Source organism: Sceloporus occidentalis, unplaced genomic scaffold (assembly GCF_023333645.1).
Source record: "Sceloporus occidentalis isolate IW3139 unplaced genomic scaffold, rSceOcc1.0.p SCAF_175, whole genome shotgun sequence".
In the NCBI taxonomy this organism is placed as follows: domain Eukaryota; kingdom Metazoa; phylum Chordata; class Lepidosauria; order Squamata; family Phrynosomatidae; genus Sceloporus; species Sceloporus occidentalis.
Genome location: NW_028317155.1, coordinates 426,310 through 487,257, shown reverse-complemented (window position 1 = coordinate 487,257; position 60,948 = coordinate 426,310). Strand labels below are relative to the sequence as shown.

Here is a 60,948-nt window from a genome sequence, read left to right as displayed (position 1 = left end):
GTCACTCTTCAGTAAGAGCAGTCCACCAAGATGTCACTACTTTCTGGGTTTTTAACCAAACTCTTGTGCACATTACATAGAAACATAGAATTTGTCTGCACGAAACATTCAGCCCATCTAGCCAGTTTTTTTTTCCTGATGTAAAGACCGAGACTCCAATCAGTCGTTGGTCATGTCATTTAGCCAAATAGTTGCAGGTTCCCACCTAGTTTTAAGTAGATGGGTATAACAGCTAATTGGGGGAAAAACATATCTGGTATCTGTATATCACCAGTAAAGGGTGCTATAAGGCACTCTAGTCTCACATGAAAGCATTTTACTCTGGATCCTAGCCTTGCCCAAGAGGGCGCATCCTTTTAGTCTACAGAGTTTGTGGTCATGCCATGCGACTGACGTGCCTGCCTAGGCTGAAAGATAGCCTACATCTGGGCAAGTGTAGCATCCGAAATAAGGAGGATTGTCTCTCCTTCCATCTGTTAAAGGGGAACTCCCAACAGTTGGTAGGTTTTTGTTACTTGAAGTAGAAGAGCAGGAAAACATACATTGCATGGGTGATCCTGACTTCATGTTTCTCCCAATGTGACTTTCATGAAGTGCACCCAGTGTCTGTAACAGTTGAGTGCAGTAGGTGAAGCCAGAGAAGTCTTGCAGATAAAGTTGCATTTTGCAAGGATGTTTGACAATATTTGTGTCATAAATATTTACAAAATTATGATGCATGCTGCATCACATGTAACGGAATCTGTGCTATGGAACATGGGTAGGTGACAACTAGAAATAAATTTGTTAGACTTTTTTTCTGGCAAATATTACATATATATTCCTTATAACCACAGGGCAATGACAAAAGCCCTTTTTTCTGAACTCTGTCTTGGTAAAAAGAAATATTCATATGTTTTTCTATACAATCGATCGTTCAAATACGTGAATTCAACTTAATTTTTTTAATAAATACCTTGCACTGTCCAAATAGTTGTGTAGCTTTCCAGCTTCTCAACAACAAAGAATTGTAGTCCTCACGTCCTCATACTAAGTAATGGCTTTGCAGAAATAACAACATCTATGAATTGTCTGGCTAATGGAACCAATCAAAATAACGCTTGAAGGCAAAGTTCTGTCAACTTAAATAATTTAAAAAATAAAAACAAAAAACCAAGGACACCGCACTCTTCTGTTTAAAACTACTGATCATCACTCAGCTGTTGGAGCAAGGTTCTCCTCCTCTTCTCCAACTCGCCTTCACTGAGTTCACTCTCTGATGTGTCCCAGCCTGTCTAAAACAAAAACAGTTGGAAAGTACAAAGACAGAGTGTTTATTTTTGTTTTTTTGTAAAGCATTAATCTATACTTTAAAATACATAAAGGAGAGCTACTTAATATTATTTAGAAAGCAAGAATGGAGCTAGAAGAATTTGTCTTCATTACTTTCAAGGGGAAAAATACTCCTCCTGCAAGTGTAACCTATGAACGACCTTAGGACTATATTAACCTGTAATATTCCCCACAGGTACATAGGGGAACACACTGCCATAAGACCCTGACAGAAAGAATAAACACACAATACCTTGTTGGGACCTCCTGATGGATCCCCTTGCAGGCTAAATTATCTGTGGTTTCAACTTACTTCATTATGAAGGATAAACTTTTGACAGGTTTCTCTAGACAGAAAGGTTGGGTTGACCCTGTGTAAGGTATAGTGTTTGTAAATGTATATGGAGACTCAGTGGTTCAACTAAAAATGATAAAAGGCTCCCCAAGCTCTTCCGGTAGTAGAAACTACTGCCAACTCTCCCTTTAGTGAATAGATCACTCTGTGATCAGCTGCAGTGGAGATCAAGGTGAGATGAGACGCACTCTTTAGTCTCAATATGTAAAAATTAGTATATTCAGTAAATAAAGTGTTTTCTTAGCAAAGGAGAACACTCGAATCACCAATTACAATAGTTTATGCACTTTACAAACTTATTTCCATACATAACATGAGCACAAGGAAGATGGGAAAACTCCTATTCTTTTCTTTCTATCGGGAGTAAGTAAGGGGGGAGTGTTGTCTAAATACATGGTTTGGTACCGGGCAGCATCAATGCCATAAAATGTACCCATATTTAACAAATTACCAGTGTTCAGATCCAAACTTGCAAATACGTGTTAATCCGCTTGATATATGTGCTCATCCTGCTACACTTTATGATCAAAAGTAGACATTGTAATTATTGCATTTAGGTTTCAGTCACTCTCTAACTAACAGGTATAAAGTCAAGCGCATAAGCAGTCATCTCCATACTTAAAGTCACTGAAGTGCTCAGAGACTTTAAGCGAGGCACTGTCGTAGGTTGCCACCGTTGCCATAAGTCAGTTCCAAACTGCCTCTGGAAGCAACATCAGCACAAGCGCTGTGGGTCAGGAGCTTCATGAAATGGGTTTCCATAGCTAAGCAGCTGCACATAGGTCTTAAATAAGCGCAATGTCAAGCGTCGGAGTGGTGTCAAGAACACCGCCACTGGACTCTGGAGTAATGAATCACTTCACTGGAAGTCTGATGGACAAATCTGGGTTTAGCACATGCCAGGGGAACATAGTACCTACTGTAAAGTTTGTTGAAGGAGGGATAATGGACTGGGTTAATGTGAACATTAAAATCTAGTCAAATGTGTACATATAGGAGTGCTGCGGCCTCCAAAATGCATCACTCGATGATACTGGTCTCAACCCTGGAAATAAGAGATGCTAATGAGGAAGGATGTGATGGATTATTACTTGAAAGTTATTAAAGGCGTGCTAAGGAATCGTAGACTGAACAACATTTAGTAGTGGATGTCATTTCAAAATCCATTATTTGCTAATTAAGGAAAAATAGAAAAAAAAATATAGGTTATGATATTACATGAATTAAACATGAAACATGAATTGAGTTTTATTTGGGACATTCCCGTCTCCATAAATTTCAATATACCATCTGTGTGTGATGTCAAATGCAAAAGCTCTGTTGTGAGGTCATAGCCATGTAGAGCTATCTGTAAACAACGGCACCTGTAGCTATTATTCCTTCGTGTTGTATAACAAAAAATGTAGGTGTTTCTCAAATTTATTATGATCTTATGGAAACAGCAGATCTTGATGCACTTGGCCAGGGCTCAGTCCATTCTTCAGGCCATCCAGTCTGGAGTCAAAAAGGAAAAGCCAGAAAGACTCCGGCTGCTCAATGAAGAGCAAGATAAAGAAGATTAAGAGGATGCGTCCCTTGTGGCCTCCAAAACTGATGGAATCTCCTGCAGTATCTGCAAGCGGAGATTTGATGTTGATGTTGGCTGGTATGGCGGCTCTCTATATCCTCCCACTTAATGTTCTGAAAGAATGGATGCCGCCTAATACATCCTGCGATCCCGAGGCGATACTGAGGATCTTTCATCAAAAGATGCTTCAACATGTCCACAGCCTCTTCAGAGAGGTCTTTGATATACTGAGGGTTTCCATATACAATGGAAAAGAACATTGCCTTCCTACAATTACCATGATAGAATGGTAAAGCTGTTAAGCATGCGGAATAGAATCACCCCAAAGGACCACCAGTCCACGGCAACACCGTATGCTCTCCTCCAGAGGTTCCTCTGTTTTTGCTTTCTCCTGCTGCCTCAGAATCTGGCTGCTTTTCTGCTTGTATCCACACAGCGTTTTCTCATGTTGGGAAAGGCTGCTCTTGTCCCCCTGATTGGCAGTACATTCGGTTCTCTTCCCCTCTCTCTTCCTCAGTATTCCTACTGTCCTTTTTGCTTTTGGGTACTGGGACTTTACTGGCCATGAGCTTTTTCTTTTGATCCTTACTCCTTTTTGCGGTGTTAGTGAAAGCTAACATTGAAAAATGTACACAGTTTTCTGGGGCAGCATCTCCTTACAATCCACCTTAATTCAGGGAGAAGACAACACTCCTCCGTAGTTCTTGGTATGTAGTTCTGATGTTGATGGTAACAACACTTCAAGTCCGCTATGAGTAGCTCCTTACAAGTGCCGAGTTCCCAACTACACTAAGTAAACAGATGAGCGCTCTCCACCGACATGTCACAATTCACTGACCAGGTGAGGCCATAATTAGGGCTCTGTGCTTCTGCTTTACTGCTTAATGGATGTAAATATTCTAGTGGTTTTCTTTATAATTTATTGATGGGGCACTTTTGTATCTATCATATACATACCTGGGAACTTGTGATTTTCCAGATTTCCATATTAAAAAAACCTATTCAATAAATCTTTAAACTGTTTACATTTAGCCATTAGCGACATGGATATCCCCACCTCCTGCGTTTAAAGGAAAAATGGGGTATGGGGTAAGAAGCAGCTGACTGAGACCATAATCTTTCAGTTTGAAAAGACTAGTGTTTGATGACTAAACTACTTTTGCAGGCCTACATCATAAATCCCAACAATCATGAATTTTTGCAGGGTAGTCACAACTTTCTGACCTAAGATCTTTAATCTCCTATTCATCGTGCATTAAAAATGTATCACTGGCATTACAGTAAAAGTAGTTTTTTGTGTTTTTTATGTCTATGGCAGCTGCATATTAGCCATTTGTATGGGTTCTGTCTCTGTTATTTTAGCCAATATACTTGAGGAGCACCCTGACTCCTTATCATACCGCCTGTGGGAAACAATACAATGTACATTTAGGTTAATGTGGAATTGGACCTTTGGATATTAAGACTTTAGTACAAATGCCACAAATAATCAGCTTATAGGACAACGTGAGAGAAAACCCACTTTTTTTTCAATGGTTAATAGCCTTGTTGCATATACAGCCAGTGACATATGCTGGCCTAGGCTGACAGTCCAGAGACACATTTGAATGTTTTACACTTTATATTTTGGTGCTAATAAATAATATTTATTAGCATCAATATGGCTTCATATGAACCTTGAAAGAATGTAATCTTTGGCAAGTACACTAAAACTAATGGTTAAATATACATTTCAGTCTTCATGGTGTCATGAAGGGGTTAACTGTGAAACTATACAAAGTGGTGCAGCAAAGAAGAAAGGTGTGTTTTTATGTAATATTACCCCGATAAATATCCTTTACCTGCAGTCAATGGGGTAATATAGGAAAATAAAAGCATCATTGGGGCCTAGATCTAAACCAAATTTGTCAACCCTTGGGGTAAGACATTATATACCAGCGCTTTGCCTCTTAAGAACACATTTGGAAGATAAGTTACAGCGCAATAGAGGCTTTGTTGACAGGGGAGAGTTCTCCATGGTATTAATGGGCTGGTGGGACAGATAAGTGATTTCTATAGTAGTGATCGAGAGGGAATGCCACCCTAGGCATTTACCATTTTTACAATCTCATTGAATAAGATGGTGCTTTATAATTAATAAATAATTATAATGCCACTTGCAAAATTAAAAAGGTCAGAGAATGCCATCTTACCCCATGCTTATTTTTATTAGGGATAAACAGGAATAAATTCAACAATTACATCTGAAAATATTAAAAATCGAATTTTGTACATTTATTAAACCAGAATTCTCAGCCCGCAGAGTATAACTATTGGGAGAGTGAGTCTTAAAATTTTAAAATCTCTTATGTTGCAGGAAGCAGTGCGGGTCCAACAATGCCACAGTTCAGAAGCGCCCTGTCACTATGCGTGCCTATATATTCCCCCCTCTATAACTAATACACATATAGTAACAGGCAAATGTACATTTTCACATACATACACATTCTTTCTCCCGCTCCACCTCTCCCCGGGCTCCACAAACCTAAGCAGACAGAGGGACTCTCTTACTTATCAAAGTCAAGGGATGGATATATATATATAAATATATATAAATATATATCTATATGTTTTACTTACCAATTCAGATACATAAAATGAGAAAATACAGTGCGCTTACAAGGATTAAGATGCTGTGGGCTCCAGGCATTAAAGGAACATCGCAGTACCTAATTTTTTCCATTCTTAACTGAAACCATCAACGTCAAATAAACTGAATTAGCCCTTGCATTTTCCAAACCTGGGGCTAATCGGAGAAAGACAGATACATGTTCTCTGGTCCTACAGCCATTATATAAAAATAAAGGGAACAATTTGGAGCAGATATTGCAGTCGCAAACGAAAATGAACCAACATTGTCGTTTTTAGATCCTGTGAAGTATAGAGAGAAACAACTTAATTTTAAGTCCTGGGTAGCAGCAGCAGAGGCAGACATCAATCAGCTGCCCCCACTTAACACCAGGGAGCATGGGGGACAAGTCTAGGGATGTATTGGTAAGTGGGGGGCATATAGGGAGGGTATAAGGCATATCAGGGGGCAGATTGGCAAATAGGGGGAATAAGGCATATAGGGGGCATAAGGCATATCAGGGGGACAGAGTGGCATACAGGGGGGGGCAAAGTAGCATATAGGGGGTATAAGGCATATCTGGGTGGCAGAGTGGCATATAGGGGTGTAAGACATATCTGGGGGGCAGAGTAGCAAGCTGGGGGACAGATGTGCATAACTGGGGCCAGGTTGGCAAATAAAAGGAAATAAATCCAAAACATGCAGGTTTCTCAATCATAGTTTTTATTAAATATGAAAAAATAGTTTACATGTGAATGAATATTTACTAGTAAAACATTTTTCTTATAGGGTAGTCTTATATTCAGGCTTTTTCTTTTTTTCTTAATATTCAAATTTTGGGGGGTCGTCTTATAATCAAGCAAATACGGTAACTTTAAATTGGGGCTGGAAAAAGTTTTATTTTTGCAATTTTGTCTCTCCCAGTCAGTTTTGAAAGCGAAGAAAATTCCACAGAGATGGCAACGCCAAAGGGCTTATGCTGCATGAAGAGCTAGTCCTGTATAATGGATAGTTAAATCAGTAAGATTTCTTCAGTATGCATCATACAGGGCCAGCTCAGCCATTCTTGCTGGAGACTCCAGTGTTGGCCCTTTATGCACAGAAACTACAGAAAGGGAAGCACACCCTAAACAGCATACACATTCAGATTCCGGGATGCTACTGAAATGACCGACATGTACACACAACAGAGACGTGTCACCCAAATTCTGAAACAAATCATCTAGTTGGAGGAACAAGATGTACGGTTTCCAAAATACCAAATACTGTTAAGATGGCCCCCTGTGCTCTGCCCCTGTCTATAGGGCAGTTCCCGGCTAATCTGGGCCCAGAGAGGGATGGCAGTGTGGCCTGGTGTGTGCAGATTATTTTTTTTTGAGTTTTCGGCCCATTCGTTTTTTTAGGCCAAGAATTTCTTTCCCTGCTCGTTCAGTTCGGAACAAAATTCGTTGCCCGGTGCCTGCATTCACTCTCACTCCCTCCCTCTCTCACACTCTCGTTCGCTCTCTCTCTTTCTCTCTCTCACACACTCTGTATTTTTCCCTACCTTCTCCGCCAACCACTTCTGTTTCCGCATTTCCTCCTCATCTACTTCACATTCTATCTTTTATCTTCTCCCTTCTCTTCTCCATTCTATCGTCAATCCTAAATCCTTAATCTTCTTTCTTTTTCTGCATCTCCACAGACATAACCCGCAGCTTCCACCAAAATGGCGGTGTTTCAGTTACAGAAAGCGCCAACTGAGGGCAATATGGCGGAGCTTTGGGTGACATCCTCTCCTGATCCTCCAATCGGGGAAGATGACGTCACTGCAAGTGCTGTAATTTTGCACTGAGGGCAATAGGGTGATGTTTGCCCTGATGTCATGTTCTCAATCCACCAATCGGAGGACAGGACATCACCGCAAGCGTCATTTCACTCTCACTTGAGCTGAAATGGATCAGAAATGCAGTTGAGACGTTGTTAATGTTGTAAATAACTACTGCAGCTGGAAATGGATGATTTTTAATGGAATATCTTCATAGGCGTACAAATGCCTTTTATCACTCCCATCACTCTAGTGGTCCAATGATATGTTGTGTTTGCTAATGCAAGGTTAAAGTTAAAAGGCTAATTGATCACTAGAAAAGTATTTTGCAATTATGTTACAGCTAGAAAATGGAACACTGATGGCAAGCCAGGCCTTGTTGTCCAACATCAGTGCCTGACCTCAAATGTTCTTTTGGCTAAATGGGCACGAATTCCCAGAGATGCCCTCCAAAGTCTTACGGAAAGCATTCACGGAAAAGTAGAGGCTGTTATAGCCAAAAAGGGGTGATCAATCAATATTAACGCCCATGGTTTTGGAATGGGATGATCAACAAGCTCTTATAGGTGTGATGGTCAGGTGTCCACATAATTTTGGTCATATACTGTAGCGATGGTTCTTTAGTTTTGTTTATGGCCAATTGAGGCTTTATGCGGACTCCTTGTGGAGAGGAAACTTTGTATAATCCTGTGAATACAAAGCATTCACCAAACTGCAAACATATACACTGATAAACATGAGGCTTAGGTACTGAATGTATTTTGGCCTAAGCACACCAGCTCTCCTGCCATGTCAAATCACCACATTGCAAGGTTTGTGTTTGAGTGCTGGTAATATGAATGTAGACTGGAGGGGGAAATAGGATGTGCTAAGTATTAGTGTAATTTAAATGGATAGATTATACACATACATTCTAAAGAACTACATCTAGAAATGTTTAGACACCTAGACAATTTAATGCACCATACAAAATACAGTACTCAAGCCTCATGGTTACTTAATATAATATATAATTTGCCAGTTTGGTGTATAAATGTCCAAACCTGTGTCTACAGTATTATACAGCGGATATTCGCATGCCTCCACAAGGGGTCTCCAGACAGCCTGCTTGGGTGTTCAGAAAGTACACTGGCATTTCTCATTTTCAAGTATGTTCTGGCAGGAAGGGGACCTATACCAAACTCCCTTTTACCACAGATAAGTAACCATCACTTTTTGTGTGGATGGCGTTTCATACCATATAACACTAATTCCATTGTTATTACAGTAAAAAAAAAAGTCAGAACACAGTCAGGTGTGTTCCTTTAAACATAGAATTTGATGGCATCTAATTCCATCTGTACATGCATTCTACAGAAAATAAAACTTATTTACTCAGTTCCTAACCATGTCTTATGTTTAGGTTATCAGAATCAGGAATCTGCCACACACCACAGGAACTCAGGTGCTTAGCTGTGCCAGGAAGGGCCAGCTCCCCAGTAAATCAAAATAGAAAAAGGCTCCAGGCACTCAAGGGTTCCACTCAGGCAGGTTTATTGAAGGAGAAGGACAACAACGTTTCGACCTCACGATGAGGTCTTTATCAAGTGTTAAATAGATGATAAAGACCTCATCGTGAGGTCGAAACTTTGTTGTCCTTCTCCTTCAATAAACCTGCCTGAGTGGAACCCTTGAGTGCCTGGAGCCTTTTTCTATTATGTTTAGGTTAGTCTTATGTCTATCCATGCAAATTAATACATCTGACCTGTATTATCCTTTATCACATCTGCTATTCCATGTCTCCCACACCTTCCCTATTAAGGCAGAACCATTTCATGTTAGCAACTGACACTCAACTCCACCAATATATTTTTTAGTGCTGCACATGTGGAAGCTACAAAAGCACCAAACCTCCACCGATTTTACAGACTCCTGGGCCACTGGCCCATGATCCCAAATGCCCCTAAAAGTGGGACAGCAGCTAAAAAAATCAGAACTGTTGGGAGGTATTACCTGTGAAACCATATGTTGTTGGAGTGAGTGGGACACCTCAGCACAGGGTGAGAGGCTACTTAGCTTTCCTGGGTTCTAGTAGATCAGCTGTTTATACTTAATATCTACACAATCTGCTGGATGCCACTGTCTGCGCTGCACCGCATACATCCAAAGCAGGATCCCCCACTTACTTTCTCTCTCCGCGTGCTCTGTTTCAGTGATTTGCGCCGACTGTCTACTGACTCTTCTTGATTGTGATCTCTCTCTTTTACTTTCTCTTTCGGCTGATCACTTTCTTGCTCCCTTTCTCTTCTGCTTCTCTCTTTAGCCCTCTCTGTTTCACTTTCAGGGCTGTTCTATTGTGCAGATAAAACAGCATCTAATAATGATCAGCTTGACTTACTTCCCAGAGTTCTTTTACCAGCCTGTTACACCACTTGGGACAAATGAGCCTTATGCCTCTTGACTTACCGACTTGTGCCTCTTTTTCTTATTCTTCTTTTTTTGTCTCTTGGATTTCTTGGAACTATGTTCTGGACAAAAATACAAAGGGGTTATTAATGGACAACCCGTCTAGCAACCAACATTATACTTTTAGAAGACAACATTGTCTCATCAGTAACATTAAATGGCAGGACAAGGTCAGAATGAGCAGTTGCTGTGTGATCCGAGTCTATAACCTTGACAAACGTTACCTGATTCTGCAGATGAGGAGATTTCAGAGCCAGATTCAGAGTAATTTCGTTTCTTTCTTTTCTGTGCTCTGTGGTGATGATTTTCATCTTCAGTTTCTGAACCCTATGAAGAGCAATACAACGGAGGTAGGCTTTGAACAACAACACTCCCAAGATACCCCTTTCTACAATAATTGGTGACACTTTAAATGCCAATTTAATAATAACATGGTTTAATCTGTCTCTGGCTGTACTATCTTGTACATGTAAAAGCAAATGTAAAGGTTGTCTGACATACGCACTTGTATAATATACCTACTACTGATTGTCGACTTGATTAGATTTCTTCTTTCAATTGATGATAGGATCTCCTGAGCTGGTTGTTTATCCAGAACTTCATTCAGTATGGTATTTCAACCACCTATGCCTGTTTTTGTTTTCTACAAACTGAAGCCTTCCCAAAGGTTCCTGTTGAACTTTTTTACTATACCAGATTATAACAGCTTTGGATCTAGCGATGCTGAAATTTGCTTGTATTCTTGTATTGTATTCTATTCATATGGTCACACTATGTAACCAGAAGTGAGAAAATCCTATCAGGAACTTGCCTTCTCTCCTCCAGGGTTCTCCCAGCCTGTAAATGTGTCTGGAGCTTTCTTCTTCCCTCTGTCAGCAGAGTTTGGGGACTGGGAACGAGAGTGTTTACGGTGGTGCTTCTTGGATTTTTTGGAGTGTTTTTTACTTCTGGAGTGATGGTGTTGATATTCATTCTGCATTGTAATAAGTGCAAAACATGACTACCATTTACGTCTAATATATCCTGGAATTCTGCACAGATATTAAATGTAGCATGTAGAACAGGCTCAGGGCATGAAATATAGTTACAAGGGAATTCAGGGCATAGTGACAAGAAATCCACCCCAAAAAATGAGAACGGATGGCCATAAACAAGATCTTCTCATATTGTTGACTTCATTCATACATTTCTGATACATTTCTGCTAGGTGGGATACTAACTTAGTCAGAGATGTTATACTAACCTTATGTTCATTGTGCTATGTTTACTACATACTACAACAAGACACACATTGTTGGGGATACCCTCAGGTCAACTCATGCTTCAGCAGACCCCCCCAAATCAGAGACCCACAAAGAGGCGCATCATTAGTAACCATCACTTGATGCCAGTAGTGCCTTTTGCTTCTACACAATAAAACGTGATTTTGATTTGATGTTGCATCAACTGATAGCGAAAATGACTGCCCAGGATAGTTAATTCACAGTAACTACAACATCATTTATTTTCCTTAGTTTTGACATTATGTACCATAGAAGACACTAAGTGCTGTGCCTTCTAAATTAAACGTACAGGGAACATCTGCATGATGAAGACATACCTCAAGAACCTGCAGGAACTCTTTATAGAGACGGATCCTTTCCGATTCCACCGTGATTTGGTCAAAAGCACCGTCACCAACAAAGCGCTCTCTTACCTGTGGGAACACAGAGGGATGCCTAATTTAAAGATGGGGGGTGCTGAATGACATATTTCGGGTTCTTTCAGGTATATTTAATGCACAGAACAGTAGAATTTGGGAAAGGTGACAGATCCACTCTAAGTTTTAGAGTCTCCAGCAACAAGCACAAACTGATCTTACATCATCCCAGGTGCAGTCTGGTTCCAGAGGGGGTGCCGCCTGCTTCAACATGCTTTTGAAGGCAGCTTCCTTCCTCCTAAATTTTCGAGCTTCCTCCTTTCCCCGTTCACGTTCTCGAGCTTCGGCTTTCTCCAAGAGCTAGGCCAAATTAAACAGTGGGATGAATCTTCTGTTCTGGTTAAAGCCACGCGGTGCATCCTGCCGCCACCCATTCTCCCACATTTGGCAGCTGCCCAGGGTCACTTACGCTATTAAACGTTAGCTTAATGTTTCCTGCATCTAGAGTAGCTGCCCGCTTATCAAAACTGATGATGTGAGCAAAGTCTTCGAAAGTAGTGTTTACTTCAACACTGAAGCTGCGATCCTGTAGGGGGAGGTAACACATTATTCCTCCGAGAAGGAGCCCAATTTACCAAACCACTCACTGGTTCACAATTAATAACTTTGCTGAAGTCAGCTAAGGTGTTCGCTTGAAACGGCACTTCCAAGAAAGTATGTTAAAAACACACAGATATGCACAATAAGTTATTGACACACTTAAGGTTGAAACACAACTCTACCGTCAACTCCCCCTTTATTCCTTAAACGTCAGTGTTTAGAATGAAAATGTTTCCCGTAGTGTATGAACATTTTTAGCTTTTATAGTTTTTAAGAAATAGAAAAGGAAAGGAGTGAACTTCAAGGAGAAGGGAAGAGACCCAAGAGGGTAAGGAAAGGAGTGAACTTCAAGGAGGAGAGAAGAGACCCAGGAGGGTAAGGAAAGGAGTGAACTTCAAGGAGAAGGGAAGAGACCCAGGAGGGTAAGGAAAGGTGTGAACTTCAAGGAGGAGAGAAGAGACCCAGGAGGGTAAGGAAAGGAGTGAACTTCAAGGAGGAGAGAAGAGACCCAGGAGGGTAAGGAAAGGAGTGAACGTCAAGGAGGAGAGAAGAGACCCAGGAGAGTCTGCCCTTACTGGCTGATCAAACACATTGCGATCAGCAATGCAGGCTATGGAGCCATGCTTTCCGACCACAGGGTGTAGATCAGTGGACATCACTTGAATCCGTGACATATAAGAGAGGTCCTCAAAGGGATCTATGCTCATTCAACTTGGAACAGCGCTAAGAAAATACTATTTTTTTTAAATAGGGTAATATTTAAAAGATAGTCCTCTGGAATTTAGAAATATGTGTATGTGGAGTATTACTGCAATCACGGAACAAAGCATAGTATAATTTGCGTGGGTTCATCAAATATTGAAAATGGGAATTATGGTTTAACAAACATATGATAAACATGACAAAAAAACAGAGAAACAATCAATATAATAAAATTGACCAGCAAACACGTAGAAACGTGCATGGCTGCTAGAAGTACTAATTCATCAATGTTTCCATGTCATCCTAACTACCCAACTGTGTATCCGAGTTACACATTTCGCAGTTGGAAATATTAATTGGAAGCCAGTATTGATCTTAATAAAGGGGGTTAATGGTTTTATTTCTCTATAGCTGCCATGCTCCAGGAGGAGTTCTTTTTACGGCTGTAATATAGATTTTAAAGGTGCTGTTCCACAAAACATTACTTGCACACTTGCAGTATGCTAAGCAAATAAACCATAGCAGATCTCAGTTTTATTCTTTACTCCGAGGGTTTAATGGGAAACTTTTAAGAATATTTCTGTTTCTATGGTAGCAACATATAAATGCTTGATTTTGAGTCACATGACAATTGAGTGTTCAGACAGAAAATATGAATGAGTCAAAATGTTACATGATTGAAGAATTCTATCTGTAGAAGTATTAGGAATTATGTTTTTTTAGTGCTGCACTCAGTCACAAAGGTATTAAAACTGAACAGGGTAGGTGGAACAACAGCTTCAAGTGTTCTATGCGTGCCGTTCAGTAGCTGTTTTATTGCAGGTAACAATGATATAAGAGCTTTGAAGAAAGGAAAAAATACAGGCTAGATAGTTTTACACCAGATAAGCAGAACGACACACATTATTTGTCTGTCTGAATGAAATGTCTTTACTGCTTTTCTTCCACTTATATACCTTGGTTTGTCCGTCATGTTGAATTGTGAATCATTGATGCTCACCTTCAATATGTCTTTAATGATTTTTTTCTCATCGTGAAAACGAGCCTTTAGGTCTTCCACGTAAAATTTAAACAAGTCGAGTGGCGTTGAACCTGAGTATGACATAAACACAAAAAAGAACACTAGGGCTGCAACTAACGATTATTTTAATAATCGATTAGTTGGCCGATAATTTTTTCGATTAATCGAGTAATCGGATAAAAAAAAGCATTTTTTTTTTTATTTCAAATAATGTAATAAAAAACGTACAATTTACACTTTTATCTCTTTATTGCAATGGCCTCTCTCTATTCACCTTCTTATTTTACTGACATAATAATAAAAGCTACAAGAACCCAAACACAGTGTTTCTCAAACTAGGTTTTAATACAAAGTTATTAGTAAATATTAATTCATATGTTAACTATTTTTCATATTTAATAAAAACTATGAGAAAAAAACACTTGTTTATATTTTATTTTATTTACCAAACTGCCCCCAGTTATGCACATCTGACCCCCAGCTTGCCACTCTGCCCCCATATATGCCTTATCCCTCCTATATGCCAGAGGTTCCACTGTGCCCCCTGATATCCCACTGTGCCCCTGATATGCCTTATACTCCTTATATGCCAGTGATATGCAACTGAGCCCCCTGCTATACCTTTTACCCCCTAGATATGTCTTATGCCCCCCTTATATGCCTAATATCGATATGCCTTATACCTCCTATATGCCTTATAACTTCCAATATGCCACTCCCCCCCATTTATGCCTTGTACCTCCCTATATGCCACTGTGCACCCTGATATGCCACTCCGCCCACCCATAAATGCCCTGCACCACCCTGAAATTCATTATACTCCCTGATTCACCACTCTGCCTCCCCCAGATATGCCTCCCTGAAATTCATTATACCCCCATACACCACTCTGCTACCCTGAAATTCATTACACCCCCATACACCACTATAACTCACCCATATACCACTCTGCCTCCTCCCCCCTCCCATACTCCACTCTGCCTCCTCCCCCCTCCCATACACCAATCTGGCTCCTCCCCCATACAACACTCTGGCTCCTCCCCCTCCCATACACCACTTTGCCTCCTCCCATATACTACTTTGCCTCCTCCCTTACATCACTTTGCCTCCTCCCATACACCACTCTGCCTCCTCCCCCCTCCCATACACCACTCTGCCTCCTGTCAGCAACGGAGGTTCACAAGACACCAGGGAGCCGGGTAGAGAGGCAGAGTGGCGTATGGCGGGGGAGGAGCCAGAGGGGTGTATGGGAGGGTGGCTCCCATACACCCCTCTGACTCGTCCCCCTCCCATACACCACTCTGCCTCTCTCCCGACTCCCTGGTGTTTTGCGAACCTCCGTTGCTGACAGGCACTTTCACTGCAGCTTCATAGAAGCCTCAGCGTACAGCGCACAGCGCACAGACAACTTCCGTCTCTCCCCTCCACTTCCATACACCCCTCTTATTCCTCCCCCCTCCCATACACCTCTCTGCCCCTCTCCCGACTCCCTGACAGGCACTTTCACTGCAGCTTCATAGAAGCCTCAGCGTAAGTGAAGGGCAGTAACGGAGGCTGTCTGTGCGATGCAGACCCCCACCGGCTGACAGAGAGGATGATCCTCTGCAGGAGACCTCGATTCTCTGTCAGCCGGTGGGGGTCTGCATCGCACAGACAGCCTCTGTTACTGCCCTTCACTTACGCTGAGGCTTCTATGAAGCTGCAGTGAAAGTGCCTGTCAGGGAGTCGGGAGAGGGGCAGAGAGGTGTATGGGAGGGGGGAGGAATCAGAGGGGTGTATGGAAGTGGAGGGGAGAGACGGAAGTTGTCTGTGCGCATCACACGGACACTCACCGGCCGACAGTGAGGGGAATCCAGGTCCCCTGCAGCGTTGCGGGGGATCTGGATTCTAGCGTTATAAACCGATCTCTGTTTTAGGTCGGATTATATAAGGAGAGGAGTTTTTCAGAGCATTTGCTCTGAATAAAACTCTTTTTATATATCGCTAAAAATCGATTCGACTAATCGATAATGAAAATCGTTGTCAACGATTTTAATTATCGATTATTATCGATTAGTTGTTTCAGCCCTAAAGAACACTATGCTGAATAACATGAGGGCCAATAATGTTTTCCATAGCCAAAACCCAACACATCTCATCTGCCTCTATAGTGTAAATCAGGCTGAAAAAATGACACACAAACTGAAAAGAAGAAGAAGCAAAAGGTCTATGCAATATCAAACTGCTGCAGGACATTTAGACGTGTAACAGGGAAGACACACACACGGTACCATTGGTCCACCAGCATGCGGATGTTCACGTTAATGGCCACTTACATGCTTGTGTCAATTAAGTTTTTAGGATGGGTGGTGCACATGTGAATGTATATACAGTCATGGAAATAAGGTAATATTCAAAGCAACAGTGAGAATAACCTGTCTGTCCCAGCATGTTGGCAAAGCGAGTGTCTGTACTGACTGAAGGGTAAAGCTCCATCCAGGTAGACATAGAATGTAACTGACCCGTCTCATGAAGCTCATCCAGAAATACCTGAAAGGTACATTATACAAACATTACAATATATACTAAACATATAATCGTTCTGAAATATACCCACTAGGGCAACGGGTCATACATAAATATATATAAATATAGCCTACAAAATAAAGCCTATGCTTTAAAAAGACAGAAAGGTCTCATAGACACACATGATAAAGCTTTTCAGTAACATACATGTAGATAGAAACTGTAAGAAATCCTGCACAAGGATTCCTTAATCAAACATCAAAAGAATGAAAAGTAGCACATAAGAGCTTTCCAAATGGTGTTGAGTTATAACATCACAAAAAACTCAACACTTCAGTCACTACACAAAACTCTTTTTGTTTATTTTGTACATTTATGTCTTTATATCTAGGCGAGAAAGTAAGGGAAAAGAAAACAAGCATTGGAGCTGGATAACCCGAAACATCCTGAACGTTAACATACTTATTGCAGGAAATAAATTGGGATCCCCTAGGAAAGTTTCTGCTCATTCATCTCTCACAGGGTAAAATACACGTGTTGTTTATAATAAAAAAATAAAAGAATTAACCGCCCCAGGGGTTTGGTTACTACAGTTCTATTCTATGCAGATTTACAGCCAAATCGGTTGTTATTGCACATTCAAGCCAGCTGTTTCATAACGGTCATAGTACATTAAAGAACCATCCAAAAGTAATATTTATGGACAGATTTGCTTCATTCCAATTCTACATGATTTCCCCACATTTGGCTTTACTTATCAAAAGAGTGCATCTGTTTTGAAAGTCACTGGGTTTGATAACGATCTACTTTGGTCACAATGCCATCTACTGGTATTTTCTTCAATGATGTAAAGGCAAATGTAACTTACTACAACGCAACCAAACACACTACGTAGTCACTATATTGATAATATGCATTATGAAGTAAAGGTAAAGTACCAATATTACAACATATTTTACTAAATTATTTTATAGAACTATTTGGTCATACATGATAGAGATTCATTCCATCCGCTGCTGTGTGTTCAAGATGTACCATTGGCTACAGTGAAATTACCTGTAAAACTTGCTGCTTATATGCTACTTCAGTCAAAATGGAAACACACAGTGCTCTCAATAACACAGCTCCACTAATGAGGGCAGGATCACCCGTTTAGATTGGGGGCTATGATTGCAGCTTGGCTTTAAGCCCTAACCAAGAGGACTCCTAAGGTATTATGCACAGAGACAAATTTAGCTCCATTTCAACAGTGGTCCTCACTTTGAAGCCACCTAGAATAGCATGGAGCTTGCCAATCAAAGCGCTGAGGCTTAAAATGTTTTTGCCTGGCAATATAGTTCATATAAATAAACACAGGGTCCATGGATCAAAAGCAGAGAACATGGTGGCATGACAAGGTAGACCATGTGCACTTGCTCATCTCACCAGTGGTAGGGTCTTAATCTAATGTGATCACGGCCAAGATGAGCATGGATCATGATATATATGATATATGTGCACAGGGTAGAGTTAGTGAGACGTAGGTCTACGTCGCAGACTTTTGGAGTAATAATTAATCTCACAGTGGGAAGCGGGAAACTCCAATTCTGTGACCAGTCCTCAGATTCTTCAAAAATTGACAACCACGTTACCTAAAAGGCATTGTGACCTATTAAAATCATGTTTATTGTATACTCCCAATAAACAGCAACTGGCTTTACAATGTGCAAAAAGAAAACTCAAACAAAATACTCCGCAAGGAGTACCTGAAAGGATTCCCTATTCTTGCGTTGCTGACGTCTCTCCAAAATCCTGAGCTTCTCCTTCTCCTCTGTCTCATCCTTTTCCAGAGCCCGAATGTGCTCCTCAAAGCAAATTAATGCATCCTCCTTATCCATATCTCGAATAAAAGAAACACACAGTATAACTTCAAGGCAAAATCAATAATCCCACTCAAGTAAAATGTTGTAAAGTAAAAATCGATGTTCTTTCCCTTTTTGAACTTAGTTTTAAAGGGACACTATAAAGTCCCATACAGCGCCACCAACAAAAAAGGCATATACTTTGTAAGTATTTTAATATTTTAAAGATGAAAATGCCGTAACTCCAAAGTGTCAGCCCCTCAGCGGTCCAGCACCGAAAGCATTTAGGGGATTCTCAGCTATCATATGCACTTTAATGTATATATATATACGGTATCTCCCCAATAGCAGTAGAGTCCATCAGCTGTTGTAACATTTTAAAGCAAAAAGCTGGTCAGCACTAATTTACTCACTTTGCAACTCTTCATCCTCTGCAAACATAGGGTTGTCCATAAGGTACTGCTGAGCCTCAGACCATGTGGTGTGAAAGCTGACATTATTCATGTCGTACAGGATATTCTTCAGTGCTTGTACATTGCGTTTCCTCAGCTGTTTTGCTTGTTCCTAAAAAAATATAGGCTTCTTTTCAGTGGTAGTGATGTTTCAAAATCCTTGGATTTGGAGTGTGATGGTTGCATATTTATTAGCAAACATGTATAATGCACAACCAAAACTTTCTACTTCATGAAAACCCTATGTTATTGGTCTGACTCAGACACCAATACTCATGGCTTGGCTGGAACAGTCTTAACTGCTGGCTTCCCCAAAGAGTGTCCTGATTTCAATGATCTTTGGCAACCGTGCATGAACATGTGCAAAACGAGCACGATACGATGCCATGACACGTCACAATGCTGCTTGTGTGTGGTGGTACACGCAAAGCCTGCAGTCATCGGCTTATGGTAAGGAGTACTACCAGACACGCTACTTTTAATAGACTTCATGGTATTCTTTGGATCTTTTGGCAATCTGGAAGCATGTATGAGGAACACAACTTCTGAATGAAATCCCCACTTTGAAGAAAACAGGGCCTTTTGCATCAATGCTATATAGTTCTCAGGCGTAGCAGTTCTATGTTATGAAAAACAAATCTAAATTCCTCGTTACCTTTTCTTTCTTTGCTAGGAAGAAAAGAACATCATCATAAATCTCCTTGCGATCTCTCTCTGGAACAATGGCCCACACTTCTAGTTCTCCAAACATCTGCTCAGCTTTTCTGCAAAATGTTTTTTTTTATTGAATTTTGGTTTTGAAACAATGCATATGTAAATTTTTCAAAGCCCTATTTTTAGGTGCCCACTTAAGCAGCTAGAACTACAATATATAGCTTGGCAAGTTGGCTGCATAGCCACTGACTTTTTCCAACCCCACTGACTCCAACAGATTTCTGCTTAGTAAGGACTCAATAAGGACTGTAAATCAGAATTGGGGACTCACCAACACTTTCATTTATACTCAGAAACCCTCCTAGACCTAGATCAGCAGCATCACAGTCCATTTTAATGCCACATTTGTTAAATAGTTGACTTTGATGTCATGATATCAATCTAGTGACATTATACACCTCCTTCATCCCCAACTGAAGTCTCCCGCCTGCGGAGAGCTTACCTGTAGCGAGTAGTAGATGTCATCTTCTCATGCTGCTCCAAGAAACGTTGAAGCTTCTCTTTAGCTTCCTTGGCCCGGAGCCTGGCCTCCTCTTTTTCCTCTTTCTCACGCTGGGCTTTGTAAGCATTGAATGCCTGCTTCTTCTCACTAAGCTTTGGAAGTGCACTTTTTTAAAGAGAGAATAATACAAGTTCTGAAACCAAAATCCCAAGTTCTCTATTTACTATTTTTTTTTTTTTTAGACAGCAGATATTACGGAATATTGAAGACACAAGATTGAACGACGATCTTCCCAAATGTTATTAATATAATAATAATAATTTCCGAAAAATTTGAAAATGTCAATGTATATCGCTAAATGTACAATAACGTAACCTACTGCTGTCTCCTTGAAAACGTAATCTTGTCCTAACATATAAATCTACATATACTTTTTCCCCCTTTCCATTGGATGTAGCAATTTATGCGTCTCTCGTTCTTGTTCCTTAAGAAATGTACTACTGTTTCTTTTTAAGTATTGTACCACCAACATAAGCCACATTTTCCGAAAAATATTTTGATCATCAATCTAAACCATGCTCTTTATGGGACTTTTAGGTGGTTGCTTACATGCGGACAAAATAAAACCAAATTCTACAGGAATGGAGGGTCAGAACAGAAAAAGTGAGTGAAAAGCTTCTGTTTTTAAGAGATCGCAGAAAACTCAGATACAGTATGCTCATCACGTTCATGGAAGGTCATTCAGCAAAATAAGTTCCAATGCATTCCAAACAAAAGATGAAAATAGCAAGGTTAAGTTTTAAAAGTATGACAGAGAAGGAAGAAAAAAAAAACTTGTAGACAACTTGGAGTAACACATCTAATGTCGATATCCAATAACTGAATAAAAGTGAGATCACAGCCATCAACTAGGGCTTCCTGTACTGAATACAGGCATCAGGGTAAATGCTTTCAAAACTCTGTTACGAGTCTGTTGCAGCGTCCATTCATCTAAGGAGGCCAGATTGAACAAACATGCCTCAACACTTCAGATCTGCGGTCAAAGAGTCAGGTCATGGAACACAATATACAGTTCTCCAGCGGCAGGGAGAACTTACTGTGAAGCCTAAATAAACATATTTACTTGGGAAAAAAAATGTATACAATTTTTGAAAACAATCTGTTACGGAATTTTAGACTTAAATAGAAGAGTTAAATAATGTTTTTTGCAATATAAGAATTTTTTTTTTAATAATTTTAGGAAATAAGATTTTCTACCTGTAACGTGGATCGTTAATAATCATTTTCATTGCTTGTTCCCATGATGCATTGGAAGGAACACCCTGCAAAACACATTTGGTTCTATTTCACTATACATCCTATTTAATATAGTGGATGTAGTACAGGTTAAATCATTTTATTCCTATCACTATATACAGAAGCCCAAGATGTCAAACAATTGCCCCATTTAGTGTAGTTTAGAGTGACTGTGAAAAGCCTGCAGCTGGGCTTCATATCTCCTACTTCTAAAGTATCACGTTCCAAAATACGTCTCCTATTACAGTGCTTTACCTTGTCTTTAAGCAACTCTTTGAAGAACTGTTTTGCTTCTTCCTTTGTGCTCCAGCTATAAAACTTCTTCTCGGGTTCTGCTATTCCACCATCCTCAATTTGGAGCGGCTCACTGCACAAACGTATTGATTTAAAAAATAGCATGTAATGAACACTCTAATAGGTTAATAACGCAGCGCAGAAAGCTTCAGGGCACAACATTTATAACAGCGCAAATTAAAAACCGAGAAAAGCGAAAAGAAAATGGGGACAAAAACAACTGTACACTCTTTGCTTGTCAAAATGCCACAAAAGTCTTGTATCCACAGTAAAAGGACAGGCAGCAACTTCTGTATAACGAGGGCATTCTAGCTGTGAGTAGTTACCTTTAATTCAGAGCACAGCGTTTCTCCCTTATCTTTAGCAGAACTTCAGACATCCATGTTAAAGAGGGTTTGGGGTGGGGGGGCACTTTGTACTTTATACAGTTACATAACATTTACTAAAAATGTTGAATACCCCAAATATATATTTATATATATTATATTTACTGTGCCCCAGATCCGCTTTACCTATTAATGACATCTTTCTGATACACAGTGCTATCCTCCTTTGGGGCTTCGGTTTCGGTGGAGTCAGTGGGCTCGGGTATAGCGGACTGTGAGGCTGCCATCTCCTCGGTAGGTGTCATTTCTGCGTCAGAAGAAGCGGCAGTTGAAGGACTGGACACAGCAGACTGGATTTCGCGTTCAGTGCTGGAACAAGAAACAGATTCCAGTTTAAATTATTCTCAAAACCTCAAGTATGTGTCTCCTGCTTTGGGCTTTGACAGATATGGTCTGGGACTCGCCAGCGGTGCCCCACACACTCCCTGTATATTTCATCTGTCCATTAAGCTTCCTTCAAAATCGTGGACCCCTAGAGCATATATTACACATTAAGAGCATATTATTATTATCTTTTATTTATATAGCGCCAACAGTTTACGCAGCGCTTCATACAATACATATATTCAAGGGGTCTGACAAGACGAGAATTGACAGACTAAGACAGACCGACACATTAGGTGGAGAGAGCCCGGCTCGCAAGCTTACAATAGCATTAATAGTTTAATACAATACATAGCTTAATACAATAAAATGTCCCCAGGAAGAACTGGTTAATGGATTGTATAATGGGAACGCACATACAGTGCAGAAAATATGAGACAAGCTCAGATGAGAATGGAGGGCATTTAAACAACCTGCCCTGGAGTGATTCTCTGCTTGTGCTAATTTCATATTTTTTGGAATGTTATAAAGGAAAAGACAGCATTACAGACACTGAGTGCATTTAGTCCACAAAATCACAGCAGCCGAGAGGCTCGTATTTATCTATTGTGTAAAAAATATTTGAAACATCTCAGATTATTCAGGGTAAAACCCTGGATCCGTTTGTGTGACTCACCCGACTTTCTCCTCAAGTTTTATCAAAGCTGTAAAAGAAACAAAGCTGTTATTCTCATAACAAGAATAACCCTGACCCTAACATGCCTGCTATTACAGACCCTAAAATTTACATTTCCAGAGGTACTCACAATTAGAAACGCAGGAATGCTTTTGACATACCAGTAGCAAAAGTTATGTGTATATGTGTGTGTGTATATATATATATACGATGTCAAAACATAGAGTATTGCAGAGTATGCGGTGATACCTTTTTTATTGGACTAACATAATATTAAAAAGACAAGCTTTCGAGAGTTATCCTCCCTTCATCAGGTCTGAAGCAATACTGATCAACATGATAGAGGTTACAACTTAAAACAAGAGACAAGTGGAGTTTGAATGATACCTTTATTGGCTAACTGAGTAAATATAGATTGCAAGCTTTCAAGACCTCTCAGGTCCCTTCATCAGGCATGTTATACAATAATGTGAAAAACCTCTCTTTAAGTATCAGTCAAACAGTATGGTTACAATTGGGAAGCAGATAAGCAGATACTGTAACCATAACAGTATGGTTACAATTGGGATAGCAGATTATCTGCTTCCCAATTGTAACCATACTGTTTGACTGATACTTAAAGAGAGGTTTTTCACATTATTGTATAACATGCCTGATGAAGGGACCTGAGAGGTCTTGAAAGCTTGCAATCTATATTTACTCAGTTAGCCAATAAAGGTATCATTCAAACTCCACTTGTCACCTGTAATTCTACGGCTAACACGGTACCAACTCTCATCTTTTAACTTAAAACAAGTGAAGGTATAAGAGGGGGGGGTTGAGTGGGGTGTCGTAAATAATAGGTCTGGAGGTGAGAAATGCAGAGAGGTAGAGCGATAACCCAGGGACAGAACAAATAAACTTAGGGAACCAATAACCACAGTAAAACATCAAAGATAACAGCAATTACACATTGGATGACTAGATGAAGTTCATATGAAGTTCTGGTAGTGTGTAAGGAAACCAGAATCCACATTAAGTCCCTCTTTTATGGTGTTAAAATGTGCAATCATTTTCATCTCAAATGTTTTTCTTTCCTGAGAGTCTCTGAAATTTCCTTTGAGTACTTTAATTTTTAGGTTTTGGATGGAGTGATTGTTCTGTGTGAAATGATGTCCTACCGGGGTGCAATATTTTTCTTCCTCATGGTTTTTGATGGAGCTTCGGTGCAGGTTCATTCTAAGGTGCAGCTTAAGCCCAGTTTCTCCAATGTAGCCCCCTTTGTCACATGCAGAGCATTGTATCATGTACACCACGTTTGCCGATGTACATGAGTAAGAGTCTTTGATGCTGTATGTTTTGTTGTTGTGACTGGCTGTGTTGCTGTCACATATATGTTGGCAAAGTTTGCAGCGGGATTTGTTGCATGGTACAGTGCCATTCTGTGTATGCTCCTGTTCTGGGGCCAGTTTGCTGCGCACTAATCTTTTCCTCAGGTTTGGTGGTTGTTTGAATGCCAGTATTGGGGGCTGAGGGAATATTTGAGAATATCGGCTGTAGGTCTTTAATAATTTTGCGGATTTCCTCAAGAGTTGGGTTGTAGGTAACTACCAGAGGGTTCCTGCTTGTTTTATCCTTTTTTTTTTATTCTAGAAGCCTTTCCCGTGGTGTCCTTACAGCAGATTTAATTTTTTTGGATATAGTTTTTTCCTTGTAGCCCTTCCTCTGAAATGACTCTGCCAGCGCGCCCAGGTGTTTGTCTCTGTCCTGAGTGTCAGAGCAGATACGGTGGTATCTTATGGCTTGGCTGTAAATGACACCTTGTTTAGTGTGTTTGGGATGAAAGCTTGAATTGTGAAGGTAGCTGTATCTGTCTGTGGGTTTTCTATACACGGAAGAGTGAAGAAAGCCGGAGGTGACAGTTATAGTGCAGTCCAGGAAGCTCACACTGTGTTTTGAGAAATTCATTTTGAGTTTTATAGATGGGTGGAATGAATTGAATGATTCGTGGAATTTAAAAGGTTTTCTTCTCCTTCTGTCCATATTATGAAGATGTCGTCGATGTAACGATAATAATTATGCGGTTTGTGGGGGTGAGTGGCTAGGAATCTCTGTTCCAAGTCAGCCATGAAAAGGTTGGCATATTGCGGTGACATTTTGGTGCCCATGGCTGTCCCGGTCATTTGTAGGTAGTTAGTGTCATAGAACTTGAAATAGTTGTGTGTCAGTATAAATTCTATGAGCTTGGCGATGGTTTCACTATCATATTTTTGTGTGGCATTGCTGGAGGAGAGGAATTTAATGCAGGTCTCAATACCATCTTTATGGGGGATGTTGCTATATAAAGACTCCACATCCATGGTTGCAAGTATTGTATTGGCAGGAAGGTTACTAACTTGGCTCAGTTTATTGAGAAAATCAGTGGTGTCCTGTATAAAGCTCTCAGTTCTGATAACTAGGGGCTTAAGAATGTTTTCTATAAGGCCAGATATAGATTCGGTAAGAGTTCCCATACCTGTAATAAGGGGCCGCCCTGGGTTGCCTGGCTTGTGGATTTTGGGCAGCATGTAGAAAGTGCCTATTTGAGGATTTGAAGGCACAAGATTTTCCAATTCTTGTTGCATGTGTTTTGAGAAGGATCTGATAAGTTTGATAAGATCTTCTGTATATTCCCTGGTGGGGTCCTGGTTCAATTTTTTGTAGTAGAATTCATCTGCCAATTGTCTATTTCCTTCTGCCATGTAGTCCTGGGTGTTCATGATGACTACTGATCCGCCTTTGTCAGCTGGCTTGATGATTATGTTTTTATTATTCATTAAATTATTCAAGGCATTTCTTTCTGAAGGTAGGAGGTTGTGTAGCATTTTTTTCTGTTGTGTGGTAGCGAGGGATGCTGCTCTTGTGTGGAAGCTTTCAATGTAGTTGTCCAATTTCATATTACGTCCTGTTGCAGGTGTAAAGTCTTTGTTCTTTTTTCTCTCATTTTTAACAGGACTGGATGTGGTGTTTTCTTTCTCAAAGAAAAATTCCTTAAGCCTCAGTCTTCTAAAAAATTCCTCCAAGTCTGAGTATAATTGAATGTGGTCCAGGTTTGTTCTTGGACAAAATGTAAGCCCCTTGGATAGCACTATTTTCTCAGGTATTGATAGATTATGATTGGAGAGGTTGACAATTTCTCAGAAGACCCCATAGTGAAAAAAATATTCCCTCAGCCCCCAATACTGGCATTCAAATAACCACCAAACCTGAGGAAAAGATTAGTGCGCAGCAAACTGGCCCCAGAACAGGAGCAGACACAGAATGGCACTGTACCATGCAACAAATCCCGCTGCAAACTTTGCCAACATATATGTGACAGCAACACAGCCAGTCACAACAACAAAACATACAGCATCAAAGATTCTTACTCATGTACATCGGCAAACGTGGTGTACATGATACAATGCTCTGCATGTGACAAAGGGGGCTACATTGGGGAAACTGGGCTTAAGCTGCACCTTAGAATGAACCTGCACCGAAGCTCCATCAAAAACCATGAGGAAGAAAAATATTGCACCCCGGTAGGACATCATTTCACACAGAACAATCACTCCATCCAAAACCTAAAAATTAAAGTACTCAAAGGAAATTTCAGAGACTCTCAGGAAAGAAAAACATTTGAGATGAAAATGATTGCACATTTTAACACCATAAAAGAGGGACTTAATGTGGATTCTGGTTTCCTTACACACTACCAGAACTTCATATGAACTTCATCTAGTCATCCAATGTGTAATTGCTGTTATCTTTGATGTTTTACTGTGGTTATTGGTTCCCTAAGTTTATTTGTTCTGTCCCTGGGTTATCGCTCTACCTCTCTGCATTTCTCACCTCCAGACCTATTATTTACGACACCCCACTCAACCCCCCCCCTTATACCATCACTTGTTTTAAGTTGTAACCTCTATCATGTTGATCAGTATTGCTTCAGACCTGATGAAGGGAGGATAACTCTCGAAAGCTTGTCTTTTTAATATTATGTTAGTCCAATAAAAAAGGTATCACCGCATACTCTGCAATACTCTATTTTTTGACATCGTGTCTACTGGACTAATACAGCTTCACCCTTTTACACATATATATATATATATATATATATATATATATATATATACACACACACACACACACACATATATATAATTTGACTGACAGGTATGCATGTTCAATCCTGGGCAAAATCAGCCAATGTTAATAAATGTACGTGACTACACAGTCTAAAGTAATGTATACACAATAGGGAGCTTGCTTAAGAGAACAGCAGCAATTGTATGTAAAGACCAATTCTGGGGAAACATTATATAAATGGCAAATTCCCTACAGCAACCAATCAATAGCCCCCACATAATCTTCTAAAATCACTGAGTTAGGGAAATGGTTTTGTTTTGTGTAATTAACATGTTCTACTGTATTTCTTAGCTATAAATTAATATCACCTTATTTTAAATAATTTTGCTTCTATCTGTATGATATTCTCCATTTACTAGTTTCATCGGCATTTGACGTTTTTTTTTATATGTGTGTGCAGTTCTGCAGGTTGGTTACCTTCTAATTCCTCCAAGTCTTTGGGCTTGGTCCAGCGTGACTCTTTGGTCTGGGAGTTATAGTAGTAGGATTTTCCTGTATCAGACTTGTATTCCTTCCATGGACACTGAGAGAGAAGAAGCTGTAGAGACAGATAACATTTTGTCCACAGGCTTGGCTATGGAAGCAATCAATCACATCTAGTTGGTTTTATGTCCTACTGAGGGTAGAGTGCAACTGGATGGCTGAGATACAAACCTAGGTTGTCACATAGATACTCACAGCATAGCGATGGTATTTTAGTGGTGTATCGCTGTACACAATTACACACTAAATGTTGATTTACAAAAGAATATAACTACAAGACACTGTCTTTGTCTGTTTTGACTTCAACACATTGTTTTAAAAGCAAACAAGACATTGATGATTCTGCCTTAGCCTAAACATTAAGAAAGGAAGACAGCATCAGCGGATGGGTAGACTGGACATAAAGTGCTGGTGGTTATACTCATTATACTACAGTGCTCACTATACGTGGATATATGTGCCATCGTGTTGTATCAGTCTGGAACGTGCTCTCTCTTCACCTCTGTTTTGGATTTCATCTCATCTGGCTTCTCCCAGGTAGACTGCTTGGTGTCAGCGTTGTAGTAGTAGGTACGTCCATCTGGTGCCTTGTGCTCAGTCCATAAGGTTTTCTATCAATGCAAACATAGGTGTACGAAAATGAAAAACCTCATGCTGCTAAATATCTATTTTATTATTGCCAAAATTAGAGCCACATCTGAAACGGAGTGTGAAATTACAAAAGGCATCTTTCTATTATTACCAATAATTACAGGGTGTCCTACTACAACTCCTAGCAACCAATGCCTGCCTTGAGCCCTCTGTGGATATAGATGTTATTTTCCAGAATACAAAACTGCCCTCTTCTAACTTTCGGCATCCAAAACCCTTTGTTTTGTGGCCTTATACTAGGGAGAAAAAAAATAGAACTGATTAATGAACCACTGACTGAATAAATCCACCAAATCTATAAACGTATTAAGCTGCCAAGTAATTGCATTAAAATGATAATTGTGCACTTAAATGAATTGCTAAAATAAATTAAAACTGGATTCAAACAGCCTGTATGAAAATAAGTGTTCAATGAAGCGTATATATGTGTGCCAACATGCAGGGTATTTGGACTGTACTGGACTCTGCAGCTAAGTAGGGTGGAAATAATTTCTTTAAATACAAGATTATTAGTGATAAACCTTTTTTGGAACATCTTGAGTTGGGGCACCATCGTCCACAGCAATCTTTGGTATCTAGAAGGAAACGTTAATGACAAAAAGTGAAAAAAATGCCACCGAGAATCATGGCAACTCATTGGTAAATATCAAATGATATAACACTCCATGCTGTAGACGTGGAAATATTTCTTGGAACGAAAGAATGTTATTCCCAGTGAGAGGAAAGCCAAATAAGATTAGTGTCAAAAAAAGTTAATGGTTTAAATTAAACTATTAAGTACTATACCTATTGTACCGATAATAACGTAAAGTAAAGACGTTCTTACAACTTCCTTAAGGAATGCCTATAGCACATAGATAACTTGTATTGGAAAAAATATTTAGAATGGATACATTAAGCTGCCCGTTAAATAGAATTACGAGGGGAGATTTCACCGATCAGCTCCATAATCCATTTTATCCAGGTTAGTCCTGCATGTAGCCAAGCAATCTATCCCATTTGCATTTAAATCTTTATCAGAGCCGCTAATAGACACATATCCCCACACAAAAAGTACTACTACTACTGAGATAACCTGGGGAATTGCAGTGATGCATTCTAGTGCAGTTCTAGAATACAACATTGGTTTATGTGTTTACTGTAACATAGTTAATTCACCAAAGAATCTGCTTACCTGGATAACATGTTAAACATGATAATGAGATAATTTTAACACCACCTTACGCAATATCCTTCTTTGACCATGCAAATGTTTGGAGCTGAGATAATAACACTTGTGCGCCAACAAACACTATGAACAGCAAACCCAATATTGTTATTTGTTGTGCTTCATTAACAAGGTTAATAGCGGTGTTTAGTGTGACAAAAAGAGTACAAGAAGCGATGCCTCCTCTAATGTGGGGCACCAGTACCATGCATAAAATATATGGTTGGCTTTATTGTGAAGTGTTTTAGACAAAAACATAAATTTCGGACCAATTCTACTCACAGTAGCCGCTGGTTGTGTCACTGATGCTGTAAAATAAAATAGTGAAATGGTAATCAATTAATTTAAAAGATTTAAAAAAAAAATGCACATTTAGAATAAGGAAAAGCAAAAGCATTAGAGGATTAAAAGGAAAAAGTCTAAGAAAATAATAAGTAAGAAAAAGTTAAGTCATGCAGTAACAACACATTTTTTAATTTGATGATGATAATGAGGAAAGAAATAAAGAGAATTAAAATAAATGAAAATTAAAGAAAATCGCAAGCCCATCCTAATAAAATACTACAAATATTTAAGCGCGCCAGGCTACAGATATCCTTCTTCTAACAGCGGACCTGTTACTCTCCTGCCATACGGGATACTCACAGTTCACAGACTCTGCTCCTGGAGCAGCTGCCTGCCAAGAGAAAAAGTTACATTATTATTTATGGACGCAGGATCCTGCTTATAATTGGAAAAAGGCTGTTAATGATTTACCACACTCGTAGAGGTCCCAGCCTCAAATAAAAGCCTAAGAGTTGGTGTCATCTCAACCTGGATGGCCAGGATAAATTCACAATGAACCTGATGGCAGCACATAATGCTACAAATTACTGTAAACAATTTATGTTTACAGCAACATATACCAACTGCATTCAACACCACTTATAGTATATTAGAATCTATCATAAATGTACTGTCCCTCCAAAGGATGTGTACACATTTGTGCATCACGCTTATAGCAATAACTTTTAAAGACACAAAAATTAATGCTATAAATACACATTTTGGGGATGTCCACTATTCTTTTTTAACATGGGATGTAAAGTTTCTTTTTTCTTGTATTTGGTATTTTTGCAGATATGGCGGTGACAAGTTCCAGGGAGTACATCTTATATTACTAGCAGGGAGATCAATGTGTCTTGTGAAGATGGCACAGTTATCAACATAAAGCTCTCCAAAGACCTCACTGAAAAAGAAAATTCCAGAGAAAAGCAGAAAGCATAGCATAACAATTTACAGCACTGCAACAACCCCACGACATGCTAGCGATCTCTATGTCCAGGTTACTCACTGTTGTAGAAGTGGATGTTACCGCCGGCAGCATCATGGCTGGCATTAAGGGAGGCACTAGACTTGGAAGCTTTGGAGGCAAAAACAGTAAAAGTTATTAGCAAAGTTATAAAGCTCCATCCATGGAATTGCACTCTTAAATTTGAAGGACAACACAAAGAAACTACAAAAGACTTGTGTATTATATAATTTAATGTATTGTTTTATATAGGGCCATCATATTCCGTGGCGCTGTACAATTATTTATAACAGAATAATTTGACTTACAGAAACAGGCAAGGGGGCCCTGCTCCAACAATCTTGATAGATTAGATACAGACAGACAGTGTATAAAGGCGTTGTATGAGAAAAAGCTCCTGGTGGGCCCACCTATAAAGTTCTTTACAAGTTCTCACCAAAATACAAATGAACTGGAAAGAACGACAGCCAAGAAAATATTTCTCATCCCAAAAATATATGTAAAAGTATGTGTGTGTATTGTTCCTGTGTTTGAAAATCTAAATATCACAAACTAAATCCATTGATATATATTTGAGGCCCTCTTTAACCAATTCTAGTTTTGTCATCACCGTTGAATGTATGCATTGGAAAAAGCTTTGTGGAAATTGTTGGCGCTGTATAAATAAACACGTAGGAAGTATCTCAGCGGTTACCATACGACTTATTACAGAAATACTTAAAGATTACACAGGCAAACTTGCTAGTCTCTTCACTTTGTCCTTGATCACAAGGTTAATAAAATGTTAGGCTAAGATTCAGACATTTACAAGGTGAGGGACTGTTAGTGTGGTTGAAGGATAGCTTTCCAGCTGATGACAGGACAGACCAAGCAATAGGTGATCTGTAGCTGCACAAGCCCTAGAAGAATTACCATCTGTTTACTCAATTTAGAGATCTACCCAAACTGTAGTTACAGTGTTAAGTGACAATACATTAAAGTAACTCAATCTACTTCGTTTTATCCCATCCGCAAAAGCTAGATCCTTCTTGACCATGGGGATGGCAAAGAACATCCTCCCGTCTAACCCTCTGATGACAGATTGGTCTCCCCTCTGTCAGCTGGAGCCAGCATTGTTATGACAGTGTTTAAATGCCCGGAAATCCGTTCACGTCTCCATTTCCCGCTGTGTCACATATGACAGTAGAAAAAGAGACCTCGCAGGTCTGTACAAAACCTGTTGTGATCTCTGATGACCCCCACCTGCTGACGATCAATCAAAAAAGAACGGCTGCAGCACAGAACGAGATCACACTTCAAAAAAGAGGGAGCATTTTTGTTGTTGTTGTTGATAAAAATAAAACCTAAATCGTTATGGGACACCTGTGATGTTTAGGGATAACTGGTAATAAGTCTATAAAGACTCTGAGGGTGGTGCAAAAAAAAAAAAAAAAGGTAAAAAAAATAAAATGAAAAAAGGAGTAAATAAAAGCAAAAAAACCCCAAAACATCCTGTACCCCTCCAAGTAAAAATATGAGATAAAAAAACCTTGTTGTCCAATAGGTTTAAAAATAGAGCTGCAAAGGAACGTTTTGGCTCTCCAAATATATAAAAAAATGTATGTTATGTGATATAAAGCTGGAGATGTTTCTAAACATAAATTGGGTATCTCTCTGGCAGCAGCAGCTATCCTAGATTTTTTGTTATTAAATGTTGTTTTACATATTAATATTATTTTAAATAAAAGCCCTGATTCTTGTAAATGTAAAACAAATGGTCATTTAGGGGTTAAGATTGAGATCAATAGTAATACATCTCAAGATGCATGGAATGATTTGCTGTACCTGAGCAATAGGTGGTGGGCCTGCCATGGGAGGAATCATCGGTGGCATCATGGCATGTGGGATTGGAGGCATTGCTGGAGGCCTTTGTCCAATTGGAGGCAACCCGATTGGAGGAAATGGAGGTGGAAGCCCTGGTGGAGGCATCTGTAAAATGTAATGGTAAGCAATTAGCGGTAAACTATCCTTCTTTACATTGCATTAACATACCATGATCAAGGACCTACTAGCCTGACATGCGCTGGAGCCAAAATCAGTTTCTTAGTCTCAGGTACGTGTTACATTATATTTATTTATATAGCGCCAGCAGATTCTGTAGCGCTGTTACAATAAGTGAAATAATTTAAAATAACACACAATAACAAACCGGTACAAAAAAAAAAAAGAGAAGATGGCCCTGCTCTTGTGGGCTTACAATCTGGTCCAAATAGGGTTCTTCTAAAGAGATCAAGATAGTTCACCAGTTGAGACCAGTTGGTAGAAACTAGTTCTTTTTAGAGGTACTTGCTGGATTCTGAGTGTTCAGTCCCCACAAAAACCTTCTCATTCAGTGCGAACCTTACAGGTTAGCTCTCATCCCCGGGGCAAAGGAAAGACAGAGAATGGTACTTGCATATATGTTATCATCAGCTGTAAGGCAGCAGGGTCACAGCAAAACTACAGTGTTTCCATGAGAATCTTATGCTTTAAGAACTAAACCTGGATGATGCTGATACCCTAGCCTGCCTTAAACATGTCCATGGCAATGCTTAAGCCACCATGTTTCTGGATTCATCGCTGTACCCTACTGCAAAAAGCCCTCAGCGCTCAACTAGGAGAAAACTCCATGTAGCTTGTACACATCTGCTGTTAAATATATACACAAAAACAATATTTCACATAATTATTATGCTCTTTTATTTATATAGCGACAACAATTTACACAGCGCTTTTTACAATACATATATTCAAGGGGTATGACAAGACGAGAATTGACAGACTAAGACAAACCGATACATTAGGTGGAGAGATGAGAACACTATATATAAAATAAAAGATAACAAGGCAGTCAACTTTGAAGTCAATCTACTGTAAGAAGGCTCCTCAAAATGTTTCTTATACTGCAGGGGACAATGAAGCAAACACTGGAATTAATGACACAGAAACATTGAAAATGTTCCAAAAATAGCGAGTCCTACATAATCTGTAGTAGAAAATCTTCTAGTTCAGAATGTATGGATTTTAAGAAGCAATGCATGAATTGCCGGAGCTATATACAATAAATAAAACATGATAAATAATAATAATAATACAATAAACACTTACAAATGGTGGGGGCATCAAGGGAGGAGCAGCTGGGAATGGAGCCGCCTGCCCAAGTGGAGCTGTTCCTGACTCTGGTGCTGACTATAAGCAAAAAGAAAAATAGCCATTATTACTTTGCCCAAATCTTCTGTACATGCAACATCTTTTTTTTTTACATTAGTATTAGAATCATTTTTATACCATCTATACGCTCGAAAAAAAGTTACATTTGATCTTAGCATGTTAACCCCCCCCAAAAAAAATGTAAAAATGAAGCTGAATACAGTATATGGGGAAAGTTGGCTGTATAGTATGAAATACATGAATTCAGTTCAGTGGCAATTGTAATAGGTGTATTTATCAACTACCCTTTAAAAAATCCTTTTTTGTCTTTTGGTGCAACTGTCGAAATGTTGCATTCTATGTATTTGTAAAGTGAACTATATGGATATGTCTGAAAGATACTCAAACAAAAAGAGTATAGCCGAAAACATTTTAACCCTAAAAATAGCAATTATTTTTTCATGCCATAGCCTATTTGTGAATTTACAGAACTGTGACTTCTTATAGGAGAAAGAAGTGATTTAGAAGTGATAAAGGGTTAATAAGCGTTTCTACAAGGGTATCCCTACATTATCACCCCAACAAGTCTAACAAACTGTTTGGATACGTCCCCCGGAAATACTCCTAATACCCAACTGTATGGCTTTTAGGATGAGCGACTCGCTTCCCGTTACACGGAGCGCTTGTAACACATTGTCCCGTTATAACTGCCCCATTCTAAGGATGCTTTGCACATCTATACCAACTCATTTACTAAATCACCCAATAGATTGTAAGCTCCCCAGACCGGGCCCACTTCTCCTTCTGTACCAGCACGTTTTAACGCATGTTAACGTTATTGGCAATATTTTCACTGCTGGCGCCATATAAATAAACGTAATGTAAATAATACTTTTCTTGCCCGATTAGTACCCAATGGTCCCTTTGGTTCCCCACGCATCTGACGCCCTGTTATATGGTTAAGTAATTTTTCTCTGTTGCAGATACTGAACATGGGAATCTGCATTTCTTACAACATACATTACACCAGAGCACCTACAAGCCCAATATCGGCATACAGCACATAGGTTAGTGCTCTACATGTACAGATGGCACACAATACATTTGCAGCCTCACCCAGCCCCGGACTATGGATCATTACTACCCAAAGCTTCCCTCTTGCCCCTTATATACAGGGCAGTAACCGGTGCTACCCCTACACAGAGTCATATTCGGAATTTCAAGTCGGTTCTTTTCGTATTGTGTATCTTTCACCAAAACAGAAGGCCCTCCCAGCTTCCGTCCCCTTCCCATTAGCTGCCCTCAACCCCAAATTGGCATCCCCCCGCTCCCTTCCCCGGTAACCGGGACCATGATAAACAAAGCTCCGTTACCATCCCCGCTCTAGCCGAGACCCGCCGCAGGCTCCGCCCCTGCAACAAGATGCGCTCTCATTGGCAGAGAAACGTGGAGGGAGGCGGGTTCTTGACTGTAACCTGTTCTGTGCCAGAATCGGAGCGCATCCCACGGACTAGACAAGGAGTCGGTTTATAGGGAGGATTCCTCTGTGTGTTCAGTTGCTTAGTGCGCTGACTGAGCATGATGAGAGTAGCACCTAACAGGAAATGTAAACACCCTTTAACAGCACGCAGGGGTTGAGTAACTAGTTGAGTCTTAAAGCAGAGCACAGAAACACACCGTGTGACAGGCGATATAAGGCTAGAGAGATCGCACTTAAAGGGAAAGTACTATGGATAATAACAATAAAAAAAGAACCGGCCTACCTGTTTCGATACTATTTATACCGGGATATGCGCCAACAGGAGACTGACAGCTGTTGGTGATATTCCGTGTATGGTGACGCAAACTCCAATTACACGAGCAAGAATGGCTGCTGGCACCGTAAGGTGTACATTTCACGTGTTCCTGACCAGCACACGGTATAAAGCATACACCGCAGTATGTAATATGTATAACTTTCCCGGGTTTATACATCTCACGTACTGCAGCATGTCAAATCTGTGTCAGTCCTGGAAAACATGGCTCGTGGGGTCAGCAACATGTACAAATTAGATCACGTTTAAACACATAGCCTCTGAACAAGGAAGGGAATTAGACCTCACAAAGGCAGATGCCCCAGAATAAAGGTGGCATGGTTGGGGAAAATATCCCCCATCTTGTGTCTACCTCATGAGATGCGCCGTGCCTGTCACCTACACAGCGTTTGGGGCAGGCTATGTCCAGCTACATATATATCGTAAGTTTAATGAGGGGGTTGGGCGTTTCAGAAAACTAGGTTTTTTTTGTTACTTTTTTTTTTATAAAGTTAAGAGGCAGCCACGTGTTTTCATGCACAGCACTGGCTCATGATGTCATATCCTGCCAATTACTAGCAAGGACAAGAGAGAGGGAAGTTCTTGGGGCCATCTTGGGTCAGGCATAAGGCAGCGCCTAACTTAAATACCTCTATGGTTAAGGTTGACATACACAGGGAAATAACGGCTTGGTAAGTGTGTGCACGCTTTACGGTTGGAGTGGCACAATGGGTGGGTTGGCCAGCAGGGGTGCCAGATGGCCAGTCTGGGCCTGGCCTAATTTGCAATGAAAAAATATAAATAGGTTTCCCTAGGGAGTGTAGGGTGTATGTGGTCACCAACTAAATATAACTAGAGCAAAGCTCCAAATGCTGGCATGCCTTCCCGAGGAAAATATGTGCGCAGATCCCTGGCGCAGGATGTATTTTATTTTCATCTAGCTGGCACTCACCGCTTACCTCAACGACTGTAACATCAAGATAGCCAGGAAGTTGAGTCGATACCTCCCTGAGAAGAGATTCAGCAATGTCAAAGTAAAAAGTATATTCCATGTGGAGGAAAATGTTAGGACAAGAGATCACAAACCTACAGGGACAGAGACTTAGATGTGATGCAATGACGTTTTTCATTGAGATGGAACATAAAACGTGGTAGAGGATAATACAGCAAGGGAATAATTAACATAGGTATAAGGCTATTCTGAAGACGAGACCACATAACGTTGCGGGTGTCGGGTGCCGGGGCAGTTGAAGAGATCACAGCTCTCCCTTTAACAAGCTCAAAATGAAGGGAGTGCAAGGTCTGTTCCTTCAGACCTCTGCTTCAGCATTCCCTAACGCTGTGCGCTGGCGATTGATGCTGAGCGCCAGAATATGATGTCATGTGCTGGGATTCAGCATGGGCTGTGGACAAAATGATCACTTGCTGCCTGATATATATCACCCACTGACAGGTGCCATGACAACAAGATTATCAGTGTTATTCCTTTCACCTGTCAGTGGTCATAATGTTACGGCTGATGGTTGTAATTTGTTTGGGTACGCTGAGAGACGTTATGGTTGAACAGAGACGCACAAAATGTAAATGTGTACCAAGTTAAAGTAACCATGTAGTCACCCCACATTAGTAATATTGTGCTTAGGAAAAAATGCTTCCGAAAGTGAAAAGCCTTACATTTAGTATAAGGAGCGGTAGGCATTCTGTGTTAAAAAAAAAGTTTGCTGGAAACAAATCACAAATGGTACGTACTGGTAAGCTATTTGTTGGCTACCATGTGAATAAATAAATAGTGACTTTTATGAATAAACACTTTTGCTTTTAGTCTTAAAAGGTGTTCTTGCTACTGACTCTTACCAAGCACCAGCTCTGGCGTACATATTCTCCTTATAATGACAACTATAAAGGAATATAAAACATAACAGGTATTTGCTACTCCCTAATAAGTCTTTATTAGACATCAGAACTAGCCTGTCTTCAGTACGTATTGTTTGTGGTGTGAAGTTTTCTATTTTATGAGGACCCTTTGGAATTACCAGTATTTTTTTGTCTTCAAATATATGATCTTTATCAAATTACAATAAAGTGCAAACACAATCTGTTTTAATTAACAACGCACAAATTATTGTATTGTTTTTCTCTATATTGAATGCATCATTCAAACATTCACAGTGTGGGTTGGAAAAAGAATGTGAACCCCTAGACCAACCACTTTAGGGCTGCAAAAACGAATCGCTAAAATCGATTATAATTGATAATGAAAATCGTTGCCAACGTGACCCTGCAAAGAACCCAACAACAAACAAAGGAGTTACAAACTCAGCCCCTTTTCTGCTAAAGGTTATAGTTAAGATTAAATATGGGTCCAGGGATTAACATCTAGGGGTCCTCGTATGTATATTTGAGGTGCCCCCATTTTTCCTAGCAGAATGACACCAGACAAGGTTGGGGTATCTCCAATTGTTTAGGAGAAAAACAAAAGTCTGCAGTGTTAGATCACAGACTGACCATGTAAGGTCTTTATGGAAAGAGGAAATTCTGACAAGTCTGAATCTGAAAATATAACCTTTATATCAGATCCATACTCAATAGGTGTCAAATAGGTGCCCCTATGCCGTAGCCACTCCTACTCTTCCGCCCTGTTCATCCCGGAGGCCGGCCTGAAAGCTGACCTGCAGTCAACAGGCATAAAGTATCCTGTACTTGGAAATTAAGGTGTGCTTATTTTGGGGGCCAAGATCTAATTTTGCAATAAATCGCCAACTTGCCGGAAGTTCCTCTGGGAATAGAATCAAGTACTTCTGTAAGTAGGATTTCTATTAATTGTTCTCCCTTTTATTTTTACCTGTTTGGTGTGAGTAAATTAATATCTATTTTTTTATATGTACTGTGAATTTCATAATAAATCATTCATTTATAAAGTTCCTGCCTTTGTCTGATTTAAGAATCACATTTTCCTTGAAGAGATTTATTTAATAGTCTGTAGTTTGCATAGATGCTTGGCTAATCTGTATGTTCGGGTTTCTTTTATAAACTATTTGGGAACAGTAGATTAGGTGCAAGATGAGCGTTTTAACCAGGTTTAGTTTGGTGGCAGCATTACCTATCTTTATATTAGAGTGGGGGGGGGGTGTAAGCGGGGCGTTTAATCATTATTTTCTGGTCTAGTGAAGACAGATAGTGATTTAGACCCTCTTACAGCTAAAATAAGTCACGTGCCCGCTTGGAGTAGCGCGCATTCGCAATTAATTCTGTCTACCAGCTGAGGCACAGTATGGGTGATACAGGACAACGACTCTTAGCATCAACTACTCTTGGAATGACCCAGTCAGAGCCCAGACCTTAAAACATTAGAGATGCTGTGGAATGACCTCAAGAGAGACGTTCCCACCAGACCAGACATCCTGGAAATATGACTGAGCATAAGCAGTTCTGTAAGGAAGAATGGTGTAAGTTCCTCCTGGACATTGTGCAGGTCTGATCTGGAGCTACCAGAAGCACTTGTTTGAGGTTATTGCTGCCAAAAGAGGGTTGACCAGGTATTTAATCCAAGAGTTCACTTACTCTTATAACCAGCACTGTGAATGTTTAATGGGTGTATTTAATAAAGACATGAAAATCTGTCATTGTTTGTGTGTTATTAGCTTAGATGTAGATCAGATCACATTTTATGAACAATTAATGCAGAAAACCAGTTAATTCCAAAGGGTTCACTTATGCTTTCATGCCACTGCTTGGGCCAGGCCGTCGGCTCTGTTAGGGGACAAAGACTGTCCAGATGGGTCAGAGGAGAGCATTCATGCTGGCTGTGGGTTCATGCTATGGAAGTGGGCTAAATAATGAAAACACACTCCAGAAAAGCAGAGAGATGGTAAAGTTGGTATCTGTATAAGGATTATGTATCTGTGAAAAAGCAGGCATGTCATGGTTTATTCACCTATTTCCAGACTTTTTTAAATGCCCAGTGATAAACCTTGGAGTGCCAGAGCACTTCTTATCACTAAATGGTCTGTAACACAGAAAAGGTTTGCTGCCTGATCGCTACTATCATGTAACTTGGTTTTGCACTGACGTGTCTAGACTTCAGGAAAGAGCACAGTGATATAGTGATCCGCACACAACTTTATTGTTTGTAAGACATATATTATCTTAGATTATTGAAATTAAATGAATGTATAATATCTATGTACATGATAGGTATGCTTTTAAAGGATTCTTTTTTTTGTGAACCACAAAGTGATTACCCCAGTCCATCAAATAATCCACAGTCCTAAAGAGCCAAGGTGTCTTTGATGAGTCTCCTCATTGTTGTTGTGACAGATGTTCCAAGTGAGTCAGTAATCTGATAGGAGATTTTGTACAGATAGGGCTGCACATCTTTAAGACTTGTGTCAAACACATTGTCCACCTCTGATTGAGTTGGCATTTTTGGCAGGTACTCGTGCCTGTTCATGACCTCCACAATGTTAATGATCTTTTCACCGAGTTTTTCTCCCACCTTCTCTCGACAGATCTGACGCTCCTGCTCGTTAGCCAGTGAGACGACATTGACTTTGATTGTCCACACCTCCCACGGGATGCATTCGTCTGAGAAAGGCCAACGGGACTTCTTTTTCTGATAGAATTCTAGGGACACCTGGCCAATGCCATCACTTCCAGAATTTCTTAGTGCATCCTAAAAACAGCAAGAACGCATTGTGTTATTTAACATACTGTAACACCCATTAATAACACGTTTTACAAGGTGTCACAGTGTACCAGATAAAAGGATGTTGAACCTATAACCCATTTTTCAAAATGCAACAAGTAAATTCAACACAAGTGTTAGCGCTTGTAAATATTTTGGTTTAATATTACACAGTCCCAATATATAAATATATACTGTTTTGCATGATATTCAAATTAGTCAGCATCCTAGCATGTTTATTAAGCTTCCACAATTACAGCATGGAACAGATGCTGCTGGCGTCAGGGCTGAATCCAGCCTCCAGCGAGCCATGTGCTTGGAGCAAATGTACTGCGTGCCATGGCCCCTGAATGACTAGGATCATTTACCAAACCAGTGATGTCCAGAACCAGAAAAGACTACACCTGTAGACTCGGGGTCAAACCCAGAGAGTTCCCAGTTATGATTATTTAACGTATTTGAACCTCTCCCATACTAATTACAGGCATATAGAGTGTTGCTGCATAAAAGTAAATACTGTATTGGACTTATTTTCCAAGGAAATTGGGTCAGATGCATTCATCTGTGCTGTAACGAACTACTCATCACTTTGCTAGATCCAAATACATGTAAATAGGCCTACTGACACCAATAAACTATATTGTATGATAATTTTATCATTAACAAAAGAGCGCACTCACCTTAAATTCACTAACTGCTTTGCGGAGTGCTCTGTCCAGTTCATCTGATGATACTCTGACGTAAGTAAACTCTATGAAATCGCAGTCAATGTCCTGGGTCCCCACTGTGCCAATGGAATAGGTACCTTCCTTTTTATAGTGAAATTTGCCAGTGCTACGGTGCAGGAGTATAGTGTGCAGAACAGCTAACATCGCCTCTTCTACCTGTCGGCCCTCCACCGACACCTCCAACACCTCCGAACGACAATTCATCCTCGGCTTCAAAAGTGAGAACCCCCCGTGTCCAGCGATTAGGTCTCTGTCTGTAAAAAGGCAAAACTTTTAAAATTTACAACCCAAACATTCCCAAAGTTCTGTATTTTCTAAAGTCTCAAAGTGGTTTGTTAACTAAACCAGGACTTTACAACTCACAAAGTTCACTGTGCAACGCAACAGCTCACCTTGAGTGAGCTTCTCCTCCGGCCGTAGGTTGTATGTAGTTAATCAGCGAGATCTCTATAACTACGCATTATGCAGCATTCGTGCAGAACTGTCAGGATTACTCATTAGTAACGAGATGTGAAAATACAGCACATCTTAAAATACAGTCTAAAGTTTTCCCAAAATGCTGCCACCCTTTGAGAAGAACACATTGAGGGGAATACCACACCAATGTAACCATCTACTAGAAGAGAACTTTGTAGCACTTAGATTCTGATTAGACACCAGCATTGGCTATTTATTATTTTATATCAATATCTTGAAAAAAAACCCCCAAAGGAACCCCCAAAAAGTTCCATTCTAAATAGAGTTATCATACATGTTGGACACATCTTCTCTGCTCTGGATACATCTCAATAATAAACATATCTTATATCGTAATATTGAGGCACATATTACTACATCATCAATCCATACAAGGAGCGTGACTGCTTATATTTAGTACACATATGCGACCATTATGTAGGTCAGGTTTTACTTACGACCCGAAAACCTGTTATATCCAATTTATCATGAGTAAGCAAAACTAAAGAAACGAGACTAAACACCCCGCCGATACCTAATTTAATCAAAACGAAATGTAAAGAAAGCACGACCGTGTACTCGGCGGAGTGTTATTTACATTACAATTTGCCTCATAACGTACCACGGCAGCAGGACACTTCCTTCTCCTGGCAGAACCAAAACAATACACGTCACTGAGTCATACCATTGCCAGGCGACTGTGACTATAAAAACCTTTTCTCGTATAAATAGCGCAGCGATGCGTCTTCTGTCTAATCTCATAGTACTTTAAGTATTTAAAATTTAGAAAGATTTCAAATATAGCCTTATATCTATTTAATTTATGACGTTTTTTTGCAACCCCCCACAACTCACACACCATGGTACGCTCCTTTGGAGACCAGGTCTAAAGGTTTACTTCCCGTTTGCAAGTGTGGACTCTACTGCCCCCACCGCGCGGATGGCACCCCGTGGTACTGCAAGTGAATAGCTCCTGCACACGCTGTTGGTTTGCTTGTACAGATGTTTTGTACTTTGGGTTTTTAGTGTACGATCGAGGGCTACACAGCTGTGTATGAATTTATAACATGAAAACCCCAGTTCAAGCATAATCAATAACCCATTGTACACACTTCTCAATATTTACTAGTGTTATTACAATCTGGCATTGGTGTCAGCAGTCGTTATGGAGACTTTGGATAAAGCTCATTAAACTATACATTGGTACAGGGCCAGGCGCTTCTTGCAGCAGAAGCTCGCATGAGTTGTCCTAACAACTCTCCAGCAGACAGATAAATCACATTCTTCTTTTGTCAGCGGAAAAGATGCCCCAGTAAGACCTTCAATGATACAGATATCATAAAAATGAATACTCGCTACTCCCCAAAACAATAGCTCCCACACCTCCTGTGTGCCGGTGTTTCCCACCATTAAGCTCAGATAATACGGCCCAGATGTATAAGACGTCGCCAGGATCAAACCCCATGCTAAATATAATAGACGATTACCAAATCTATACGACTGGGCCGCAGCGTGATTTACACATTCTCACGTATTCTTACATGCTTTCATTTCAAGCAGATTTGGGGGGAATCCTCGACTGATCAAGCTTTTTGGGGGCACTATATGGATCGATTAAACCATTCGGAAGGTCCTCCTTTAAAAAACTGTTTGGGTAGTGTATATCCATGAAAACTGGTATATTTTATTGTTTAAAAATAGTTTTACCATTGCCAGTGTTTATGATGCCCTTACACTATCTATTTTTCTTCTCTGTATTTTAGACATATCTGGGTTTAACTCCCAGAGTTTGACCCTAAGTGTCAGGTTTTTGACTCAATCTCAGGGCAGATGGGAAGATCCCCAGAGTCACACAGTCTGGAACTGACTCCTTCCTATTGTATGCTGCTTGTATCATATATAAGACTCCCAATTGATATCCCTGCTGACTCTTTATATCTTTAAATTATGATAAGACAATGTTTCCATAAGGACCTCCATTACAGCCATTTGTTGTATAAGTGGGATTTCTTTTGGTTTAATTGTATTTAATTGGTACTGAACTGAATGAGTAATAAGGTTAGTTTTTTTTAATTACCGTATTTGCTCGATTATAAGACGAGGTTTTTTTCAGAGCAAATGCTCTGAAAAATACCCCTCGTCTTCTAATCGGGGTCGTCTTCTAATCAGACCTCAAATAGAGTCTGATTAGGAGACTAAGATCCAGATCCCCCGCACCGCTGCAGGGGACCTGGATCCTCCTGTCTCACCCCCCCCCCCCCATCATACACACACTTACCGGTGCTTCCTGCTGTAATGCCGGGGCAGCGGGCTGACGTCTACGCGATCCGCGTAGACAACGTCCGCTGCAGCCGGAAGGAGGTGTGGCTAGCAGCGGGGGTTGTCTGCGTCCGTCGCGCAAACCTTCCCCGACTGTCAGAGATCAGAGTTCCCCGCACCGGTGCGGGGAACTCTGATCTCTGACAGCCGGGGAAAGTATACGCGACGGACGGATACAAACCCCCGCTGCCAACTCCACCTCCTTCCGGCTGCAGCAGAAGGCGACGTCAACCCGCTGCCCCGGCTGGAAGCACCGGTAAGAGAGGGCTGAGAGGGGAGGGGAGGGGAGAGTGTGTGTGTGTGTGTGTGTTAGTTAAATGGGGGTATAGGGTGTGTGTGTGTGTGTGTGTGTGTGTGTGTTAAATGGGGGCATAGGGCATTTCTGGAGTGGCGTTAAGGGGGCATTTAATAGAGCACTCTGCCTCCTGAAATGCCTTATACACCTATATGCCACTCTGCCCCATAATATGCATTTTAACCCCCTAAATGCCAGAGTGTATAAGGCATTTCTGGAGGCAGAGTGCTCTATACAATGCCTTTTAACTCCCTTAATGCCACTCTGCCTCCTGAAATGCCTTATACCTCCCTATATGCCACTCTGCCCCATAATATGCATTTTAACCCCCTAAATGCCAGAATGGGATATAGGGGTATAAGGCATTTCTGGAGGCAGAGTGGCATATAGGGGTATAAGGCATTTCTGGAGGCAGAGTGGCACATAGGGGGTCAAAAGGCATACCATGGGGCACAGTGGCATATAGAGGGTTAAAAGGCATATCATGGGCCACAGTGCCATATTGGAGTGGCAAGCCTGGGGGCAGATGTGCGTAACTGGGGGACAGGTTGGAAAATACAAGAAATAAAAACAAAAAAAATATTTTTCTCAATCATAGCTTTTATTAAAAAAAATAGTTTACATGAATTAACATTTACTGGTAAAACTTTTTTCCTTTAGGGTCGTCTTATATTCAGGCTTTTTCTTTTTTTCCTAAGTTAATATTCAGATTTTGGGGGGTCGTCTTATAATCAGGGTCGTCTTATAATCGAGCAAATACGGTACTACCGGAGAATATCTAGGATTGGGAAAAACTGCAGTACCATCTGATCCCAGCAGATGTCACTAGAGTACAGTAAATGCATAAATGCATAAAAGTGTATATTAGAGTACTTTGTAAGTAAAAAAATAAAAAGAACCTGGAACTCTAGATCTGCAGTGCACCACCTTCTCAATGGTCAGACGCCTGAAGCCTGTGCTTTTTGCACATGCGGATGAGGGGAGCTGACCGGCAATAAGTATATTACATGTCTGGAGATATGCTCAGCTGAACTCAGCTTGACTCATCTTCTGCAAACCGAGTAAAAGAGCAGCGGTACAAGGGGGCATATGATGGCCAGAGTGTTCCTTTAAAACAAAAAGGTATCTCTGCTTCATTAAAGGAAACATGCAAATGCTTCTAACTGTAGTGACAAGTCACTGATTAGGGTAATGCTAATTGTGTTACAAAGTTACAATGTCGTATTATAAAACTAAGGGTTAAATTGTGCTTTGAATGCAATCGTTCAATAAAATTTTGTTTCTTGTCAAGTTACTTTTGTTACCAACATTAAAAACCTTATTTTTCCCCCCATATGTGGAACTGCAAATATTCACGGATACCAGAAAAATCAGCATCTTTACAGTTACTCCCGCAACAGCTGCTGCAGTTTTTTTTCCTGTTATTAATGCTCATTGCATAATTCCGGTTTATAGATGGACCAGGCAGCTATTCTAAATGAGTGGATCACATAAACCAGTGCCTATGTTTAAGGCAGAAGGGGTAGATAAGAAATATTAACAAGGGAAGGAATAAAAATAAAAAAAGCGTATTTTAAAGATATTCAGATCTATGCAGTAGATAATTGACAGTGAATAAGCTCTTCTTCTCTTCAAAACAGTAGTTTAAGTGAAAGTTTAAGGCCATATCAAAACTTTTTTTCAAGCAGTTAAGAAGTGCTTGCATCTCGACCTTCAATAATCCCACATTGTTACTCAGCAAATGAACATTTCAACTCCCAAATGTCCTTTTAAGAATCCCCCTTCTACATTACATTATTGTAAATCATAGAAAAAAATTTCAGTGGTGTGCAATGAAACAAAAGAGCTCATTAAAGACCACTGCTCAGTAAAAGAATATTCTTCTGATGATGTTATGCGAGCTGCCCTGTGGAAAAGATAGGTCAACTAGTGAGAGGAATGGAAATTACACGAGCGTAAGAATGCACATTTGCAGTATCCCTTGTGGTACAATGGATTTCTGATGGATAATTGCGGCCCATGCATACCCAACTGGCCCATTATAACACCTAATAGAAGGACCTTGTCTGAACCACTTTGAATAACCATTCATTTCATAAAAAGAACAGAAATGCCATTATTTTAACTTTACTGTTTCTTTTCACTAAATATTGATGCCCCCCAGCCTGATTTGCTGAGAGTCTCTTTGCGCAGAGCCACTTGGTCGCCCAGCTTTTCAAACCATTTAATATTATGAAGTTATGATAGAAATCACAGTGTTAAATTAGACTATTTCAGAAGGCTGTGTAGATCAAAATTATACATGTAGGTAAAAGGAACATTTAACACACATAAAAACTGAATTTAATGTGCAGATTGACTCTCCTATTATACATTTACCCATCTACTAAACACTGCTTCTTCTTGTGCTCCTTCTCTATTACTTCTACACAGTTGCTCTTTTCATCCTCTCGCTTTGTTGAAGCCGTGCTGGGTTTGGTTGATGGCTGTGAACTTATTGGGTTGTGTGCCCCTGTCGCTAACTAATCACATCACTCAGCAGCTGCTTTAGCTGTGTAATGTCGACAGACCTCACTCTATTACGGCAGTAACCCTATCAGCACTGAACTTCTGTATTAATCCACTTCACTTAGTCATGTACTGATGGGTCCCATTGCCATTAGTTCCTACGATAGACATGATTATTACTATTATTATCTTTTATTTAAGTAGCGCCAACAATTTACACAGCACTTGTTACAGTCCATACATTCCAAGCCTAAGACAAAACAATACATTAGGTAAAGAGAGCCCTGCTCGCAAACTTGCAGTGTAAAGAATGAGAGTAGCTATTCTCCAGAAATACATTACCCTGTGTGAATAAATCTGTATATATATATATATATATATATATATATATATATATATATATATATATATATATATATATATATAAATAATTGCTTTAAAATTGACAATGCATATCAATTGTCTGTGTATACATTTTAACCTATCTGTCATGGAACTCAAAATGCAGTAGGCATTTTGTAGACGGTTAAGTTGTTTTAGGTGGTGAAAGTATGGAATTTAAGACATGTGTGTATTATTAGTGGTTTTGCACATGGCAGCACTGCCTTGTCTTAAATAACAATCATGTCACTTTTATTTTTGAAATGAACAGGCTGTTTTTAATGCAGGGCAATACAGACAGCTGTCCAGGGTATATGCGAGGTGCATGGGCTTCACAGAAGAATGGCAGCAGGCTGGGGGAAGCTTTCTGCAGGGCATCCCCTCTGCGCCATCACTGATCCGGCCATTCTCCCTGTGTACCCTGCATAGCTGCCATACTGCCTTCAGCCTGTTCCTTTGCTGATGGCCAGAGGCAAGGAGGATCCAAGACAGGATTGGCCATGGCCAGAATCTAAGAGACTGAGCCGTGGATGGAATAGAGGAGGCAAGCTATCAGATATCCCACACTCTACTCCAGCCTTCTGCGCACACTGCAATTATTATTATTATTTTCAGATATGACACTCTGTACATAGGTGCAACTAATGTGTAATTAGGCCCACATAGGCCCTGCTATTGGATAGCTGTCCAGGGCCCCATAATAATTACGGTAAAGACTATCCTGGTCTTGAGGTCCCTTCCGCTTCCCGTTTTCTGCAGGGTGTTTCTATGTGAAAGAACGGTGCAGTGTGAATTCTGTTCCAAGGATCAGGAACACTAGATTAGGTCATTTATATGGCCAAGGATGAGGGAGTTGCTGCTAGTGATGACGGATACTTACCTTTAGTGCCCCTGCAGCAGCAAATCAGGGCCTGCAGTGTATGGCTGCCAACAAGATGCACGTGGCAGCACATTGTGAGAGTATAAAAGCATAACGTGCAGCCACGTATATCCATGGCCGGCCCAAGACATAATGCCGCCTGGGGCGAAGTTTAAAATGCCGCCCCCCCCTGCCGACGCCAGGGGTCATTATCTACCCTTCCTCTCCCTTCCTCCCTATTATCTACCCTTCCTCTCCCTCCCTCCCTATTATCTACCCTATCCCCCCCTTTGTACTTCACTTACCTTTCAGCAGTCCTGCGGTGAGTCTCCCTGCTCTGCCACGGTGCGCGCTGCTTTACTGCTGAGCGCCGGAAATGACATCATATTCCGGCGCTCAGCATTACAAGCCGGCACCGAGACCTAGCTAGAGGGCTTGCAGAGGAGAGAGAGGGGCGCCGAGCGTGTACTGACAACTTGGTAAGCGAAAACCAGTCTGCGCCCCTCTCTCTCATCCGCTTAAAAAAAAAAGAAAAAAAGGTGGTGCTTGGGGTGGCAAAGTGCCGCCTCTTCAAAAGTGCCGCCTGGGGCAATTGCCCCACTCTGCTCCATGGTAGGGCCGGCCCTGCGTATATCCATACCTGGGAACTGCGCGGCCAGGACTGCCCGCTGACGTCGGTGGGCATTCCCACTGAGGTTACAGGGACACACCCCCATTTAAAGGGGAAATGGTCAGGGAGCGGGGCGTGTCAAGACCCCGCTCCCTCGACCCGGAGGATTTGGGTATTGACCCGGAGAACCGGAAAAGCGGTGCTCAAACCCGAAGAGTTCCCAGGTATGCGTGTATGTCATTTATCTTCTCTAGTCTGGCCCTGGTTTTATCCACTGATCGCTGTAAAAAAAAAAGGAATCAATCATCACTGCCTCCTTTACCCCAAACGCAGAGAGAGCACTTTATATACGATGCTTACCTTATTCTGTAGCACCGATAATGTAAGATCACTTTTAAAATTGGTAATTTTTTGTCTTTATTCAGACAGAGAAATTCTGCTTTGATGTTTTACTCTTCCTTGCCTTGAACTTTGGCTATCATTTTAATTATGCCCTTATGAAAGAAAATGCTGCGTTAAACATATTCAGTATAGTAAATATGTCACCCATCTACTAAAATAGTAGCATATTAATTTAGATTAAAAAGACACAAATCCGCCAAGCTCAACATTGAATGCTTTAAAAAAACAAAACCCTAATTAAAGCAATTTCCAATTGTGCCTCAAATAGGGGAACATTTCTTCACGAATCCAAATGTCAATCTGATATCTCACGGAAATAAAGCTATAGCTCCTCGTACCCTATTAGACACTTATATCCCTGTATATTCTGTTTTGCATCAAGCCAATTTTCAAAGAGATCTATCAAATCTATCTATCTAATCTAATAGATCTATTTTGACCGCACAACGTCTAGATAGAACACAAAGTGAATTATAAACAGGTTCATTATAATGAAGATTGTCTTCCATTTATAAAAAACAATAAAATAAATAGAAAATTAAGTAAATGATATTAATAAAAATACAACCAATTTGTACAAAACATTTTAGCCAATAGGTAAACTGTAGCCTGTGTGATCACAGTGTGATCAGCATAGAGGAGATCAAATGTTTCTCCCTTTTTCCAGGAAAAATATAAAATAAAAAACAGCACAGTGATTTCAGTGATGCCATTGTGACATCATGGCCATACATAAAGGGATCTCTATCCATATTGCACAGTGGGAAAAAAGCCCTTACATCCCATTGCCCTAGCGCTACATGTAAAAATGATACCCCCCTGTTAACTACCCCAAATACCTTAAGCCAGAAATATAAAAAATACTACCCTATAAGGAATTATGTGAGGAATGGATGTGGCCCTCTAGAACATAAAAAATGTATGTGGGGTATGTCTTTAATCAGGGGATGTTGCTGAACATAAATTGGGTTATTGTTCAGCAGCGGCACCTACTATGTAGAACCTGGGTTCTTAACCTGTGGGATACGCCTTCCCTGGGGTGGCTTTTGGACTGACTCCAGGGGAGGTGTGAGTAGCCTCTCAAATATAAATTATGCTTTATGCAAACTCATTCTGGCTAAGCCTAAATTTTGGGTCATTAAAACATGGGAGACGTGGCATAAGATATTTCACAAAAAAACCCCAAAAAGGTTAAGAACCACTGATGCAGAAGAAATTCTAAGCAACGTTTTTTGAGTATAGTTTTTTTTTTTACATACCAGCACTCGCAATTATTATTTTCCCATGTTTTATAGTTTCAAATGAAAGCCCCATGTTTTCTGAAAAAAAGGATGTATAATCTGTGTGGGTACATCAAACACAGAAAAAGGGGAATCTGGATTAAACCAAAATATGGTAAAAATGGATAAAAAAAAAAGTACGGTACTTATGGGACTAAAAAGTCTTGGTAAGGAATGGGTTAATCCAGCAAAGCAAATTACAATGTCCCTTAACTGCATCATCATTAAATCTTTATGGTGAACATCGAAACATCGGAACACTATGATCAATTATTATATTAAAAAAAGGTAAGATTTAGTTGCATTGGTTTGTACAAATGATCAAAAAAATACTGGAACCTTTTTTCTTGGGAGTTCCGTCACTGCTTCACAACTAGGAATTTACTTTGGGCTGCAGATGTCCGATGTCTCAGAAGGCAATGCTGTTAGGTGGATCAGGTAATCTGCTGCACAGGTTGGATAGCAACAACCTCTCAAGGGAAAAAGCACTTAAGCAATTTTTTCCTAAGGGCACCATTCTGATACTGACCGTAGGAAACAGACACAGAACTTCTCTATACAGTAAAATGGACCATACCACAGCAAAATAACACCACTAGATACTTGAGCTTTTATTAATAGTATTGAAACTGATAAGAGTAATTTATAAGACAATTGTATAGCCAAAGGCAGGGGGCTGTATATTGAAATGTGGGACATGCGGTAGATCTATATCTTGATATATCTGTGCACTACTTACCTGTAGGATTACATTGGAGCATTTTTGGGCAGTAATGGAATGACCCATTCATTTGGTTGATGCTCATGGTGAATAATATGATGGGAAGGTTACATATTTGCCAATAATAAGCGTGGAATCTCTCATAGCTCCCTATTGTCTGATGGAATGGAAAGACTTTATGGCTGTGATGGGCGTTTTGAGGTGGAATAGAGGTCCCAGTGTGTTTTTCTGCTGTGCTACTGCTGGCAATGATGCAGACAGTGGATTCTATCACAGGCCCCCGTACAAAGACAATCTAAAGTGTCTATGCAATGGGGACTCTGAGAGGCAGCAGTATGAAGCAAGGCCCTCTGTTCCCAGTGAATAAGGATTTCCTTAACCCACACAGTGAAAAACGGCCTACATTCAGCCCTGGAAAAAACAGGCTGGGATTCCATTTCTGCTGTTACGTCAATTTCTCTTTGACCATTGTACAGTTTAAGAAATTAATGATCAATACAGAACAGAAACCTCATTGTTTGCAGGCCACTGTGATGCTGTCTGTTGATTTCTAAGCTTTCAAAGACGCTGTTGTTCTGACTGTTTCTAGTATATTAATTAACTTATTTTCTTCAGTATTTCATCCTATTGAAAAATATATGCATCTTTCTCTCTGAAATTGATATTTCCTCTTGCAGCAGCAGCAACGTTTGTCAGGTCACAGCACGGACTTTGTGTTCTTCACACTCTCCTGTTGAAGAGGCTGTGCATGTCAAAACATATAAGACTCTGCTTGGAAAAAATGTGGTGTATTCACAGGTCGACATTTGTCATTGAACATTTATTGCATATAATGGTGAGAGGTGGTCATGTTTGTCACTTCACAGAGTCACGTAACTGCATAACTTTAGGATGTATTGAATTAATTCTTCTTCCCTCTGTTTTTTTTTTTAAATAGGTGGTAGACTCAAGTAACAGGTTTGTAGGAATTGTTGTTCAGCAGTAGCCCAAGAACTGTCTGTTGGCTACTCATAGTCAAAGGAAAAGTTTGCTCGAGATTTGAATGGTCAACGCTGGCATGTGTCTCCTGCAACGAGGACTGAGCTGGCCTTGTATAATGCATAATTAAACTCGTGAAGACTTAGAAGAAATCTCATTGACCTAACTGTTCATTAAAAAAGGACCGTTCAAGCTCTAGTTCGACCTTTATAATATATAGCGCAGTCAAGTAAACCGTGACTCTCTTGCAGATACAAGGGATTCCAACATAATAAACCTAGTAAGGTGTGTATTATAATTGCTGCCTCCACTCCAGCCCTACATTTTGCTGCAAGTCCAGAGATATAAGTTAATATCCCATCGATCCAGTTCAGAAGGTCAAGCAGTGTGGGGGATTACTATGAACGTCTGTTCCAAATAGGGCAATTTGCCCCAGTAAGGCAGCACAGCCTACTACCACCCAAAAGCTACTGCACTGCCATAAGCTTAGTTGGCCTGGTCCAGAATACTCCACTGAGTGAATTCACCACTGTAGGTTATTTTCAGGTCTCCTAAAGAAAAATTTGTCATACCCATGATACATCTAGTGATACACCTCACTAAACAGATGGCGGAAGTTGTATAGACAAAATTAAAAATTCATCCACATGGAATTAGGCATTCAGTCATGTTGATGTTCTAGTCTAAACTTGAGCAAACTGATCATTACATATTTATTTAGGAGATATAAATGCTTCCATAACATTGACACAATGTGAATATTTCTTAGCAGAGAAAATGAACTTCTGCTATATCAATAAGAGATGCAAACGGGATATGCATTAACATATAGTTATTAAGGTTTTTAGCATTCCTGGCATAAATGACCCTGTAATTGTAGAAACAGTCCTATGACTGTAACCAACTCCACCATTTTTTTTATTCTTGCTAGTTATGGTAGATAAAATGTTCACTATATGACTAACAGAAATGGGTTTACTTTAGGTGTGGACAAAAGAAGCTTTTGAATTTTGCATTCATGGGAGAAAGTTGACAGAAAAGGGTAGGGTATTCCAGAGCAGGTGAAATCCTGAATACCAAGTGGGAAGAGGTAATGATGGTAGAAGAGAGAAGTTCATTAAAGGAACGAAGAGGGTGGTTAGGGGTGTATTTGGATAAGTAGACATGAAGGGAGGAGTCAGAAGTAGGTCAGACGTTTGAATTTGATTCTGGAGGGTATGGGGAGATAATGGAGCAATTGGCACAGTAGAGCAGCAGATGAGGAACACTGACAGAGAAAAATTAGTTGGAGTGTTGAGGATGGACTGGAGTGATGAAAGGCCAGATAGTAGGGAGTTGCAATAATCCAGATGGGTTATCACAAGGAGAGTGTATTCATATTTTGGTTGTTTGTGTGAGGAAAGCATGGATTCAGGAGATGTTTCTCAGGTAACATAAAGTGCAGTCGTATATGTCATTTGGCAGACCACTGGCTTTAAAATGCCAGGGCCGCTTAATCCTCCCAAGTCCAGCTCTGGGTGGGATAATTAAAAACACGTTGATTTGGAACTACAGCGTATATGGTATTCCAAATTAAAGCTGAACAGCACTACTTTTTATTCTTCAAATCAATATTGACATTGATGGCACTATGTGAAGGCTATGTAACACAGCACTGAACCTGCAACAGTCACAAATACATAATAAGCGCTTTCAAAATAAATACACTATCCTTATAGCACAAGGAAGACTGAAGCAAAACAAGAATTTCATCCTTTCATCTCATCCAGTCACTTGAGTGTCAGACATGATTGATCGTGTCTCTCTATATTCTTTACAAAAAGTGATATGTTGGCTTTGGCAGAATACACATTTGTCTGCTTGGTCCTTTTGTTATATGTGAGTCTAGGCCTGGAAAGGAATGTTACTGATAATAAGTTCCTCAAGGTAAACATAAAGCAAGCAGTAGACATATCAATGCCCTATCCCAGTCTCCCGGTTTAATTCTTTTCCTCCTAATTAATTGAAACCTTGGAGAGTAAAGCAAAGCTTAGCTGAACTGACGGTAGCTTTTCTGAGGGTCACAACAAGCAGTCCTGTAGATTAGCCCATTCCTTTGTATCTCCATTACTACCAGGGTAACATAATGTGTGTCTGCTCCAGGTTACATGACCTAGGTTGCATGACCTATCCCCTAAATGCAGAGGGCAGCTGGCTTTTATAAAGCATTCTGTAACAATCAATCCCAGCTGAACACATTTTCATGTATGTTTTAAGGTCCATTAAAGGTATAATTATAATTTAAAAGGGTAATAGAATGTCACACTAAAAGTAATGTTCAATCTTCTACCATAGGTGCCTGTATAATGAAAGCTACTCTAATCTCATTCTTCATTGCAATGTTTTTCAGGTGCAAATTTTGACCCACAGGTCCTTGTTCCTGATAGCCTGTTAGGAGTTCATGGTCCAATGGCTAATACATTTTATCGCCCACTGCAGGACCAAAACACTATAAAGCATGCAAATTTTTGGCTGAAACCTGTACAAAGATATTCACGTACAGGACATTTTTGTACATATGCATAGTATGTTCTTCAAATATCCTAAAATAGGGAAAAACGTGAATGCTACACTTTCTGAGTTTACCGTTAACCTTGGAAAGCTAGCTCTTGACTTTACCGGGCCAAGTGCAGTGTTTGCAAATAGTCACGTATACTAAGGTTGTAGGAACTTCACATAAACTGAAAAACTAAAATGCATTCTACAACTGTACATTTTCACTTTAAATACCAAAATTGAAGTTATATGAATCATTCTAATTTTTAATTACGTTGTCATACTTTATATGATGTAATTTCCCAAAGACTTTATATCAGTTGTCCTTGATAAATTATTACTTTAATTTAAATGTCACATCTGTCAATATGATACATCCAATATAACTAAATCTAGCATGTAATATATGAGCCTCGGCTTGAACTGGGAACAGGGGTGTTTCCTTCATATAGACTTACTCATATTTAGTGACATTACTGTGTGACATTATAAAAGGAATTAATTATCAGTCCATCCACTTTGAATCATATATATTACAATTTGATCGGTGAAGGTATGAGTGTACCCTGTATGAGTTCTTGCAAATGGTAAGCTGGTTGACAGAACAATACCACTTTTATATTTTCAATATAAGGTTTATATTTTCAATGTAGGTTTTACGTCGTTCCTACCCTGTATATTGAGAAAAAAACTCTGGAGACAGAACACCAAAAATAATTGAAATGCTTTTGTTCATACATGGCACATAAAAGCTATATTAAAGAAAAACATCAACATAAGCATTACCTGTTTCTGTTTAATGATGTGGTTATGTTTTCAGTATTTAGAATTATCCACATCCCTGAATTCAGTTATTTTGTTCATCCTTTTCCACCATTGATGATATTGAGAAGACGTTCCCCGCAGTGTTTAATAAGTTCAGAGTACTTCTCTGCAGGAGACTTTTCCAATTTTTCTTGGGAGAAATTCTAAAATTCAATCAGACTTCTTGATTAGCATTAGCTTACTGCTTTCTTGCATTTAACCCATATGGGATATGTTGGATTTTAGTCCTGATACAGCAATGACCAATGAAGATTTTTTTGTAATTGTAATTTTATCAATATATTAATATATGTTGCAAATGTTTTTTTTAAAGCTATAATATAGATTGTATATCTAACAAATCTTACCATTTATAAATCTATGTCAATTAAGGGCTGTTTTAGCACTTTTCTTGGTGCCAACTGTTGGAAACCTGATTCTGTCTGAAACTGTATGTATTTTTATGCGACACTCCTTTCATTCATGCATTAAAAATATTTATATATCGGTATTATACATTGTGTTCAACACCTAGCAGAAAAACTACAAAGATGATGGCATGAGAGGGGAATTTCTGAGATGACATTTCTATACTAAAATATCTTGAGGACATTTTTAAACAAAAACAATGGAAATTTCCAGGCCACAAACTGAATTTCTGCCTAATTGTATAACGTTTTAGTACCTACTAAACACTGCTAAAGCTTTTATTACTACAAAGAAAAACTGGTCTGTGGGCTATTTTATATATTTTGTAAGTAGTAATTAACAAAAACGTTTAGTGTTCAATCGAATGAATGGTTCCTTGGGAGGTTAAAATATTTGTGTACTAAATTGTGACGCTATTCTTTTATATGTGTGCACACATCTATGAAGCTTTCCTTAGCGGCAAATTGCTCTACATATGTACTTTAGTGTGGTCCTTCTTTTGTTATATTGTATTTGTGTTTTGCTGATATTGACCCTTGGCTTGCCTGGCTACTCTCCTGCCTAGTGAATCTGATCCTGGTTGTTATACCTGTTTATCATACCTTGCTATGATTAAGTTTTTAGTGAATATAGGGGAATTTAGATCTACAGAGAGCTTATACAGGATAGTCTCTCAGTTGAAAATCTAAATTGGAGATGTCTATCACAATCTCCATTGTAGAGTTGTCATCTAGTGGCATAAAGTGCATACACTGGAAGGCAGAAAATTACCAAATGTATTGGATAATATGTGTATTGAAATGGGCATGTACACAAAAATGGAATCAACAGGACTAACATCTATATTGTCTGCAGTGTTGAGATATTGCACGCTTGCAGACCTTTTTTCGATAGAATAACTGAACCTACAGGATAGGGGAACACCTTTTGGCAGAAAAATGTTGACAGAGTCGGACATGCATTACCCAATACATTAAGAAGTATGTTAACCCTGTTACCCTTTGAGCCTTTGAGTTTGTATCTATACCAATTTTTGTTCTTTTTTTGTCGAATATTAACATTTGTCAGGTATATGAAAGTTATACTTACTCCTCTGGGACTGAAAGTTGCTTTAATTATTTCATGCACTTACGCCTCCTCCATTAACCTTGCGGAGGTAAAGGGTTAGACACCTAACCTTGAATTACCTTGACATACCATCAATGACACCAGTAATCTAAGAAGAAAAGAGGCAGCTGCTTTACAAAGATGGGCTCATTTTAGAAGAAGGGGACAGAATATGCTATGTCTACAGAGTGTCCATGAATGCACTGTGTCAGCAAGCAAGCAGGCAGCACACATTCAGCTAGACCTAGTGATTTATGACATCTCTACAGAGTTCCATGTTAACTGTTCTTATATAACAGTGTGATGTGGGTTCTCAGGTTTCTGGTACGCAGTTTACTATCCTGACACTATTACTATGAATTTACCATCTCAACAGTTTGATGAGATTTCAGTCCAGACTCAGAGCTAAACCTTGGCATTACCTCCTGTACAAGTTAATCAGGGAGAGGTGAAGTCCAATAAGGACTTATTGCTCTGTTTATATAGTGATATAAAAAAGCTCTGTTAATAGCCTGCTTCCCCGTGAACAAACTGCAGCCAACTAAGCTTTGGGTCTCCCATTAACTCCCTCAACATATTGTCATAGTGACATCGCCTCTTTTTTAATAATGTCAGGGTCTATTATTGGCCCACTTCTCTGCAACTGAATCATATGTCATGGGGTAATGAGCCTATAGCCATCAGGTACTGCAGGTAGACTGATCCCGCACCCTAAAGGTGGGCTTCAGGATATGATTCAGACTCCAGGACTATCTTTTACCTCCCCTGCAAAACTGTCTGGAACGGATAACTTTTCTTTTGTTGTGATTATACAAATTAGGCTAAGCAACTATCCTTCTTTGTATTACCATTTGACATCAGGTTCTCTGAGCGATATTCTGACAAAAGAAAAGTATAACCCGTTGCTTATTCTGTGTACAAAACTTCCCTTTGGCATATTGCAGCCACGCTTTCTCTTATAGTAAAAAGAGGTTACCCAAAAACTGCTGATTAATACCTTGCATAACAATGGACCTTAAAATAAAAAAAATATTAGAAATGTGGGCACTCTTAAATCAAGGATCAGTCAGTAATTGACAATTGACAAGATACCGAGACCTTGTGGGTATAATAATGCTGAGGAAGTAAGACTCATGTGTTTTTATTATTATCATATTTGTGTTTAAAAGGTAGAGATAAAAATAAATACATATCTAGTTATTGAAGGTGCTGAGTCTTCTGTACCCACTGACCTGCATACAGAAGATTATTAGACAGCATGTGAACATGAATGCTGATTAAATGGCCACTTTCCCATTCTTCATATTTCCTCCTCAGTCCCCAGACAATTGCTGGCCATTGTCACGTTGTCTGTAGTGGTCCATGTGAAAACAGGGCTAATGCTTTTATTGGTAGATGCCTGGTATACACACGTGACCCACGGTTCTTTTAGTTATGTCCAGGAAAACAGACTGTGATTGAGCAGTCAGAATATATATTTAATTGATACTGACATTTAATATATCACCAGCATACTTCAGTAAATATTAGATTTATGTTTAGAAAACCTGTACAAACGCACACTTCCTAACAGAGGGAAACAAGCAGAAGGTGCCAAGTTAAATTTCATGTTATATGCCTTTGAAGAATAAAGAAGGAAATCAGGCTCCTTAGATACACCAGAGAGATTGTGTTTGGCAACATAAATGGCTGAACATGAAAAGCATCTTACCGATGTATCCAGTAACGACAATGAGGAAGCAACTTTTGCCTACAGGCTTCTTGTGGAGGAAATCTGTTGTTTGATAAAGGTACTGTCAGGTGAAGCCAGAAGCAGACACATCTAATTTACATGTAGAAAAGACCATCTCTGGAGAACAATCAGAAGAACACAGTGTTCTGAAATAGGAGTTCATAAGTTCAGAGTATGGAGCCACATTACAAAAGTTACAAACAAAGGGAACGTGAATATATTAAAGGTGGAGATACCAATGTTTTAAAAGGCCAGAAATGGACACTTTTGTTTTAGAGGTCTTATTAGTGATAGGGCTAAAAGGCCAAGCTTTAGCAAGATTTTTTTTTTGGATCCTATGATATATGATTTTGTGTAATGCAGAAGGCATTTAAGAGTAAAAGACGAATATAAGGGTTTCAGTATAAATGAGTTTCACGATTTAGGTTTAACTAAAGTTTTGGGTTTCTACAACAGGGGAATAAAGATGATACAGAGGGATATGAGTCATACAGAGGGAGTTGTTCTGAAAGTGGAACACCATGGGATGTGTAAGGTTTGAGACCCCAAGTTCATGTTTTCTTTGCACATTGATTATCTACTACACATAAATGACATAAAAACAGAATTCAGGAGACCAGTGGGTGTGGTCCACAAGAATCACAGATCAATAAACAAGAAAATTGCGTAAAACTAATGGATTGTTTAAAATGTCATCAAACAGAGGAAAGCCTCATGATTGTTCTTGGGAATACAGGGGACTTGAGTGTAGGTGGCAGAAAAACCTTTGTGTGGATATGGAATTGAAAAAGTGTTGGACCATGGCGTTTGGGAGGTGTGGAAATGAGTAGAGTCCATGCTCTATCAAAGGACACAATTGAGTTGACATCAATAAGTGAACGAAAGGGTTCAATGAAGGAAGTGCCAGACCCTGTATGACATATATCAGAATAGCACAGAATGAAGCATTCACTTGCCATAAAATTTTCAGAACCTAGAACCAAGCTCAATCGAGTAAAAATATATTAGCATGTGTAACGCAAACTGACATAAACTGCTGTGCGGCATCCAACCTGACTAGGATGATTTAATATATGCAAACTATAGTATTACAATGCTAAAAATGTCTGAGAACAGTGTCATCTTCCCAGAGGAGTAAAATGTCTCTTCAAAGTAATGTATAGTTGGTACATTTCATTCTCATGTCCTATGTCAGAACAGTCACACGTTCATGTAAGTGCACCTGACGTGGAACCACTTAAGTGCTGAACTCTAATTGGTTCTGGCGGGGTACTGAAGTGTAAGGATTGGAAAATAAAACTAATAAAATTAATTGTAAAATTAAGCAAATTACATTTACATGCATTATTTACATAATTCTGCTTGGCTTTTGCAGTTGCATTTAGCTTGGACACACAAGCGAATCCTGAGCTGGGGCGAATCTCCTAAGTGACATCTCTAAGTGAGGCGTTACAAGCAAAGAAGGAGTTAAAAAGCAAGAAGGAGGGTAAAGTATAAATCCTTGTGATTCCATATCCTTACTGTCTGTTTTTGCCAGTTATTTGAGCTATCCCCATTGCCAAGATGTCCTCCATGTTTGACAATGCGGTCAGGTGTACATCCTGCTCAATGTATGCAATCCTTGAGCAGCGCTTCGAGGGTGCATATTGCTGTGCGAGATGTGTGCGGGTTGCTCATTTGGAAGCACAAATCCTGAGTCTAGAGGAGCAACTGGCAACACTGAGATCTATTGACAACTTGGAGAGGAGTCTGCTGCTCACTGAGCAAGCTCTCTCGCAGGTAGAGGTTGGGGAGGATAGTGGGATGGAGGTACAGGACAGTCAGGCAGCTAGCTGGGTTACAGTTAGAAGGCGGGGTAGGGGGAAAAGTGCCAGGGAGGCTAGTCCTGATCTAGCACACCCCGACAAGTTTGCCCGGTTGGCAGATGAGGGGGATGTTAGTTCAGAGTTAGCAGTACTGCAGAAAGTCACTGCCTCTGACCACCAGAGGGGTCTGCTCCAGTAAGGAGGGAAGGAGGAGTGCAGGGCAGGCCAGACAGGTGCTGGTAGTGGGGGACTCAATTATTAGGGGGACAGACAGGGCGATCTGTCACAAAGACCGGGATCTCCGAACAGTGTGTTGTCTGCCTGGTGCTCGAGTTGGGCACATCGCGGATCGGGTTGACAGATTACTGGGAGGGGCTGAAGAAGACCCAGAAGTCATGGTAACATTGGCACCAATGACAAAGTGAGAGGTAGGCGGAGTGTCCTTAAAAATGATTTCAGGGACTTAGGTAGCAAGCTTAAGGCAAGGACCTCCAAGGTAGTATCTTCTGAAATATTACCTGTACCACGTGCCACACCAGAGAGGCAGCGGGAGATTAGGGAGCTAAACAAGTGGCTCAGAAGCTGGTGTAG

At 40.0% G+C, this 60,948-nt stretch overlaps 2 protein-coding genes across 2 annotated transcripts; both read right to left on the bottom strand.

Moving 5' to 3' along the window:
- Positions 1–1,181: 1,181 nt before the first annotated feature.
- Positions 1,182–36,776, bottom strand: LOC149279011 (pre-mRNA-processing factor 40 homolog A-like). The gene is made up of 24 exons (XM_089501503.1): positions 36,684–36,776; positions 33,890–33,970; positions 32,588–32,731; positions 30,806–30,874; positions 28,115–28,225; positions 27,549–27,654; positions 22,986–23,013; positions 22,112–22,294; positions 21,561–21,672; positions 21,267–21,331; positions 20,010–20,174; positions 19,509–19,617; positions 18,815–18,965; positions 18,306–18,439; positions 16,470–16,584; positions 14,035–14,126; positions 12,202–12,318; positions 11,955–12,092; positions 11,694–11,789; positions 10,967–11,066; positions 10,318–10,398; positions 10,094–10,155; positions 9,814–9,978; positions 1,182–1,274 (listed from the first exon to the last, which is right to left on the bottom strand). The coding sequence occupies exons 1-24, from the start codon at positions 36,774–36,776 to the stop codon at positions 1,182–1,184; spliced, it is 2,610 nt and encodes an 869-aa protein (XP_089357629.1).
- A 3,215-nt stretch (positions 36,777–39,991) lies between these two features.
- On the bottom strand, positions 39,992–41,340 carry LOC149279010 (autophagy-related protein 101). The gene is made up of 2 exons (XM_089501519.1): positions 41,089–41,340; positions 39,992–40,396 (listed from the first exon to the last, which is right to left on the bottom strand). The coding sequence occupies exons 1-2, from the start codon at positions 41,338–41,340 to the stop codon at positions 39,992–39,994; spliced, it is 657 nt and encodes a 218-aa protein (XP_089357645.1).
- Positions 41,341–60,948: the final 19,608 nt, after the last annotated feature.

Bases quoted from the DNA above. Each gene is read 5' to 3' on its own strand.
- LOC149279010 (XM_089501519.1), bottom strand. From the start codon at position 41,340: ATGAATTGTCGTTCGGAGGTGTTGGAGGTGTCGGTGGAGGGCCGACAG. The intron at 40,397-41,088 runs GTGAGTGCGCTC...TGCTGTTTTTAG, and splicing joins AAGCAGTTAGTGAATTTAAG to GATGCACTAAGAAATTCTGG.
- LOC149279011 (XM_089501503.1), bottom strand. From the start codon at position 36,776: ATGGAATATACTTTTTACTTTGACATTGCTGAATCTCTTCTCAGGGAG. The intron at 19,618-20,009 runs GTAAGCTCTCCG...AACATTTTGCAG, and splicing joins ACATCTACTACTCGCTACAG to AAAAGCTGAGCAGATGTTTG. The intron at 1,275-9,813 runs GTAAGTGGGGGA...TTTTTGTTTTAG, and splicing joins AGAGCACGCGGAGAGAGAAA to ACAGGCTGGGACACATCAGA.